The sequence below is a fragment of the Sebastes umbrosus genome, chromosome 15 (assembly GCF_015220745.1).
Source record: "Sebastes umbrosus isolate fSebUmb1 chromosome 15, fSebUmb1.pri, whole genome shotgun sequence".
Classification (NCBI taxonomy): domain Eukaryota; kingdom Metazoa; phylum Chordata; class Actinopteri; order Perciformes; family Sebastidae; genus Sebastes; species Sebastes umbrosus.
In genome coordinates this window covers 9,248,095-9,320,183 of record NC_051283.1, presented here as the reverse complement: position 1 = coordinate 9,320,183, position 72,089 = coordinate 9,248,095, and the positions used below count along the sequence as shown (strand labels likewise).

At 39.7% G+C, this 72,089-nt stretch overlaps 3 protein-coding genes and 1 long non-coding RNA gene across 7 annotated transcripts in view; 2 read left to right on the top strand and 2 right to left on the bottom strand.

Moving 5' to 3' along the window:
* The window catches only part of LOC119503985 (stathmin-like), a 3,140-nt gene extending 2,012 nt beyond the window's left edge, over positions 1 to 1,128 (bottom strand). The window contains exon 1 of one of the 2 annotated variants that reach the window (XM_037796079.1): positions 1,026 to 1,128. The gene's annotated coding sequence lies outside the window, so the exon portion shown is untranslated. Of the gene's footprint in view, positions 1 to 947 lie in introns of both variants that reach the window. The other variant, XM_037796078.1, reaches the window with a different exon arrangement.
* A 26,718-nt stretch (positions 1,129 to 27,846) lies between these two features.
* Positions 27,847 to 54,930, bottom strand: pkib (protein kinase (cAMP-dependent, catalytic) inhibitor beta). Of its 2 annotated transcripts, none has more exons than XM_037796085.1 (3): positions 54,618 to 54,930; positions 32,509 to 32,662; positions 27,847 to 29,753 (listed from the first exon to the last, which is right to left on the bottom strand). In XM_037796085.1, exons 2-3 carry the CDS (start codon positions 32,648 to 32,650, stop codon positions 29,671 to 29,673), a joined length of 225 nt encoding a protein of 74 aa, XP_037652013.1. In that variant the 5' UTR covers positions 32,651 to 32,662; positions 54,618 to 54,930; the 3' UTR covers positions 27,847 to 29,670. The 2 variants fall into 2 exon arrangements, with proteins under 2 accessions (XP_037652013.1, XP_037652012.1); XM_037796084.1 differs by lacking the exon at positions 54,618 to 54,930 and adding an exon at positions 35,555 to 35,604.
* Positions 54,931 to 60,035: 5,105 nt separating this feature from the next.
* Positions 60,036 to 69,372, top strand: serinc2 (serine incorporator 2). 2 transcript variants are annotated; one of them, XM_037796047.1, is made up of 11 exons: positions 60,036 to 60,188; positions 63,188 to 63,349; positions 63,732 to 63,919; positions 64,773 to 64,852; positions 65,276 to 65,413; positions 66,244 to 66,413; positions 66,686 to 66,776; positions 66,925 to 67,084; positions 68,289 to 68,501; positions 68,587 to 68,769; positions 68,823 to 69,372. In XM_037796047.1, exons 1-10 carry the CDS (start codon positions 60,150 to 60,152, stop codon positions 68,723 to 68,725), a joined length of 1,380 nt encoding a protein of 459 aa, XP_037651975.1. In that variant the 5' UTR covers positions 60,036 to 60,149; the 3' UTR covers positions 68,726 to 68,769; positions 68,823 to 69,372. The 2 variants fall into 2 exon arrangements, with proteins under 2 accessions (XP_037651975.1, XP_037651974.1); XM_037796046.1 differs by having other exon boundaries at positions 68,587 to 69,372.
* Positions 67,093 to 68,033, top strand: LOC119504004. Its single transcript, XR_005210469.1, has 2 exons — positions 67,093 to 67,595; positions 67,727 to 68,033. It is a non-coding gene; the product is annotated as an uncharacterized LOC119504004 (long non-coding RNA).
* Positions 69,373 to 72,089: the final 2,717 nt, after the last annotated feature.

The window sequence follows — 72,089 nt, the reverse complement described above, 5'->3', positions numbered from 1 at the left end:
TATATTATGGAGGAGAATTATCCATCAGGGAGCACCTGTTCCTTGCACAACCATGTGTTTGAGGCGCAGAAGGCGGATTGCTGGATCTTTGTGCTCAAATGTAATATAATGTAATACTGACTTGGTAGCAGCTGTCATGTCATTTGATCAAATGAGTCATCATGAAAAATCGAATTAGTGAAAAGACCCCTCCCTTAATTGTTCATAAAGACTACCAACTTGTAGCATTTGTATGAGGTTTGCTTTAATGCCAAAACTACACAACTACCTAAATCTCATTTTGACTTGATTAGAGTAAAGGTTATAGGTGAAAGCCCACACCTTTGCAATGCCAAATTGACATTTTTACATTTTACTGTCGCCATAACAATGATCCTCGCTGAAAATAACCATACATCATGTTCATTTAGATGATCTAAATGAACATGATGTATGGATCTAAATGAGATCTTCTTTGTGGTGTCATTAGCTGCAGCAGCATCAAACAAAGGCGCCTTTTGACAGCAGCTGCAACACAAAAGAGGAGCTCACAGGAGGCAGGAGGGTTATTATACACAGAAAAATGTCGAATAAATCAAGCATTGGTGCTGTTGAGGGGGTGAATAAAAAAATTTACAAAAATGCGATTGTCTGCTACCCACAAATCCACAGACATGAGACAAAGTCCTCACCCACCGTCTGTCTGTCTGTCTGTCTCTCTGTCTGTCTGTCGGTGCCAACTGTGCCAGCAGTGTCTGCCACCATGCAACACCATACAACACCATACTGTTTGCCACCATAAAAACACCATACAACCCCATACTGTCTGCCACCAACCATACAATACAATAGACTAACAACCCGCCAACCAGCCCACATGAAGAGAACAAACAACAGACCTTTCTGTCTTGTTTTTTTTCGCCTGCATCTCTTAACAACGTTATTAACTCAGCAGTATGTGTACTTACAGACGGAGTAAACAATCCCTGCGTGCTGTTATTCGGTGGTAAAGATGATGATGCTGTCTGTCTGTGTGTCACACCCACCTCCTCGAGCTGTGGACGCTGTGCTCCTCTCACTGAGTGTAGCGGTGAACCCTCTGCTCGCGCTACCACAGGCGAGCACATAAATGCAACCAGAGTGGGTGACGTCACGCCGGTTGTGGCCAATCATCGGTTGGCTACTCCACTCCGAGGTGCTTCTGGGAATTGTAGTTTTTTGTGATTTCAAGTCAACTAGCCACTGTATCTATTGAGATGCCAAAGTGTATTGCTCGTTGTGTAGACCCCCTGTTCAGTGATGTTCAAGATGGCATCCATTTCCATGTCTGGCATGTTAATTCACAGCTATACAGCAAGAAGTTATGTGCTTTGAAGACAACCCAATATTTTTACAAAAGCGAAGAATCAGCAGCAGCACGAAAACAGCAAACTAGCAGAATCTGGGTTGCAAAGCCGCACTAAACACCTGCATGTATAACAGCCAACACCTTGATCAAACCTTGTGCTACGTCTTTTTATTTTAATATACAGTTAAGTGCCGAGAACAGGTGTGGTTCACAGGGACATTTTTCACTATGAAATAGGCAGGGGTAAAAGATCTATGCAGAGAAACATGCTTCCTCAAAAAGGATAAGTACACACTGCTAATTTCAAAAAGGGCAGAAGCTGCACTGACAAGCTGACTAGTTTTTAGGGATTTTTTTTTCATTGAGACAATGAGCTTCAACTATTCCATTGGTCAAAAATGGATTAATAGTGTTTTGTTATTGCAATGGAAAGCAAACTGGGTGAGGTAGCAATCCACAGTAATATATTGGAAAGCAGTTTATAGGGAAAAAAATGGCAATTGTTATGGCCATTGTTCCCTCTTACAGTGATTTTTGTCATTGCCCCACCCATTGCCAGAAAATTTCACCATTGTAACAATAGGATTGTTTGTTCCTAGTTGATGTTGTTCCGGGGAACTGTTAGAGTGTGACACAGACCAAAGTAATGCTAGCTAGAGCTGAGTTAACAGAGTTAGACTGTCGTACTGAATAAAGTCACAAGTAAGCAAGTACAATGCTTTAACCGTCCATTCTGTATGGTTTATGAAGAACGGAACAGAATGAAACAACCATCACAAATGGATTTTTTTTTTGGCATTTAGGTTATAATTGGTTTTAAAGTGCCAATCTAGAAGATTTTCATTAGGTAAATGTCTGTTAAAGTGGCAGTAGGCAGTATGTTTTCTGGCATCATTGGTCAAAAATTCCATAATAACCTTTCAACATTTTGTAATTCAAGTGCTCTGAGAGAAAACTAGACTTCTACACCTCCTCATGGCTCTGTTTTCAGACTTTAACCAATCACAGGTCATTTCAGAGAGAGAGCATTCCTATTGGCTCTCTCTATCTCAACATGGCTGCCGGGTCACAAACTTTCTCATTTTACACCTAAATAGCACACTACAAGATGTTTCTGAAAACATTTGAGGCGAGAAATAGGCATTACAGTAACAGAATATAAATTCACATTTGATCAGCGCTGCCTAGTTTGACCGTGTGATCGGAGTTTGCAAGTGATTGACAGCTGCTCAGGGACTCAAGGCTCTAGCTCGGCTCCGATTAGTTGTTTTCCTCCGGTCTGTGAAATCTTGCAGATGCCATTAGGAGCAGCGGAGGCACATGATTTTTTTTTCTCAAATTACCTGTCTCATGCACTACTGTCAGGATATAGTGACCGTTTTATAAAAATAACTTTTTTTAATCATATTTGCTCCAATCTTGCCTACAGCTACAAATGAGGTAACACAATGATGATAGGGCCTATGGCCCACTGTAGCAGCCATTTGTCGGTAAAATCAAAATCAAACTTAAATCAAAAGGCCACTGACGCAACATGAGTATGTGGTATATGCAGGTAAAAGAGTCCATTGTCCATTCAAAATGTATGTGTTATTGATGATTAATTTATCCAAAAAGCGAGCAAATAAACAAAGCACAAAGAAAAGATGGATGTCGCTGCCTCACCCAGGTGCATGCTGGTCCTACCTACCTACCTACCTACATAACCCGCGGGTGCCGACAGTGTTACCCAAATCATAAACAAAAGAAAACAAAAGACTAATTAGCCTATGCAAAACAAGAAAATAATTCAACTAAACAAATAACTAGCAAAAGAGAACACTATCATAAATTGAGTCTAAATACGTCATCTAGAATAATAAATCGAACAATACCACATATTATTAGTAAAACAACAACTAAATAAATACTGACAACAAATAAATGGCTCCTACACCCACTGAGGAAAGTATTGCAATATTTAGCCTATATATTTGTATTATTATTATTACTATTATTATTATGAAATGGGTGTATGTGGTGATATTCCTGGAAAATTACAGTTTTTCTCCATTGTATACAAACAAAAAAATGGAACAATGCACACAACCACCTTAACAAACAATATAAAATAAATAATTAAACTTTTCTTTTGCAGAAAACACAAATTATTTTTTCAAAGCTGAGTATTTTTCTACGTCTTAAAACATGTCTAAAGGAGATCTTAAAAGTAACAAGTCAGTTTATCACTATATAGACACATATTTCAGAATCACAATGAAATCAAATCAAATGGAAAAAAAAAAGGTCACCCAAAGAGATCCCAACTTCCAAACTACCAAGCTTTCAAATAGACTCATAAAATCATTACAAATCTATTTTCCAACTCCTTAAAATCATTCTGGAAACTGTAATCAAAGTCACCATAACTGAAAAAAAACATATTTTGATATATTTGGTATTTTAGGACTTTCTCCTAGTTAATAATCCAGTGGTTTTAGATGTTGGAGCTGATCCCTTCCAGTTCTGACCATGACCTCTGACCCCTACTGGGGGAGAGGAAAAAGGAGGAGGGAGTGGTGTCAATAAAGGAAATTATAATAAGATAAATGTCATAAATGTTATCCTGCAGACATCAGGAGGCCTGAAGCAAACTGTCCTACAGGAATCGATTGGTAGCAGACTGCTGCAGCACACTGTTCCTGTTCTGCTGATACATGCCCGCAGTGACATCAGCACATACAGCCTTTACTGTGTAAATTACCAATGCTGAATTAGCAATAACAACTGGTGCTTAGTTTAAGGGCTGCACTGCTGCATTTGGAGGACCAACATGCTGGGCAGGACAGTGATAGAGAAATTGTACTACCCAGTCTGTCATAGGCAGAGGTGGGACCACGGCATTGTTTTGCATGTCACAAGTAAATCTCAAGTCTTTGCACTCAAGTCCCAAGTCAAGGCAGGAAAGTCCAGAGTCAAGTCCCAAGTCAAGACAGTAAAGTCCTGAGTCAAGTCCCAAGTCAAGACAGTAAAGTCCTGAGTCAAGTCCCAAGTCAAGACAGGAAAGTCCTGAGTCAAGTCCCAATTCAAGACTGACAAGTCCCAAGCCAAGTCCCAAGTCAAGACAGTAAAGTCCTGAGTCAAGTCCCAAGTCAAGACAGGGAAGTCCAGAGTCAAGTCCCAAGTCAAGATAGAAAAGTCCTGAGTCAAGTCCCAAGTCAAGACAGTAAAGTCCTGAGTCAAGTCCCAAGTCAAGACTGAGAAGTCCCAAGCCAAGTCCCAAGTCAAGACTGACAAGTCCCAAGCCAAGTCCCAAGTCAAGACTGACAAGCCGCAAGTCAAGTCCCAAGTCAAGACTGACAAGCTGCGAGTCATGTCCCAAGTCCAGACAGACAAGTCCCAAGTCGAGACAGGCAAGTCCAGAGTCAATGACAAGCCCCAAGTTTCGAATTCTAAACAAGATATATTGCTTCACCCAAGGTAAGAGCGCAAAAATACCAGATGACACAGAAACAGCTGAATAACATTGCCAACTCCTGTGCTTTAGGAAAGGAATCATATTTCTTATTCTTGCTATCATCCCTTTGCTTTATTTGTCAATATTCTTACAAATAATTAAAATAATTTTGTCCCCAGATAAAATATTCTGTCCCTTTTAATCTGATTAATTGTCAAAGCTATTGTTCATAATTTATGTTGCCCAGAAGTTAAAGTACCTTGTGTGCCGCTGCCTACCTCTTTATTTATGGTCAGATCAGTGTTAAATATTAGGTTTTAAGTGATATCTCTGAATCTTTGTGGCTCCTGCTCTATGGTTTCAAATATCTCTCCAATAAAACTGCCAGGCATTATGTAAATGGAAATGCTTGGACTGAATTCAGCTCCAATCGACCTAACCTAGACTGTTTGATTTCAGACTATTTTTAGCTCAACATTATTCTGACGACAAAGCAGGAGCAGATCAGTGTTTGTTCAGTCACGGTGATGCTGGAAATATTTGTAACCACAAGGCCTACAGTTAGATCTATTTTTACTGCTGCTGCCATGTGGATGTCATTTCATCTTGTGATTTAGGCCACTGATTTATATTTTTGTTGAAGCTTTCAGTGGGATGTTTCAGTGCAGTGAGAGAGAAATCAGTTGCTGCACACTGGATGTATAACATCCTCTCCTCCATCAGGAGTGTAGCTCTGACTGGACTGGTCAGATAGTTACGGACAGCCTGATTCAGTCTCACACTTTACAGTAGCAGAGTCACCAACAGGGCTTTCACAGTCTGAGAGGAAACATAATTACTCACATCAGCACTCAGACATGATTCTTCGTTCCCCAAAGGTCACTGGTACAAATCCCCCCAGGGTGTGGCTGGGGAAATTTAAAGAATAACACACACTCACAGATAAGGGGCAAGGTGCCTTTGAGCTGCTGTTAATGCAGTTGTTACTGCAGGACCTGCGCAGTGGTCAACAATGTGAGAGCGCAGTTGTATACTGGGCAGATTCTTGTGTGAATGTAATGCACATATTTCTGAAAACAGTCACACAACAGTCCAAAATTGTTTATCTACTGATTCTACGAACTGAACAGTCATTAAGTCGAAAGCAGAGCCCTTAAGATTTTTCGTAAAAACTCCCATCACATCCCAGTCTTCATCAGCAGAATGTGAACATTTGAACTAAAAGGGACCAAGACCACGACACATAAAGCGAGTCAATCTCATAGACTGTATAAAATATGGACATACTCTCTGTGACGACACCCATAGGTTTCCGAAGCACCCAAATTGACTGTTATCAGGCCATCAAATAAGGGTTATCAGTTGCTATATGCACCATAGATGTGGGTCATTAAGGGCCTACTACGCCTACTACGTTATAAAAGTGAAAGTGAAAGTGAAACTTAAAAGCAACACCTTCTAACGTGTTGTAAACCTGAATGGAACATTGTGGTGCGGTGTTAGGTTAAGACAACAAAAATACAACTTCTCTAGGTTTAGGCAATAAAACGACATCTTCTTTAGGTTTAAGCAATAAAACTATATCTTCTTTATGTTTATGCAAAAAAAACTACAACTTCTTTAGGTTTAGGCAACAAAACTACAACTTTTTTAGGTTTAGACAAAAAAATTACAACTTCACATCTTTAGGTTTAGGCAACACAGTTACAACTTCTCTAGGTTTAGGCAACAGAACTACAACTTAGGTTTAGGCAACAAAACTACAACTTAATTTCTTTAGGTTTAGGCAATAAAACTACAGCTTCTTTAGGTTTAGGCAACAAAACTACAACTTTTTTAGGTTTAGACAAAAAATTACAACTTCACTTCTTTAGGTTTAGGCAACACAGTTACAACTTCTTTGGGTTTAGGCAACACAGTTACAACTTCTTTAGGTTTAGGCAACAGAACTACAACTTAGGTTTAGACAACAAAACTACAACTTAATTTCTTTAGGTTTAGGCAATAAAACTACAACTTCTTTAATTTAGGCAACAGTTACAACTTTTTTAGGTATAGGCAATAAAACTACAACTTTTTTAGGTTTAGGCAAAAAAAGTACAACTTCACTTCTTTAGATTTAGGCAACACAGTTACAACTTCTTCAGGTTTAGGCAACAAAACTACAACTTAGGTTTAGGCAACAAAACTACAACTTCTTTAGGTTTAGGCAACAAAACTAAAACTTAATTTCTTTAGGTTTAGGCAATAAAAGTACAACTTTTTTAGGTTTAGGCAACAGTTACAACTTCTTTAGGGATAGGCAATAAAATTACAACTTCACTTCTATAGGTTTAGGCATAAAACTACAACTTCTTTAGGTTTAGGCAAATAACATAAATAAAACAGTTAGTCGAGGCTTCAAAACCGTGGTCCACAAACTAATGGGTGACGTTTTAGTGAGTATTCCCACTTTTTCTGTGGCCCAGATATGAGACACTATGCAAGAAAGCATATTTCCAAAAATATCACCCCTGTTACAGTCTTACAGTACTGTATACTAACTTGCTCTGCTCCGACATGTCTGACAATACTGTCATGCAGAATTATTCACTAGCAGTGAGTGTGAGTGTCATATAGTATTTTTCACCTATCAATATGCCTGTAGTGTCCTATGAGTTCAGTCCCAGTCAGTTCAGTGTGGCTGAGCTGCTCTGTCCTCGTGAAGAGGAGCAGATGGTGTTCACGGCCTGCCAGCATCAGTCTCCCCCCTCTAACTGGATCTGTGGTGCTTCACAGGACAAAGACGGGCGAATGAGAGCCCGAGAGGGCAGGAGGATGCACGGGGGGGTTGTCAGCACGGTCCAGTGGCAGCACCAGCCAAAATCTGCAGATGTGCGCGTGTGGAAGAGGATTTGGGTCTCGGTAGAGAATCGGCTGTGTCTGGCGGGGCGAGGTTTTGTTTATGTGCGTGTTTGTGTTGCTGATTATCTTTTCATACATTCAGCCTCGCGGCTCAGATTGAAAAAAAGTGAGTTTTGGTATCCAGGTCATTGCTTTGAATTAGAAAACTTGCTTACTCATTAGCATTTTTCGATGGGTTTTCAACAGCAAACATTTTCTATGCCTCACTTTTCCAAAAACAGCTTGACACAATGATTCATGGTCTAATTCAATGTGTTCTCATCCCACCTCGTCATATACTGACACTCTGTCAGACCCCTTGGTAGGGCCAGCTCTAGCCCTTCTGGTGCCCCAGGCAAAATTCGGATTTGGAGTCCCCCCAAATGAAAAAGTGTGAGAAAGAGAGTTACAGGGGTGAAAAGTGTATTTCTCTTATTTTGGCAACATGTCATCCGGAGTAGGCTCTCATGACCACGCCCCTTTTTGGAGGAAAATAATCCAGTGTCCCTCGTAGACGGTAACAGCGTAAAAAGAAGAAGTTGAAACATGTCTCCAAACTTCTACTTTAAACAAACCGGTACTAGTAATAACGCTATGCCGAAGAGTTGCTGTGTTGTTGGTTGAACCAACAATAAATCCCAAAATGCTTATCTCTGATTTCTTCCTCTGCCGTGTCCTAAAAAAGATATAATAGAGGGGCTTTATGTCTCCACGCCAGTTTTATATCCCCCAATAGGTGGCGTAGCCTTGACTTTTTGCGAAGTACCTATATGTGCCGGCTCTGATGTATATGTTTAGAAGACGTTTAGTTTCGATTTATTCCTGCTGTCTCCTCAGAAATGTGTCTCCTGCATTGTGAATGTGTTGGAAAAACATTTTAGTGCTGAAGACGGATGCTGTCCGACAAAACGGCGCGCAGGGTTAACCGCATGGTGATTTCAAAGCTTTGTGATAAAAGACCAGACAAGTGGTTGCATGATGGGAAACACGGGGGTTATTATTAATCTATGCATCTCCTACTGGGATGCCACTGTGTCTCACACCATGGTTCACGCACATCGGCAGCTGATCCACGGGAAGCATTCCTCCCAAGACCGCAGAGGAGTGGGACCGTCCTTTCAGGAGCACTCAGCCATGCTGGTGTGTGCTGTGACTGGAGCTGGAAGTCTGACCCATTTTCAGTCCACATAAACACAGCTACCTCCCTATCCACCCCCCACCCCCACCGTCATCACAGGCAGTGGGATCCAATAGTGAGCAGATCAGGGAATGGGGGGCTGGGACTCCGCCATGTTATCAGTTTGTGCTGTAATTGTCCACATAGGAAGCCTGGCAGGCGCATTGTTTCTCTCTGAGGCTGTTACATGTGCAGGTAGCCGTAACACAGAAATTACACATTAAGTATTAAGCGTAGATGAAGAAAAACAGTGACATTTGCTGCTCGTGATGAGCAATGATAAGCTACTGCTGAGAATTCAACCCTCTGAGTAATCAAACGCTGATTCACAAGGAACACGAAAGCCCTTTTTGTAAATATTGCATGCAAGGCGATACAGTATGTCTTACCGTTACCATGACGCTAAATCTGTAGGGCAGTCATGTTTAAGTGTGGTGATAACTTTTATGTAACTGTGGGTTACATAATCACTAACTCAGCTGCCTTCCTCTCTGTGAGGCTGCAGGCTGTCTAGAAGTGGTTTCAGCATCGCCACCCATGCATGACATGCAGTATGTACTGTAGAAATATGTTGTGTTAACTCAAAACAAGGCCAGCAATTGTGATCCTTGTGTAGATGTAGATAGCATTGAAAAAATCATATTGGGCAACATTTGTGACCTGCCAAATAATATTAAACTATTGATAATTCTTATTCTTGATTTTAATTTTATTCAAATTTTAGTTTTTTATATCAAAACAAGTATAAACATGTCGTGCGACGAAATAAGAAACAAAAAACTCCATAGTGAACACATGACAAAATAATATGAGTGGGATGAAGCATACAGCAGGGTTGTGGTCTTTCCCCCATACTGTTCCTAATAACCACCAATAACCATTGGTTATGAGGAACAGGAGCCTCACCCGATTCGACTGTTGTCAGGTCATTAAATAAGCGTTATCAGTCACTATACCATAGATGTGGGTCATTATGGGCCTATTACACCTACTGCGTTGTAAAAGTGAAAGTGAAACTTAAAAGCAACACGTTCTAAAGTTCTAACACACAAACAAAAAGGTTCTTTAGGTTTAGGCAAAAAAACTACGACTTCATTAGGTTTAGGCAAACAAACTACAACTTCTTTAGGTTTAGGAAACAAAACTACAACTTATTCAGGTTTAGGCAACAAAACTACAACTTCTTCAGGTTTAGGCAACAAAACTACAACTTCTTTAGGTTTAGGCAAAAAAACTATGACCTCTTTAGGTTTAGGCAAACAAACTACAACTTATTTAGGTTTAGGCAACAAAACAAAAAATTCTTCAGGTTTAGGCAACAAAACTACAACTTTAAGTTTAGGCAACAAAACTACAACTTCTTTAGGTTTAGGCAAACAAACTACAACTTATTTAGGTTTAGGCAACAAAACTACAACTTCTTCACGTTTAGGCAACAAAACAAAAAATTCTTCAGGTTTAGGCAACAAAACTACAACTTTAAGTTTAGGCAACAAAACTACAACTTCTTTAGGTTTAGGCAACAAAACTACAACTTCTTCACGTTTAGGCAACAAAACTACAACTTTAAGTTTAGGCAACAAAACTACAACTTCTTTAGGTTTAGGCAACAAAACTACAACTTCTTTAAGTTTAGGCAACAAAACTATAACTTCTTCACGTTTAGGCAACAAAACAAAAATTTCTTCAGGTTTAGGCAACAAAACTACAACTTTAAGTTTAGGCAACAAAACTACAACTTCTTCAGGTTTAGGCAACAAAACTACAACTTCTTTAGGTTTAGGCAACAAAACCCACTTATTTAAGTTTAGGGGAAAACGTCGTCTTTTGGGTTAAAACAACTACAAACACAAAGATAACTACACATTGTTGGTTTCACACGGGATGCAAATTCCGGTCTCCTGGGTGAAAACCCTGTTTTGTGTCTCATCCATTGTCCTCGATCTCCACCCATTATGGAGTTTTGTGCTGTCTGTACCACAGTGCCGAACTTACACTTCTGCACCTGCCATAATTACTACGGTCGCTAGAAGTCGCTGTCGTGTTCTATTATACCATCTTTCGGCGATCTAACATGTGAATAGATGATAAAACGCTACTAGCGAGTGTAGTAGGCCCCTATTGACCCACATCTACGGGGCTTATAGCAACTGATAACGCCTATTTAATAGCCTGACAACAGTCTAATCGGCTGGTATATGAGATAAGACAGTATCCTGTGGAACTCTTCCTCTCAGCTAAGCACGACCATCTCCAAGAAAAACAAGTGTACTGTAGATGTGACATGATGAAGATAAATGCCTTTCATAATGCCATAGCCTGTATCATCTTATGTAACATAAACATTTACATACTGTATACTTAATATAAAGACTGCACTGTAAAAGTGTAGCCCATACACCAGAGCCAAGAAAACAAATAATACCCCATACAAAAAGGAAGTGAAAAAGATGGAGACATAGTGTTGCATAGAGATTAGATTTGACTTATTAAATTTTATTTACATACACGTTTCTATTCTGACTAACGATAACTAAGGATTGATCAAAGAGGAATGGCTCAGTGCAGCTTTCTTTTAGACCATAGTGCAAGGTATAGGTGGAAAGATTAATATACAGTAAGTTGACCTATGAATAAGCAGTTGAGTGTTTGCTGTCTTTTACAGATGTTAAAGATACAGACTCACCTGCTGACCCCTGAGGTCAAAGTGATTGCCCCTGTCAAGATCCAGATCCTCAACCTCAACTACCACCCATCCTTCAGTGCCTTGCAGTAAAGCTACAGCTAATCCTATAGGCCCTGATACGCCAAGCCGATGGTCTGCCGCCGGAACGTTTGGGGCAATCGGTGAGTGTCTGTCGGTTTAGTTTTTTCAACTTTTCACTCTAATTGGCTGTTCAGCTTAAACAAATCAGTGCACGAGAAGAGAAATGGAAGTGAGGAAAGCAAGCCAATGAGTAAAGTCAAGAGGAAAAATATAGAAAGCTCTTCTCATTTGTCATCTTCATCTCATCTGATCGTTCCAATACACGGATATTTTCACAACGACATGGCCATCTGGAATGAAGCTAAGTGGTGAGTGAGAGTGGTGTGAAAATGGTCGGCAAACACCGCTTTCTTTCATGTACGTATCATAACGACGGCTTGTATATCCGCCGTCCTCGGTATTCCGGTTTCCGTTTTTGAATGACAACTTCAGACTACCGCCGCCTACTGGTGTGGAGTGTTATTTCAACTCACGCAGGCGCAGAACGTACGTGCTAACTGGCCGTCGGCTGTAGTCTTTGCAGTGTGTTCAAGTGCAAGACAAGACAAAGGCGGCGTGAGGTGACACAACAGTCGGCCTTCATCGCCGCTAGTTCTTTGATGTCGGTTTGGTGTGTCTGGGCCTTTAGTCTCTGCATTACCCCACCAGCCCCATCCACCCCTCCACCTTGGTGTCCACCTCCCACAGTCCTGTCGCCTCAGTCTTGACACAATAGTCCTGTTTGGGGTTTTCTCGCTAATGACGCCCAACAGATGGGACTCACTGAAACAGCAGACCGATAAACCTTTTTGTTGCACTGACTCACAGAGAGCAGCGGTGCAAGTCACTGTACAGTAGTTTGTACAGCTATCGTGAGGGAGAACATCAAGCAGGAACAAAACATCGAGCAGTGGTTGATATTAGCCTTAAATGACTGGATTAATAATGCATAATGGCTGGCTTTGCCTCATCAGCAATTGTTGACAGTAGACATTCAAGTCTATTTGGCCTTTAGATAGCAATCAATTGTAATCCCTTATGAGTCGTAGAATTTAATTTTTCCAATTTTTTGTATTCATGTGTGATTATGTTGGTCCTTAATAGTAGCTGTTTCACATAGTGAGACCATATTTTTTTTACCTCACTGTATAAAATTACCTGTGGTGACCTCTAGGATGATCACAGCCTCATGAATCTTTACAACCACAAACAAGAGACCTAGAGCATTCAGAGGATGGATGGCTTTCCTAGCTAGATTAACAATAAGGGGGTTTCTGAGCAGTTTCCAGAACAGAAGTGCTCGCCATCTAATCGCAGAAAAATGCAATTCCTGCAGAAATCTCCAAATGTCAAAAGTTTTTGATACCAAATCACAGCATGGCTTTTTCTTTGCTGTTCCTCAAAGTCTTGGTGTCTTAATGTGATATTTAGGAGGCATTATTGATAATTTTTATCAATTCTCGAGTGTTAAAAAATGGTTAAATTTAGCACCAAATCTGTGTAACAAATGGTATCAGCCAATTGCTACTAATTTTTTTTTAAATGTTTTGAATGTGTTTGCACCCCAGTGAAACCACCAGAGTAGCAATGAATTAGCACATTACTACATTTTTATTTTCTTTCTACAATTTAAAATATGTTTAAAGGAGCAGTGTGTAGGATCTGGCGGTATTTTGCGGTGAGGATGAAGATTACAACTTCTCCCTTGTGCCAAGCGTGTAGGATTGCTACAGTGGCCGACGCAAAAACGCGAATGTCCCTCTCTAGAGCCAGTTGTTGTAAGAGTAGAGTGCTTAGAGTGTGCGTGTACGTGTGAAGTGAGTGGTGAAGCAAGAGAGAGAGAGCGGCGTCGACGAGAGCGAGTAACATTATCGACTGCAAGCGTTCTGGGCTACTGTAGAAACATGGCGGTGCAACATGGCGGACTCTGTGGAGACGACCCGCTCCCTATGTAGATATAAATGGCTCAGCTTAAGCCCTTGGCCTATTCCTCGGAAAAAAATCTAACTTAAAATAACTACCCAAAATTAGTCAGGACTTGCTCCTCAACCATAAGGCTTAGATGCATATATTTGGTCTCATTTGAAAGGTGAGAAGCTAAGGAATAAGAATGAATCAAAAGTAAACTAAACTATATTTCCATGGAGATTACAATGGAGAAGCAATTAAAAAAAATAAGATTTTTTATCCTTGCCTAGCATAAAATCTTAATTTCAAAGGCATTATCACCATTATAACAAATATCCCATAATAATGATGCCATAAACGGAAATGCATGCATATGTTCCATAAATAGATCATCTTCCATCCTGACTTTTTTGTAACTACGCAACAGGGTACGACCCGTTTGAACCCGGTACCGGGTCTGTCGAGCTTAAGAGGCTTAAGTTACGAAAACACAATTCTTATTTTCAGGTGATTATACACTAAAGAAAACATAGTTATTCATATTATATTTAATTTCTGCGAGTAGATTCCTCTAAATGTTACACACTGTTCCTTTAAGAATGCATAAGGCGGCATTAGATGATAATGGTCTACAGCTTGAGCTTAAGTGTTGCTCAGACTTTCTTTGTCATCATTTGTTGTTTTTATTGTTTGCATCATGTCCCATTAAATGAATATGTTCATGTTTGTCAGGTTGAAGCCGTTTCTGGCCAGCGTGCAGGATTCTTTTATGCATCAAGCACTCAACTCTTTGGTTGACATTTCTTTGCTGCAAGTCAGACCCGAGTGCTCTGACTTGAAAATGGGAAGCAATCTAGTCTGAAAAGAAGGTGAAATGTAGAAGGTAATACTTTGATGTCCTCCTCCATATTCATGCTTTAGATAAATATTTCATTTTGGTGTTGCCCTGATGTTTTCCAGCAAGCCGTCCCAGGCACAGCCTATGGTGAAATAAGAGCCCACTTGGGAGAGCTTGTTTTCAGCACGGTAAAAGCAGTCTGAGCCCCGGAGCCTGCTTAAGGCCGGAGAGGTGGGGTGATGGGAGGGGTGGGCATGTGGTAGGGAGGATAAAAAGAAAGATGAGGCGAGGGATGCAATATAGATGGGGAGCAACCACGGCCTGAGAAGTGATGCAGGGTGGGGGCATAGATGTGTGCTGAATCAGGGCTTGTTACCATCACAGGGCTCCTCTGAGACTATGATGTCAGCCCTGGGACGGGGAGAGGAGGGGAGGCAAACAAAGGGATGAGAGGGACGAGAGGGAGGCGGAGGTGGAGAGGGGAAACCACACGGGGGGGACTGACAAAGAAGACCTGCAGACGATCCACAGATGGCTGCTGAAAGCTGCAGGCAAACACAATGGAGATGTATTAGAGAGCTGCAAATCACATTTTTGTCCCCCATGATGAAATTAATTTTATGATACTTGTTATTGATTTCTTCTCAATTACACTGATTGGCTTAATTTATTTCAGCCCCGTCGCACAGCAGTTCGAGAAATAGTCACGAAATTTAATGAATTGATTTGCGTACATAGACACGAATTTCACACAAAATCAAATCGCATGTAACCCACATAATTGTGAACCGGGAAGTATAGAGAGCAGCGAACACCATGTAAGGAGAAGGTTGGAGACCAGTGTTCGTGTCCAGTTAGAAACCAGAGGTTGATTTTTTTTGTCACGTAACTTCTGTACTTATAAGTTATGGCATCCAGAGTTATTTGAATCCAAACCATGATCTTTCGTGTCTATGTACGCGAATCAAATAGATTACATTTTGTGACTATTTCCCGAACTGTTGTGACACTGTGTTGCTTATTTTCATATTACTTAATGGCCCAAACTTGGACTGCCTCAGCCATGGAAACTGACATGTTAGACCTGGGCAGTGGTGGAGGAAGTATTCAGATCCTTTACTTACGTTAAAGTACTAATAGCCCACTGTAAAAATGCTCTGTTACAAGTAAAAGTCATGCAGTAAAAAAGTTACTTATGTAAAAGTATGTAAGTATAATCAGGAAAATGTACTTAAAGGGACTATTTGTAACTTTTTAAGCGTATAAATGTAGCGGGTCGCCACATATGCACGCTCGCATATGCGCGTTCGCGTGTGGCCGCTGCCTCTCCTCCTCTGCCTGCCTGCCTTCACTCAGACAGAGCGCGCGTTCTCAGCTCGCTCCACCTCTAGATGTGAACGCGTGCTCACTCCACACTGCAGAAGAGTTAGTTTAGCTCTGAGAATATCTAGTGAATGTACAGTGGACGTTTGTGCAGAAATAAATGCTGCAGCTCCTCCAGACCAACAGAGGTTTCCCGTGTCTTGTGAAGTGACGGAGCTCCTCAGCTAGTAACGTTATCGTCTCGTTACCGACCGGGTGCCGGTGTCTCCCTGCTCTCTCCGGCTGCGGGCGGAGAGAGCAGGGAGACACGCTGCAGAGCCCCGCTGCATCAGCCTGCGCTGAGGCAGTAAAAGCCAACACTAAGATCAGATCTAAATCATGTTCATGGAGAGACCTTCGTCTGGTCAGCTAACATTACTGCCAAGCAGCTGAAATATAGAGTGATATTGTGGTTTTAGCTGACGTGTGTCGCCTCACTGTTTTGAGCGATGCTCGTTCAGGTATATTTAGAGCGAGCAAGCGCGAGCTCAACGCTGACTTTCGTTGATTTCACGGCCACAGGTGTCACTGTTAAGAAGCATTTCTGAAAGTTACAAATAGTCCCTTTAAAGTATTAAAAGTAAAAATACTCATGCAAAAAAAAAAAAAAATGAACCAAACTCAAAATAATTTAAAATAGATTTAATTGATTTATTTTTAAATCAAATGAAAAACAGCAAATACTCACATTTGCAAAGCTGGAAATATACATTTCATTTGTCATTTCTGCATGAAAAAATGACTTTACTACTATTAGAAAAATAGCCAATTCAATAAGTTAATCGACTAATTTATTTAGTGACTAATCTTTCCAACTGTACTTTTATATACTGTAGGGTAGTTTCATTTATAACAAAGCATCATATGTTAGAAGCTCTTTGTGTGTTTTGTATGCAAAAATCTTACTTTGTAAAGTAACTAGAAGTAACTAGTAGCTGTCAAATAATTGGAGTGAAGTAAAAAACACAATATTTGCCTCTGAAATGTAGTGGAGTTGAAGTAGAAAGTGGCATGAAAACAAGGTACTCAAGTAAGGATTCAAGTACATCAAAGTAGTATTTGTAGTAGTTATATTCCCCCACTGGTCCTGAGGTATGGAGGGAACTCTGTTTGCGTCCTGGTGAGTGATAATCATAATCCCAATCTGGGCGATTAGTGTTATCCCGATATTATCATACCAACATCCACTCATACAAGCCAGATGTCTGCATGTGAGGCTCAGTATTATCCCAGACAGTCCGAGCGTTTTAGCTCCCAGACATGACACTGATCTCTTTAGCCATGTTGTGAGATCACATGTAGCCGTCTGTAACCATAAGAAATTAAATAAAGGTGTAGAAGGAGGAACCGATGTGGCCTTCGTTATCTCAGCTTTGACTGCTGCTTCCAAGTTTGAGTATTTGCAATCGTTTTTTGTTCCTATAAGTCGCTGCGACATGCACCAGTTCAGGATATCTGGCTTAAATTTGAGTCATCAATACATCATCATCAATCAATACAGCAAGACGTGACAGGTGAAAAGCTAGCGTTTGTTATTGTAAGCTAATCCTCGACCAACACTAATATACAGTTCATGTAACGTTAAGCATAGCTTTAGCTAACGTTGATACACAGTCTTTTGAGTGTCTAATAATAATATAATAAATATGTGTAATATGAGTATAAAAACGACTCATTGAATTCGGTGATAGTGCTTTTTATCCAGAAAAACGGCAGCTCCCTCGTTTACAGGCCAGTCGTGACCTTCCCAATATGGCGGCGATGCTGATGTATGGCAGCAAAGGGCTGAAGCACTATCTATGTATATACTGTACATCTATACTACAGATACCCAAATGTATGAACACAAGCACTGAAAAAGTGAGTTTTTCATGATATGCCCCCCTTAAGTAGATGTAGGCATGGCAAGTCAAGAGAAAATTTAATTCCAACATACCAAAAAGGTCCTGGAGTACGTTAGACATAACATATTTTTGATGCCCTGAACAGGGTATTCGTCATTCCTTTGAGATTGCACTGCAGCCACATGCCTCTGACTGTTAGTAGACATCAAATTAGGGCTGTCAATCGATTAAACTATATAATCGTGATTAATCACTTGATTGTCGCAAATTAATCACACATTTTTAATCTGTTCAAAATGTACCTTAAAGGGAGATTTGTCAAGTATTTAATACTCTTACCAACACGGGAATGGGCAAATATGCTGGTTTATGCAAATGTATGTATATATTTATTATCGGAAATCAATTAACAACACAAAACAATGACAAATATTGTCCAGAAACCCTCACAGGTACTACATTTAGCATACAAATATGCTCAAATCATAACATGGCAAACTCAAGCCCAAAAGGCAACAACAGCTGTCAGTGTGTCAGTGTGCTGACTTGACTATGACGTGCCCCAAACTGCATGTGATTATCATAAAGTAGGCCTGTCTGTAAAGGGGAGACTCGTGGGTACCCATAGAACCCATTTACATTCACATATCTTGAGGTCAGAGGTCAAGGGACCACTTTGAAAATGGCCATACCAGTTTTAAGTTTGGAGCATTATTTAACCTCCTTCACATGACATGATTGATACCAATGGATTTCTTAGGTTTTCTAGTTTCAAAGGATGCCAGTATCTTTACTCTAGCTTTAAAAGTCCGCTACAACCTAAAAATCGCAAGTTGTGTTAATGCGTTAAAGAAATTAGTGGCGTGAAATTTGCGTTAATGAGTTATTATCTCGTTAACTTTGACAGCCCTGCGTAAAATACAACTTTAAATGTTAGTGGTGCTGTGCCCACTAAAAGTCCATAAAAGGAAATCTGCAGCGTATAGCTAACAGTGAATCCACTGACATATGACTGTGCACAGAGAATATTGATGAGATGGAACAGGGACAGTCAGAGGCTTCTGTTGAAGATAACCAATTAAGGACAGACTCCAGCTGAAAGATAAGGAAGAGGTCAGGGTTTTGGGGGTGGGGACAGTCTGCCCACTTCATCAATTAGCATCAAGAACATGCCGGAAAAGAGGAGGAAGATATCAGAAAGGCCAGACTGCGCCACATAATGTTGGTGCAAGGTCTCCGTGAGAACGGGGTCAGGCTAATGCTTGTTTCATCTCACTGGGAGAGAGTGATGCCAAGCTGAGCTGTCTGACAGAGAGCTTATGCAGGCAGAGGAGTTGTGCTATCCCACTGTGTGTGTGTGTGATGCCAGGCTTACGCTGCCAGTCTCCGCCCCGTCACTGCTTGGGTGATGTCATATGTGTGTGTGTGTGAGCAATGAGTGTGTGTTTACAGCCTTGTGATCCATCGCCGGACAAAGAATGAAGCCACTGCCAAGCTTGGATGCAGCAGAAGGAAAGAAGGAAGGAAGGAAGGAAGGAAGAGGAGGGAGGCACATTCAGAACAAAATGTGATAACAAATTGAACTGATTTTTAGCACATTAGGTTTGATCAGTTTCAACCTTCCTCATTTGGTATCTTCCATACATTGAGGACAGAGGATTGGACTGTTTTGGTTACACTTACTTAACTTGATTGATGCTTGGCTTCTGCTCAGCAGCTGTTCAGGTCAAAAGGTCAAATCACAGGCACCAAATGCTTTGAGTTTATTGTTTTCCTCCTTTATGTTCATGTTCATTATCCTCTTAGAAATGGAGGCATATTTTTGTTTAAAACGCATAAAAAATAACTACCCAAAATTAAACGGGACTAGCTCTTCAACCATAAGGCTTATATGTATATATTTGGTCTCATTTGAAAGGTTAGAAGCTAAGGAATATGAATAGATTGTAACTAGGGCTGTCAAAGTTAACGTCATAATAAGGCATTAACGCAAATTCGTTTTAACGCCACTAATTTCTTCAATGCATTAATACAACTTGGGATTTAAGGTTGTAGCGGGTTCAGTTTTAAAGCTAGAGTGAAGATATACAGTATATGCATACATATGAAACTACAAAAAACATATGAAACTACAAAACCTAAGGAATCCGTTGGTACCAAACATGTCGTACTAGCTTGTCAGGAAGGAGGTTAAATAACTCTCCAAACTTAGGCTACATTTTGTCGAGGAAAAACTGGCTGGATTTTTCAAATCTTAACAGATGTTGAAAATATGAGAGACCCCACACATAATGACATCCATCCATCACAGGGCTACGTAATGACATGTTATGTTAAATTTAACAGTTTTGTTCCTGTAGTGTGTGGAGAGCAACGATTTGGCCGAAAACAACCCGGACTAACAGATTAACCTATACATTCATGAACAACAAGAGTCCCGACTCTCAAAACGTGACTTTGGTGTAAACAAACACGACGGACGTCGGGCAGGATGAATTAGCGATGTTAGTTTTTGCACTACTTTGTACTGAAAATTCACAAAGAAAAAATATATAGATGAAGTCACTGAGACATGTTAAATAAACACTTGTGTTGTTGCCACATATTAACAAGTTGGTCCTCAATTTCTGAGGTCCGTCTTATTACTACTTTATGCTTCGTGTTTGGCATTAGCTCATGACGGCGGTAGTTGTCCTTCAGTCAGCTTGGTTCTCAGTTGGCTATCGTTGTTTCCCACATATCATCGGCTGTTCTCTGGGTTCCCCACACACAACAGGATATCGGATCGTAAATATTAAACATGTTTAATATTTGCAATTTGAAATCGGTGTGGCCAGAATGGACTTGTAAAAAACACTCTTAACATACGTCACACCACAGAAATATCTGGAAAAATAATCTTTAGCTGCTGACCATTAACGGGAGCGGGGAATCGGGGCCCAAAATTGTCTTTCTTGTGTAGTGTGTGCCGGGCATAAGCTAACGAAAACACAACACTTCTTAGTTTTAGGTGATTATACACTAATGAAAACACATTATGAATAACATATTACATTTATGCTCATAGATCCCCTGTAATGCTACACACCGGCCCTTTAAGAAACAGACTAACGCACTGTTGACATGAGCAGGTATTTTGGTGGTGAATGATAAGAAATGCAGCGTGGCTTTTAGGAGTTTTGTTGAACTGATGTTGCTGCAGCTCTTGTATGTTGTGTTTCTATTCTCTCTTACATCTTTTCCTCTTCTCTCCATCTTTCCTCCCGAGGCTGCTGCTGTGTGTCGGAAATGGCACGTTGACTTCCACGTGAAGGCTTTTCTATTTGCTGGGCTGCCTGGCATCCTCTCTGCGTCGCCTCAGTGGCAGTCTTATCATCCGCCCTCCCTCCCTTCCTCATGGCTCTCTATGTACCTCTCCTCCACAACAGCTGGATCACACCCTCACTGGCCTGGTCATGGGAGGGTGAGAGAGGATAGAGATTGAAAAGGAGAGAGTGGTGGAGCAGCTAAATGCTGCTGCTGCTCATTCACTTTGCTTCGATTGGCTATATAACCTGTCTGCGAGAGGAACCACAGTGCATTTATGTGAGGCAATTACACAACAATTTCCTTGAGGAAAGTCAGTAGCTAACCGCTTATACCATGCTATTCAATTATGTAAGAAGACAGAGAGCTTTCCTCTCTGCTGCTTTTCTGCTCTGTGGAATTAGAAACACACTGTCTTGTTATATTAGATTTGTAAAAGTCCAGGATCCTTTACTAACTATCGTCCAATTTCAATCCAGATTTTGGAAAAACTAGTGCATAAAAGAATCCTGGAACACTGAAGTACGGGATAAGGTACAGCGAGCCGGTCATTGTTGTGAAAGAAACCCCAACAGGGCGATGCCGCACCCCAACGGAGGGGTCTCTCATCTACCTGAAGGGGTTTCTTTCACAACAATGATCGGCTCGCTGTACATTATCCCGCTTATTACACGGCTACTTACTGAAGAAATCAATAATTTGACACAAAAACGGCCTGCTAGATTCCAACATCAGAACTGCGCCCATAGCAACAGTCTGTTATACATAGCAACGGTCTGCTATAAAGAAGTAACAGACCAATGATTGACGAAAAACAGAAACGAGTATTCATAAAGCCGTGTAATAAAAAAATACAATATTCTCGATAATCATCAATATGGATTGCGTAAAAATCATTCAACTTATATGGCACTTAGAATATATACAGCGTTGAATAATAACGAGTATACAATAGGTATATTTTTAGACCTTTCGAAAGCTTTTGACACTGTTAACCATGGTATTTTGCTTTCAAAGATGTATAGATATGGCTTTCATGGTGTTTATAAGTGGCTCAGAAACTATGTTCTTAACATGAATCAATATGTTTTCATTAATGGCCGTGAGTCAAAAAGAAATATAATGAAATATGGTGTTCCTCAAGGATCCATATTAGGACCTTAATTATTTTTAATTTATATAAATGGTCATCACATTCCCATTGCTCTTTGCAGATGACACCAACCTTTTTGCCTCAAATAGAGATTTGCCAACTCTCGTTAGCATACTTGCCAACTTTCCCGTTTTTCTCCCGCTTTTCACATTTTTTTTCCTCTTCATTATCTCAACCTGTTTCTGGCATTGAACAGCGTGTATAAGCTCTGTTGTTCCCACCCAGACGGCAATAGAGCTACACCAAGTGTTGTTTCCCGGTGGGAGAGAGCTGTTTGCGGCCATGGATATATATATACATATATATACGCTCGCGACACAACACGGTTTGATCTGTGCTCGCCGCACATCATGGCGTGCAGTGCCCAAGTTGGGCTTTGCTGGATGCAGTCAATGGCACTGGACGCAGCAAAAAGCAGTCGTGGCACAGCGCAAGCCATTGGAAATAACGGGTTTCAGAGCGCAGTGGTCGCGTTGTGTCTGAAAGGACCTTCAGTGAGTGAGAGAAGGAGAGAGAAATGGAGAGAGCTAAGAGAAAGAAATACTCAAGCATAGCAAAAAATTACTGAATTAATAAAAACTGATGAATATTAGCCTTGTTTGAACCAGAAGTTCACACCAGAAGATCGAATTATTCAGTTTTCTTTCCTGAGAATTAAAAGTAAAATTAAAAGTAGGCCTATTTAACATAAAAATGCTGTTACAGTGCTTATTATTTTGATATTTTTATTCTTTAAAAGTCACCAGAATGCAGGAAACAAAGTCTCTGAAACCAGAGCCCCATTTTGGTTTTGTAACCTTTTTTGGAGGTCTCAAGGTCGGCAAGTATGTTCATTAGAGAACTAAATTGTGATCTTCACAACTACTCAATATGGTTTCAAACAAATAAGTTGTCATTAAATGTCCAAAAATCTAATTTCATATTATTTGCAGAAAATGTAAAATATGATAGTGAGCAAATTAAACTCCATATTTATAATGAAGAAATAATTAAAGTTTCATCAACATGTTTCTGAGGTGTTCTGATAGATGACAACCTCTATTGGAGAAATCAGGTTGGTTTTGTCTGTAATAAGGTCACCAAATCTCTGGGGATTCTGAGAAAAATAAGAGCTTTTGTACACAATACATGTCTGTTAACATTAAATTATAGTTTAATTTATCCATATTTAGTATTAGGGTCACGTTGAGGGAAAAAAAATCAGAGATTTCAAGAATAAAGTTATAATATTACGAGAATAAAGTCGTAATTTTAATGAGAATAAAGTCATAACTGTACGAGATTTTTTTTTTTTTAAGAGAATAAAGTCATAACTTTACGAGAAAGAAAGTAATTTCCTCTTCCACAAAAGAGGCAATTTTTTTTCTCGTAAACTTCTGACTTTATTCTCATAATATTACAACTTTTTTTCTTGTAAACCTATGACTTTATTATCGTAATATTATGAATTCATTCTCAAAGTCTCAGATTTATTTTTTTTCCTCAATGTGGCACTAATACTCCGTCGTAGGTTTCTACCACACCCTCACATGTATTTTACATTCCTTTCATGTGAATTGTATTTTTCTTTTTTATATGTGTGAAACAAATAAACATAAACATAAAAGTGTGCACAGTCACAGTACAAGAGAGTCTATATTTGCACTCACTTGAAGCTAACATGGCCTCACACCTTGCCATACCCAGCTGACATCATGCATACGCCTCCTGTCCTCACTGCAGCCAAAGCCTTCAAATCAATTTCCCCCCATGCTCTAAAAAAGCATGACTGCATACAACCCAACGAGGCCCGAGCTTCTCTCAGGGCTAGGTTACCCTAGCAACAAGTTACGTAGACGCAGTCTGGGCGAAGGAGCTACCTCAGAGGAGAGGAGGCTGCCTGAGAACGGAGGTGGAGACTAACAGGGATGTTTTAGCAAAAAACAATAAGTCTCAAGCGGATTACACATTTCTGTTTTGCTTGAATAAACGGCCAACATTAAGATGTAAATGCACCACATGGCATGCAGTAAAGCCACTGCTATGCATTTAATAATTTCTGTTACCTAATCTACAGCATCAGCTAACAAACATAAAGCCTCACACACACAAGCGCTTTGCCGTGGTCGTGTCTGCAGAGAGACAAAGAGCCCTTGGGTGCATGCATGCATGTTCTCATCTCCTGTCAGCAGGGATGCTGGGACGCAGCCAGACAACCAGTTTGCATGATCACAAGGGTTCACACATGGCTTCCAAACACATTCTGTAGACACATTATCAACCTCCACCTCCACAGGTTAGGAGGCTTCAGAGGATTCAACCAATTCAAAAAGCGCCAAATCACTCCCCACTGCTGCATGAGCATCGAGACAACACTGGGTGTGTCCGAGTCCAACTCCTCACTTGGTTTCTCAACTGAAAGATGTGTGCAGGAATGTGAAACCACAACCTCCAAATCATGATTTTAGTCACCATATTTATGTAATTTAAGGCATATCGTCGTAAAAAAAATTGCATTTCAGCCGTTTTCTTTGTACCAGACATAACAAAGAAATTCCCCCGTCGGGTGTGGAAGCGTGATGTGGGGTGAATGATAATTTAGTGAATGTCTCCATCTGCTGCATGCCCAAAGCAACTGCTGCATTATGTAACAGGAGTGTGTTGTTAACATGGCTATTCTGGAGGGAAGAGGAAGAGCGCATGTCTTGCCTTGTGCTCCCCTTCAAGTGCTCCTTATACACGCTGTTACTTTACACTTCAGAAGATGTAAAAAAATGATTGGCGCCATATCAAGTGCCTCTCATCAGAGATGGTGGCTGCAATCAAATGAAATGGACCAAAGTAGCACTTAGCAGAGGAAGAGAAGTAGAAAAGTGTATTGAATATTGTGTACTTTGTTTTGTTATTTAATTTGCTAAAAGCTTAACCCCCTGAGGCCTGCGATCCCGATTGACTACAGATATCAAATGGAACCTAAGGAATCCATTGGTACCAACCATGTCATGTTAGCTTGTCGGTAAGGAGGTTAAATAACGCTCCAAAGTTACGCTACATTTTGGCGAGGAAAAACTGACATGGACATTTTCGAAGGGGTCCCTTGACCTCTGACCTCCAGATATGTGAATGAAAATGGGTTCTATGGGTACCCACGAGTCTCGACTTTACAGAACACGTTATGATAATCATATGCAGTTTGGGGCAAAACAATTTAGTTTTTTGAATGCAGTATAAATGTGTTATTTTCGCCTATTTTAAAATGGTGTATTTGAATATTTCTGCATACTGGGGTCCCTAAACAGTCTTAGAATGACATAAATTGGGTATCACTGGAAAGAGCCTCTTGTAGATCCAATGAGCCCTGTTGTATTCATGTGTATTGATGTTAGTCCCCATAGTAGCCATTTCATATGAGACCATTTCTTGAAATTTGACTTCACTGTATAAAATCACCTGCTGTGACCTCTAGGATAATGACAGCCTCATGAAACTTTACAACCACAAACTAGAGACAATGGCGAGAGACAAATATTTTTTTGAATTGCGCCATGAATCTCACACATATGATGTTTGTCAATTTTTAACATACTTTTCCAAGTCAAGAAAGTCGCAGTTTGTCGTAAAACTGTTGAAATATAAGACCTTAAAGTCGCGTAAGTTACCTTACGTGAGTAAACTGCGACTTTCTTGACATGGACAATTATGTTTTAAATTGAAAAACATCATCTGTGTGATTCAGCCCGCATTTCAAATGGGATCAAAAAAATATTTTTCTCTCGGCGTTGACTACCGTGGGATCCACTGAAAGGGGCGGGACTTCACCTCTCTATGATGTTCACCATGGTCATCTTAGTATAGTGTGTTAGCATGCTAATATTTGCTTCACAGCACTAAACACAAATTACAGCGGAAGATGATGTCAATGACAAAACTTTAAACTACTGGTGGCCTGGATGAAAAGTCAGGGGATCAACAATGTCAGTAGGTTTTATCCTCTGGGGAACATTAATGTCTGTACAAAGTTTCCATTGCAATCCATTCAGTAGCTGTTGAGCTATTTCAGTCTGGACCAAAGTGGTGGACTGACCTTGCCCTCCACAGAGCCCTGCCGCTAGTGTGGCTAAAATACTGAAATGATATCAAAATCATTTAGGTCCCGGTGAAACGGAATATTTGAACGGTGAACGGTTACAAGAGGGATTTAAATCAAGTCCTTCATATTTGATTGGCCCGCTAAAGAGTGTAGAAATGTAGCACCATATGGAGCTACATCACACACACACGACACACTTTTAGCTAAAAGTTGCAGATTAATCGATGGATGGATGCATGTCATGATATTATTGGTTGAAATTGGTTGGTTCTAGCTCACATAAGCGCACGTCATATTTCGTTTTACAGGAAGAAAAGATGATTTGATTTTGATATAAAAATACGAAGATTTTTTGTCAAACCTTTTTGCATATTGTTGAATATGTTCACAGTATGCCCAGGGATGTGATCTTAAAGGGTTAAAAAGGCATTTTTCTAGACTTTAAATATTATCCTTATTACATTATAATAGATAGATAAAAGTAATAGACCTGTTTTTGTCTTTTTTAGGGGGGGGAACAGGGGGTCTTTAGGGGGAGATAGCAGGTCAACAGTAGATGTCACATAGAAGTGGTGTACATCATCTGAAAGCTGGGAACCTGAAGATTAATTTGAGATGTATAGTGTATGGGGGTTGTAGTTGTTCTACTCATAAATCAGAAATAAACATGAATGAATGAATGAATTAAATCAATTGTGAAAGTGTATAAGGGCTTAGAACATAATATAATAGTATATATAACACATATAAAAGTATATGATGGTCATTCCCATGCTCTATTATGTCTCATAAGTAGCTGCAGCAATTTTTTGGGTTGATACCATTTGTTACACAGATTTGGTGCTAAATTGAATAATTTTTTGCCACTCAAGAATTGATAAAAATGATCAATAATCCCTCCAAATGACCACAGCAAGACACCAAGACCTTGAAGAACACTATAGAAAAACTTTTTACATTTGGAGATTTCTGCAAGAATTGCATTTTTTGGCGATTGGATAACGAACACTTCTATTCTGGAAACTGCTCAGAAACCCCCTTATTGTCAATCTACCTAGGAAAGCCATACATCCTCTGAATGCTCTAGGTCTCTAGGTTTTGGTTGTAAAGTTTCATGAGGCCGTGATTATCCTAGAGGTCACCACAGGTCATTTTATACAGTGAGGTCAAATTTCATTAAATGGTTTCACTGCAATGAAATGGCTACTATGGGGGACTAACATCATCACACATGAATATAACAGGGCTCATTGGATCCACAAGAGTCTCAGCTTTACAGTGATACCCAATTTATGTAATTCCAAGACAGTTTAGGGGCCCCAGTATGCAGAAATATTAAAATACATAATTTTTAGAATACGCAAAAACAACACATTTGTACTGCATGTGTTTTTGCCTAAATCTGCATGTGATTAACATAACGTGTTCATGTCTGTAAATGGGAGACTTGTGGGTACCCATAGAACCAATTTTCATTCACATATCTTGAAATCAGAGGTCAAGGGATCCATTTAAAAAAATGGCCATGCCAGTTTTTCCTCGCCAAAATTGAAGTAAAGTAAAGTTTGAAGCGTTATTTAACCTCCTTCGCGACAAGCTAACATGACATAGTACCAATGGATTCCTTAGGTTTTATAGTTTTATATGCTATCAGTAACTTCACTCTGGCTTTAAAACTGAGCCTGCTACAGCCTCTGAAAGATAGTAAAAGTCAGTCTCAGGGGGTTCAAATGTAAAGATCAAGCCCTATAGGACTGAGGGTCGCCTTGCATGGAAATGAAACTACTCAACACACAGTTGTATATGTAAAGCTTGTGGGTTTAATATGGCAATTTTCACCACCAGATAGAATCAACACATGGGATTCAATCCAGCTAAGTAAAATATATGCACCACTTAGAGATCAGGACACTACAAAATACACCTCTGATGCATCGACACCCCCACCCCCCACCCAAAAAAAGGTGTTGATCATACAGCTTGTGTGGACCATGAACACTTTCTGATCAGAATTAGTAGAAGGACAGCATCAAAAACAGAGGCTGGGCAGCAGCACACCAGGCTTTCCTTGTTGCATTAGTGAAACACATCCACATAAAGACACAGTCACCGGCAAAACATCTTCAAATAGAGACAATTACAGAACATCATTTCTTTGTGGGTACAGTATGTGAATAAAGTCTGCATGTATGACACACACACACATGGATATTATACTACAATACAGTATATATATACACAGTAGAAGTGAGTGGATAGCTGAGAAATGTGGACTCTGTTTCTCCGTCGTGCATCCTATTCACAGCTCTGCTTATGTGTTGATGAGTGTGAACAGACTTTTTCTCCGTGCGGAGAGGCAGAAGGCGAGGGTGCTGCCATTATCGGCACTCGAAAAAACACATTGTGGCGGTTGTGGTGTCGCTCGATGCTCGCTCCCGTGCCCAGTCGGCGGGCATATGCCGCCCGCGAGAAGCACGTAGCGAGGCGCCCCGAGAAGCCCTGCAGAAGTTTTCCTGACAAAAATTGTATAGGATCTGCAAGTCTGCAGAATGTTACAAAAGTGTTTGTTTTTTTCTCAGTTCAAGCAGTAAAGATGTGTCACGATACCTCCTGTTAAAGCTGAGGAAATATCAGTAGCCCAGAATAGTCGATAACAGTACTTCACAGAGAAAGAACACAACACACGGTTTGGGTTGTGAACTGCCACTAGGCACATTTTCAGAGGTTTGGAAAGTGAAGAGACTTTTCAAAAGCAGCCTTGAGCAGCAACCAAAAGGACATTTTCTCAGTATTATAATGAAGCAGTGTGTACATTGCTGGCAGTGGGACACTATTCTCCAAAGGAATGTCTCAAGATATTCTTCCACGTTATCACCATAAAAACAAAAAAAAATGGATCAAATCCCTGGTCGTTGTCGCTAGGATCAAAACAGTCTGCGATGAGGGGTAAAAACTGTACATTTACAATGTGTACACACTGTACAACAGCCTCAGATTTGAAAACGTACAGCACATTTAGTGTAAAAGCAGAAGACAACACAAAGAGTTTTCTTAAATCTACTGTTTTCTTATGTCACACATGTGACATTTTGCATCCAGCTGAATTAAAAAGCTTCGAGCCACTATACCCTTAAAGTCCCCCCCCTACTGTTGTCAAAATAACATACGTCACTATAAAACAAAAAAGAAAATCAGCAGGAAATGGTACATATTCCAGTTTGACTTATGAGTTTTTCTTTACTTTTAAATAAGTCATATAAAAATAGTAGTGTACAGTATACAATCTGTCATGGTTCCTTTGATTCTCAGTGTCCGCGGTGAGTGTATAACTCACTTATACACACACACACACACACACACACACACACTCACTGGTTCATAACTAAGTGACGTCTCACTCTTTTCAGATAGTGCCGCTGAGTGCCCCGGCTCCAGTCCCTTGGGGAGTCGGTTCGTCACTCTCTCTCTCTCTCTCTCTCTCTCCGTGGCTCAGCTGCTTCACAAACAGACTGACTCTCCACAGATAATCACTCTTTTACTCCCACAGGTCGCCCTCTAACTCGTCCCGTCGCTCAGGTTATCTTTGCAGGTCTCCGGGGGGGGAGGTAAATAAACGAGTCCCTACGATCCCTCTTTCCCCTCCGAGCTCTCCGCCGGCGCCGGAGCCCCCTCCGCCGTGGGTGACTGGGCCCCTCCCGGACCATCTGCGCATAAAAAAGAACACAATAAGAAACATGTTGCGGTCAATCACAAGGGCAAAAGAGAAAGACTGTTCAAAGCTAGTGTTGATCAGTACCAATGACTTCATGATTATTACATCACTAGGTGCTGACATGTTTTTGCTTTTGAGTTAGAGCTGCACGATTATGGCCAAAATGATAATCCAGATTATTTTGCTCAATATTGAGATCACGATTATTTATCCCGGATTATTCATTGATTTTAGCCACAACATATTTTTATTGCACTTTCACATTAAAATAAACAGAGCACTGTTTTCACCTCCATGCTGTGCTACATTCCTGTTAATGTATTAATTAGAGGCTGCACGATGTTGGAAAAAACTGACATTGCAATATTTTTTTTCTGCTATATATATATATATATATATATATTACAATATGAAAAAAATACAGTAATATTCACCCTACCCGTTTGTTAGCTATATTTTAAAATTAAATGCTTTGTTATAGATATCTTGAATAAGAATTCTGACTAGTCACAATGTAATTACGACTAGTCAAAATGCAATTGTGGATATCTCTAATGTTAATTCCGGATAGTCAAGCTTAGCTATTAAATGTTAAAACTGCTTGCCATAGAGATAGGCTTGTAAGGATAGAAAGAGTCTTCGAGAGGAGTTCTTAATACATTTTTTGGAGCATGCAAGACAAATTGTGTCATTATATGTGATTTAGCAGCATGTTCATTTCCTTTCCATGCAGTCAAATATACTCAGCACAACGGTGGTCTAAATTTGGCACGCCCGGTAGCTACGCTCATGCCAGAGTCGTGATGAATGACTTGGGATGATTCTGGCATGGAACTGGCCAGTTATAGCCAATTCCCAAGTGGCAATCCTGCCCCAAAGATGGCCTGAATGCTTCTTACTTGAGCTGATTCTCAACCCTAAATCTTCAGACACAAATCTTTGCTATATCAGGCAGCCATATATGGACCGAATGTCACAGCAGGGTGCGCTCAACTACATGGGTAGCTAGCAGTGTCGGTCCTGGGTTGAATTTGAATTAGAAGTGATGTGTCATCATGCTCGACGAGGCTATTTCCAGTGTTTCCCATCGTCTTTTCTTGGCCTTAAAGGGCCAGTGTGTAGCATTTCATTTTCATCTATTAGCAGAAAGGGAATATAATATTCATTAAAACTATGTTTTCATTAGTGTAATTCCACCTGAAACTAAGAATCGTTGTCTTTTCGTTAGCTTAGAATGAGCCCTTCATATCTACAGAGAGTACAGAAGCAAAGAGATGAAACTCTGGTGTTATTTGACAACAGCCGCTGCCGCCATTTTGGACTGAAAACGCTTATTATTTATAATATTTTATTGTTCAGCACAGGCCATTTTGGTAGAATATGACAATAGAATAGAAATAATTTTGTTTTACTTTTGTACGGCACTTTTAAGGCAAATGTTTTACTGCCGTCCGCTAGTTTCTTTCAGTCCAAAATGGCGGACGCGTAGCTTTGCTGCTGGATGGTGATGTCGCAATGGAACAAACAGTTGACTTTCACTTCTTGGCAATATATGTTCATTGATGTCTACAAAGGGAGCGGGTCTTCTTCACAGAGTCTGCCATGTTTCTACAGTAGCCCAGAACGGACAAACCACATGTTTTTACGTTATCTGAAGGCCACCGGAGTTCTCCGACGCACTGTGAAACTGCGGTAACGTGAGCCGTAGAGGGCAAAACTGCGGTACCGCCAGCTGCCGTCTGATTTCCGTTGCTCTGAAAGTACAGTGGAAACCGCTTATGGTGATCATGTCTGTCCGGGTCAAATTGATCACTGTAAGCGGATGATCATTATAACCAAATTTTTGTTGTTGTGCATCATTTCTAATACAGATTACCATCTAATTGAAATCTGTATATTTATTACATGTATACAAAGTAATGAAACGGACCGCTTCGCTATTTACTGGCTCGCTGCCAACTCTTCTGCCTTTTCCTGCACCAAGGGCGAGGCATTGCCGTTTTTGTTCAGAATCTGCAAAATTACTTTCCTTTTCCCGTCATGACATCAATGTGCACGCAGCATCAGCCTCAGGTATTCAGCCGGGAAGCAGACGGGCCACGAGGCAAAGTATCACGGGAGTAAAGTAAAAAAAACAAACAAATTCAATTAACGTTAGTCTAATGTAGTATTAAAATGTTTTTCCAGATGTTGTCATGTATGAAGAAACCCAAAATGAACACTGTAAGCGGACTACTTGACTACTAAAAGTGAATTATTTTAACAGCATTTGTTAAGGAATAATTTTGTCTCGAGCTTTTTGATCCATATGAGCGGTTGATCACTGTAACCGTGATCACTAGAAGCGGTTTCCACTGTAGTGTTATTGTGTTAAGGATGGCCTCTGAGCGAGGCGAACAACGTTATTTTGCACTCGGCGGCTCACATTACTGCAGTCTTGGAAAGGGAGGAGTCAGCAGAGGGGTGCTCAGCTGGTTGCAATCTGCAACCACACCGATAGATGCCACCAAATCCTATACACTGTCCCTTTAAAGACTATCCCAACAACCAGATATGGTCTGTTAAAGTTCAACGCAAAATTCACGTCAGGCAATCTTTCACCGACTAAATGACTCAGCGAGATTGACAGATGAATGTGCACGATATCAGGACACGAACCACAAATTCAATTTACAAGTTCATTACAGTTTGAATTTCCCTTGTGCTCAATATTATAAGAAAGAAAAAGAACATCTTGCGTACTTTACCTTTGAGGGACAGCTCAGCCAGCTTAAGAGGCAGGTCTCCAGGGTTTACGCCTGCCGGCGAGCCCAGGATGTCAGGCAGGGCATTTCTCCTCCCCGAGCGCCCCGAAGAGGCAAAGTCCAACACTGGCTCTACTTCCGTCATCTCAGGACCCCTCTATGACAAAAAGAGGGACAGAGTATGTTACATTTTTGAAAACAGTGCTCTACAACAAGAAAGACACTGCACTCATTGGCTGGCGTAGCAGTTCTGTACCAGGAAGGACTCAAAGAACCGCCTGGTTTGTTACCATACGAAAGCTTGTAAATTATAGTAAGAGTGTTGTGTTTAATAAGTAACATATTTCACAATAAATTCAGTAGATATCTTTCTGTGCCAACATGCAATGGGAACATCGTTAATGGACTATATTTCAGTGTTAATTTATGCGTGATATTAGATGAATTATTAGCTGTTGCCTACTGCGAGGTGGTTCCCAACCTTTTTCCTTTAGCAACCCTCTTTCTATCAAACTGACGGCTCCTGACTAAGTGACATATTTAAGGGATATTTCATATTTAATCAATGCATAACAGTAACAGAACAGAACAACTGATAAACTGTACAATTAAGCCAAATAGTGAACACAATAACTGCAGGAAGTTTGTGTAAAACGAGTAATTTTTATGTATTTTGAGCAGATTATTTCCTGTGGATACCATCAGATGAGTTATTTTTAGGAACTTTTAATACAATTCTCTGTCTGTATAATGTGATTTAAAAAAAAAATAAAATTGAATTTCAACAATCATACAGGCTTCTTTTTTTGGACAAGTCCAGTGTTTTCTGCTCCCTGACGCTTGGCCATTGTTCTATCAGCTGGTTGTTTTAACTGCGTACTTTTCTAATGCAGGACGGGGCTGTTTAGCAGAGAGGGAACGCTCTGTGGATAATACTGGTGCCCTTTTCTTGCATATCTTAAATAATAATCCATACTTTAAAAAATAATAACCATTTCGCTTTTTTTCAGTCATTTCCAGGTTTTCATTCCTGTAGCACTCTGTTGTTGTAATGTTGCATGTTACGCCCCACCCTTGGGTGAACAACACTCCACCACTGACCCAAGTCAACCACAGAAGACACCTTTAAAACACTCAAATTCATAGGATTGCTTTTAACGAAGACATAGGAATAAGACAATACAAAATCATAGGAAGCGAGACACCAGAGGTCTCTCTGCTGCTGCTGCTGGCACAGGAGCATTTAAGCACTTCCTAAGGAAGCCAAGTGCACCTTGTTGAGCAATACAGCCCACCTGGGCAGAGCTACTGGAGGGGGAAAGGGACAACAGCACAAGGAACACATACAGGTGTAACATTGCATAATTAAGATGTGCATTTTAACAGATTGACATATATGACATGGGGTTCTGGGTCTTATTTCTTATATTCTAAATGATGTACTTTGCCTACTATTTTCCCCCCAAAGCCTGGTAATTTGAGTGACATTGTACATGACTGATATGTCACATTTTAAGTAGTACAGAGCACAGCGGTGGCCATTTATCTTGACATATCTCAGAAAACAAAATGTACCTAATCTGTTTAGCGATTTGAGCGTCAAGAGAAAAGATTTATCACTGAAGCGGAGGATGTGTCTGTCTGGTCTCATGGCAACCAGCAGCTGGGGAGTCAGCTCTAGGCTACACTGGTGACAGGCAGAATTACATCCCTCGTCACACACACACACACACACAGTGCACACACACACAAATACAGCGAGCCGCTGTTGCTATGGCAACACTAGAGAAAAAGCAGCACTGGCAGGTAAACATATGACTCAAATCCATTCTCTCACTATCTCACTTTCTCTTCCCAGTCTCCCTCTTTTGTTGTGTTGCCTCGCTTTAAATAACCATACCATTCTGTGGAGCAAAATCCCATTTCCCCCCATCCCTCTCCTTCAACAAAGGAATGACATGTGAGTTAATGCGCACTTGCAGCTATAAACTCAGACACGTACACACACTTGCACACACACACACAATCTAGATCCCTAGAAAAAGGGCCACAGGTTGGCCATCTGTTAGCCTCAAGCGCTATTGTAGCGTAGCCATTGAGCTCATGTAAGCCACAGTAGCGAGTTGTGACCTATTTTTTAAACACAATCACGAGTACTCAAACATATTTCCTCCAACACTTTCACATAATCACATGACGACCACTAAGCTTGTGACTCTGCACATACATCAGACCGCCAATACGTCAATTGTGTAGCGGTTTAACTGAGGCTTTCACACTGAGATTTGAGGCTCATACGATACGTGAATATTCACTGTCAGTGTGGTAAATCACTAAATGATACTGGTGACAGTGACTAGCATGGCTAGCTAACGTAAACTTGAGTGTGAGGCTGCTGCAGTGATACAGTCATACATTAACGTTATAGCAGCATCAGACTGTCGTCTCCAACTAAATCTCAGCCTATAGATTAAACAGTTGGCTATTAACAGGTTGGTTATGTACAGACAACACTCAGCCTGACGGGATTCAATCAAACATGTATGGAAGTCTGGATAAGCACTATCCGGCCACAGTGTGTGACGGAGGAAGACTGAAGGGGCAGATGGCTATCAACCTTAATTTATTAAGGTATCGCAATCGCTCAGGTTCAGACAAGATTGCAAAATAATTATTAGACATATGTATAAAACAAACGTTTGTGTAATGAATGCATACAAACTTGTCAAAATTACAATCCAAACATACGTCAAATTGTATTGAAGTCTTTGGGATCTTTGGTTTTCTATCCCCCAAAAGGGGGCGTGGCCTTGACTTTTTGCGAAGTACCCGTATACATTTGTGAACGTCAACATATAATTAAGGTTGTCGCAATATTGCAATACCGCGATATCGATATTGAGCGTCTATTCTGCGCTGAGCGCTGCACGTTTAGTGTTTTTTTTCTGGTCGCCGAGAGTTGAAAAAAATTTAAACTTTGGGTAAATTCCTACATGTAGCTCCATGTGCTGGACAACAACAACAATGGAGGAAAAATCAACACACATACTGAAGACCAGCGGGTCCGTCCTCTCTCCCTACGTGCTTCAGCCTTCCATTCATCCAGAGCAAGTGCTCTTCCTTGTGCCGACATTTTGATATTCCGCATCATAGCAACCAGACGCAACCAATGGTGCCTTCAAATGAAACTCGTGAGCTCGTGTTTACAACATGGGAAGTAGTGTACACAATATGTTTGGCTTTCAAGCGATTAAGATGTGAGAACACCGCTGCTAAGCAACGGCAATATTAACGTTACTGTCAGCGTCTAGAAGCCACAGAGGCTAACGATTTAGCAAGCTAGTAAGTAGATAACATATTGCAGGAAATGCAAAGGCATGAATGAGGAAAAAGATGAGGTTGTTGGGAATATCAACATTTTCCTCAGACATCTTATAAAATTACGAAGAAATATACAATATACGACCAAAATTTCACTTATCAAGCGCCAAAAAAATGAACTTCCATGGCTTCTGCCATTTCTGATAACGTCAACAAACACGTCACAAATCGTAAACTCTGAGCTTTCAGAAACTTTCCACTTACGAGGTTGTGAATACCGCAAGAGGGGGGCATTCATATGGACTCTTCTCGCGAACACGGTAAACACGACACCATTTGAAAGCACCACAAAGCGCCTCAGCTGAAAGAAACGCTGCGACTCTTCTTTGTTCCGCATGTAACAATAAACAAGTATGTAATGTAATTAGTTTTAAAACTGTCATCTTTGTCATTTAATATAATAATGTTAGTGTTTTTTTAAATCTATAACCACATCACCCAGAAAGCCACTATATCCACCCCGCAGCATCACTGGCTTTACTGTACGAGATAAACATACAGTGAGATACTAATAATTAATGCAGTAATAATTTATTGATGTCAAATGCTGTTGCACATTTAATGTTGTGTCTTGTTGAACACCATCACGGCCATGATTTAAATATTTAAATACTGACGTCATGAGTCCTCCAAACACACCCTTCAGAATAATTTGACCAGATACCAAAAAGAAGTTTATATATACCGTAAATATATATATATTTGGAATTATTTGTATTTTATTTACCCCTCTTAGTCGACTAATCGGTCATTATGGTCTTAGTCGATTAAGATTTCCTTTGTTGATTAGTCGTTTTTTCATGCTTTTTCATGTTAAAGGACTTATTTCTAAGGAATTTATGAGCACATCTCTGGTAAACAAAAGATAGAAAGTGGTGCTTTTGTGTGATTCTTTGTGGAGAAACTCAATCAAAACGAAATCAACTAAACGATCAGTCGACAAAATCGTAGTCGTGATATTAGGCCCCCTCTTCACAAATACAGATATTTTTAAAGACAGATATTTTCCTCTATGTCTGGCCTGGAACGAAACGTTAGAAGAAAAAAAAACATAAAAAAAAACCCATTGACTTCCAGACGAGGGAAACCCGGAAATGCTAACTCATTTCGGGGTTTTAGGGCTCATTCCTGCAGCTCTTTATAGCCTCCACCATTAGTCCAGTCCTAATTACAACATCTGTTTGGTAACTTTCATTAAGCCGTCGGATTAAACATTGAACAGGCAGTGACCCATCATCTGAACAGGTTTATTTTAGCTGATAATCCAACAACAGTTTAGATAGGATTACCTTGTCAAGGAAATTGACCTAGATACTATGACGTCCGCGCCGGCTCAGTCAGACACATTACCAAGCTGCAGGTATGTTACGCAACAAGGTAGAGTTATAAAAGCCTTTTGAGAGGAACAACTGTCAAAGGTCAAGGGTTGTTTACACAGATAGCGTGCTAAGATGCCGAGTAGAAAGAGAGGACAAAAGGGCTATTGTTTCTTCTTTAAAACTGCGAACACGTGACAGCTCTTCGATTAAATAAGAGCTCATTAACGCTGCAAATTGCTACCTGGGCTATTTCTAAACACAGTGGGGCCTGTAATTTAGCAACACAGTATGTACTTGAAACATCCTCTACATTGCAGGATGTGTAAATAATCATGCAGCTAATATTCTCCCTCTCATATCTTGTCAGTTGGACATGTGAAAATGAAAAAAGGCCTGTTCACTCCTGTCTTCTTCTATGTGTTTAACAGAGCAGGTCCGTTGTATCGCTGAACTTGAACTGCCCATCACATTCAATGTTGAAGGGTAATTTTGACCGCAACAGCAAAGGGTATTGTCTCCGTTCAAACCTCACAGTGCTCTCGACGCCATTGAGAGTGGCTCTATTCAGAAGACGCCTTGCTGGCTTTTTCAGAGAGCGCCTGCTTTTTTTTTTTTTTTAAATGGAAATACAAGTCCAAGGACCCCCGAGAAAGAAAGCTCGTCTCAACAGACATTTTCTCAGACGGCGAATAGAGGCTTTCAGCACCACGGACAGAGCAAGAAACAGAAAGAGATGCTGAGAGCTCGATAAATTGCCTCTTCTGTTGCGTGTAGAAAATGTCAAAACCAATCTCTATTCAAGAACCTGGCAAACAAATATTTCCTCGGTACCCAAGAAGCTCTTAGTACACTAATGTTTCAACTTTTTAAAGTATTTTGGAAGGCATTCCACCGAACTTCTGCCACCAAAACACACGATGTAGAGCAGCAGCAATGCGCTTAAATTCACCAGTGGTTTCCTGACATTTAGTCCGTTTTAATTAAACTCTGGTGCGGTTCGTTTGGGCATAGTGAACGCAGTAATCGTACTCTGGTGTGGAGCAAAACAACCGGCCCGAGACCATCTCTTGCAAGCTAGGGGTGGGGGGAAAAAAATCGATTCACCCACGTATCGCGTTTTTTATTTACGATTTTGAAAATGATTTTTTAATGCCAGAATCTATATGTTTGCTTCATTTGAGTCTATGCAGAGGTAAAAGGAAGTTACCGCTTTTATTGCTGTAGTTTGAGTAACGTGACGTCATATCCGTTCCGTATCCGTCAACCAAAACAAACCGCAGCAGACCGCAACAAGGAAGTACAAAACAGCGGAGGGTACGCTAGGATACGACTTGAACTCTCACATTTTAAATCCCAAGTGGTAAACACTACACATACAGTAAAGTATGGAAACACTTTGGGTTTCACACATTGCAGGAAAAGCAGAGCTAGACATCACGGCTAAAGCTGCATGCTAACTCTGTCATGGACAGGAACCGTTATCGTAACGTGCGGTCAAGCCAGCCGTCACTCGGATCTCCGTGGTCAAATCGGCCAACGCTACAACTGTAGAGCATCCATATACAGACATTTATGTTAAATACAGTCAAACGGCCCTGATGGAGCTGACCATGGATGTATAAAGATAACGGAGCTGACGGGGAAAGCTAGCGACGGACATGGCGAAGTTAGCAGACCTATACACGTGAGACTATGTCCGGTTTTCAAAATAAGGTGTTAACAAAGGGAACTGTATATACAAAATACATATATGGAAATAAGATTTAGGGGGTTATATTCACCAGAAGTATAAAACATTACATGTCCCTTATAAACTACAAATAAAATACCACTAATTTGTGAGGGAAATGTCTTTGTTCTTTGATTTTTGGGTTGCTGAAAAAAACAAAAGTCTGACAATGATTGATTTATTTGACTTCAGGACATCTCTGACTACATATATGCTTAAAATAAAACATTTTTACTGTATCAATTTAGATATGTTCCAGAGTAAAAGTCCCTAGAAGTGTATGATTCTACTTTTTCCCGTGGTGTAGTGTTACAAAAGTTAACAAGAATCGCAATAATCATGATATCGAATCGCAATATTTGTAGAATCACAACACTTGAAAATTGCAAAACATATCGAATCGGCACCCAAGTGTCGTGATAGTATCGAATCGGGAGATAGGTGTTTCAGGCGTGAAAAATACATCATCAGCAATCAGGTACAATATCAAAACTATAATTCAATAAATGGGTCATTTTTGACACATGGATGATTCTTGCATAAAAAGAAGCTTTTAAGGATCCACCTGCTGTGTTCATGAACGAAGGTGTTTTAAAATGTCACGTCCATTACAGTCGGTGGTTATGTCAAAATAAATGTGACATGTTTTCTGCATCTCCTTGAGTGATTGCAGATACTTGGAAACGGTGTTGTTTAGCAATAAACCAGGAGGAAGCGCTGGGAAAACCACTCTCTAAATGGGTCAGGAATGTCTGATTCTCATGTCTGTTTTACACTTCTGTGTGTGTAAAGGCTGAATATAGGCTGATAATCAAGGAGAGTTTGGAGTGTACATCACTAACTAGAGCTACAGTACGTGAAAGCAACGAAAACTACCTTCCTTTGCACATTTTATTATTATTATTTATTTAAATTTTCAATTGTGTTTCTTATAAAGTAATTTAAAAGCTGAACGCACTCTTAAGTTTGTCTTAAGGATCTGTTTCAAAAAGGAAAATATAATAATTCGTAACCTTTGGTACACATATCTGCTTAAAATATTCTACACTCAATGCTCACTCGCTATTTTTTCTTCTTTCAACTGTATCTCATGGCCTTCTTCATCAACTTGTTTGAACTTCCATATAAGAACACCTGCAGGCTGGATTTCCAGAAATGTTTCAGATAGAAATTAAAAAGCTAGTAAGTAAACCTTGAGTGCAGAATATAATTTAACATTTTTGCACTTTCAGCTGATCTGCTGTGCACTATAACCCGACAGATAGTGGATTTTTGAGGCGGATACAAACATCGATATATGGGTGTTTAAAAAAAAAAATGTATAAGGATACATCGGCTGATAGAGAGAGAGGGCGCAGAGAGTATTAAGTCTACGGTCCTGGGAAGCGGCGAGGTCAGGGCGAGGGGTGCTGTAAAGCTCACAGTTAATTGACTTCCAATAATAAATATATACGTACATTTGCATAAAGCAAGCATATTTGCCAACTCCCATGTTTATAAGAGTATTAAATACTTGACAAATCTCTCTTTAAGGTACATTTTGAACAGATAAAAAATGATTAATTTGCGATTAATCATGATGGACAATCACACAATTAATCGTGATTAAATATTTGAATCTTTTGACAGCCCTAATTTAAATGAAACAGTACTTCCACTTTTGTGAATTTATTTTAGGCATTAAAATAGTCATAAACTGTTTATATAAAAAAAAATACTAGCACAAAATATAAGATACTGGCAGCTTCAATACAACAATGTCAGCGCTGGTGCTGTCCTTTAAAAAGCCACATCATTCAAAGCTCTCTTGTCTACAAACAAGAGACAATGATAGATATCAGCCTGGTCCTGCCTGCTGCCGGAGGCTGACCTCTATTCTGCTTCTCATCAGTCTAACACACTCACTGTACGACAGACACGGAAGCTTCTCTACAGTCTCTACATTACATATCAGTGCATGTACAACACATGAACTGGCAATGATTACATTGACCATTTTCATTTAGAGAGATGGTGCTCATTTTCACTCTCTACATACACAATCTGGTTCTAATGCTTCATATAATAATAATAAAGAAATAGGAATAGTAAAAGACTGCTTGCAATAATCCACAACCGGTTTCCCTCTCCAGACAGCAAATCCAACCCCTACATGTCCATCCAGAGTGTGATGTCTTTGTGTTGTACACTGTATCTCCCTATAGTCATCATGGCATTAGTCAGTGAGTAAGACTGTGGGGGTTTAGGTCAGAAAACGCCATGCCCGCCCGCCCGCCAGCCCGCCAGCCCGCCAGCCCGCCAGCCCGCCAGCCCGCCGACGAGGAACTGCAGAAGAAATGATGTTTACACAGCCGGCGAAGACACGAGACGTTTTAGATGAATAAATAATGCCTGGGATTAAGTCCCTCGCTATTTTTAGTCCCTCATACCCTGTGATTATTCCCTGTCCTTCTCCCCACTTTTTTTCACTGTTATCCTAAAGCTTAACGTGCTCTAGCTGCCATGGAAACTGCACCATTCTAAAGTGGAGCCATATAGTGGAGGAGGGGAGCCAAGGAAGAAGCATCTTTATACGGCATTGTTTTATTTTTCTGCTCACGGAGATGTCTTTTGATATGATAACGTCAGATTTGACTTCAAGTTTGGGGAATTGTAATGCAGCAATGAAAATAATGCAGCAACACAATGAGAGCTGTATGTAGAAATGCATAATCGCTATTAAAACTGATTAAATAGAAGAAGACTGATGCAGAATTAAGCATTTATGTTGCAAAAACATATTGAAACGAGATTATATGCAGTGCAAAAACATCAAGTTGTCTGCAAAATGCAGCAAAGAAATGTGAGGAAAGGCTTCGCGCGACACATTCACATTAACAGGTGCACAGAAGGTCATGCATATGCACAAAAGCTGGAAGGTGAACTCTGATATAAGCAGTTGATTTTCAAAAAAGCTGCGTTGTTTTTTTTACCCCTGAGCAGCAGCAGCAGAGAGAGAGAGAGAGAAAGAAGCAGAGAGCTGAGACTGATCTAATGAGACAGCGTGATCACAGCCTCCCTTCAGATCTCGCAAACATCCTGGGCAGATCCTCCCGTCTTTTCCGCTGATCCGCGCAGCCCTTTCTCTCACTATGGCTGCCTGCTTTCATGTTTCAGAAGCCAGGAATCACAGACAAAAACGCATCAGCGCAGGCTTTTACTTTGTAGAGAAATTGCTTCGGGGGGGAATCTTTTGAGAGAGAAATCGCCCAGGTCTTGCGCTACAAGTTCAGTATAACCCAGATGAAATGAAATCTTTTCTTAAAGGTCTTTTATTAGAAATCCACCAGTCAGTATCACCCGTTTCTAAAAGAATCTAATGGATGTTGATATTTTCTCATCATTATTATTACCAGGTATGCACCGATTGTTAAATTCTGGGCCGATACCGATGCTTAAAATAACAATTTGATATGTATTGATTCATGTACAAAAACACGAATTTCAATTTGTTTTTGTGATGGTCAGCACAAAATCAATTCGTATGTAATTCACGTAATTGTGAACCGGGAAGTATAAAGAGCGGCGAACGTCTCGTAGGCAGGAGGTCGGGGTGGATGGGTGGGTCAAAAAACACCAGAGGTCAACGATGATTTATTTGTCACATAACTTCGGTACTTAAGTTACGGCACTTCTGGAGTTATTTAAACCCAAACCGTGATATTTTCCTAAACCTAACAGTAGTTTTGTTGCCTAATCCTAACCAAGTTCCTAAACCTAATTCAGTAGTTTTATCCTGAAAAGACTGGAGCGGAAATTGACACATACGTCACATGTTGCTGGACATTCGTAGGAAAAAGCACAAAAATACGTTGTTGAAAGTCGTGCTGAGCATATCAAATAGATACAATTTTGTGATGATTTCACGGACTGCTGTGAGACTGTGTTGCATAGAAACAGACAAAAGTCGCGCGCTGCACAGTGCCATGTCGCTCATGGCCAGTTAGTACATGATGTCATGGACATAATGCGCAAAACAGATATTTGAATAGTTTGAACCGATGTGTTTTTTTTTTAGAACGAACATTCGAACGTAATTTTTGGCCAATTTGGACAGCTCTACAACTCCTGGAGTTAGCCTTAAGCTAGCTAGCTACAGCTAATAAGCAACAGTTGTCATGTCAGTCGACAAAATCAGTGCTCAAGGGCGAGAAATGAGAAGGTTGCTTTTTTGTTTTCTTCTGTGTGACATTAAAGAGTTATTGTGTCAAAAATGACTGATGAATTTCAAGTAGTAAATCTGTTATCATTGTAAACTGCATATGTGTCGTGCTAGATTGGAAAGGCGTGACCGGTGTCGGTGAAGTGTCAGTTCTTGTCTTTTCTATTCTAAAAACAGTGAAAAAATACAATTTATATCTATAGAGTGCTACAAGAATGAGCCTAAAAGCTAGAAATGGAGTTAGCATTTTAGCACTTCCGGTTCCCTCAGCTGGAAGTCAATGGGTTTTTTGAATGGGTTTTTAGTTAGATGCCTGAAATAAGGTCTGTGGTTAACGCAAGGTTAAGAGATTTTAACGTTTTGTTCTACGACATAAAATACATCAATAAATACCCCAAATGTGAATTTTTAAGCCTTTATGTGTCTTAAAAAAGGGGGTTGCTAACAAGTGGTTAAATGAAACGTCATCACGTCGACTCGTCCGCCTTTACAGCCTCGTCGTTTATACTCGCGCTCATGAGACCGTCAAGTAGTTCGTTTTTTAGCCTAACATTAGCTTTTTTCTGGTGATTCACGCTTCAAAAATCATAAAAGTGGTGTTTATTTGTGGAGATTATCTTGCTGAACAAAACGTGTAAGTATCATAAACTTTTGTTTTGCCACTGAGTTTATTTTCTGCAATAATCCAATGGAAAAATCCCATTGGATTTTTGTCGAGGGAACCAGGGCGATGCTAACTTCCCTGGTTGGCCTACAAAAATACGTCATAGTCATACATCCCTGGAGCATTCTATATTTTGAAGTTCAATTACTAATGCCAGTTTTCAGCAGTGTAGAAAACAACCAACAAACACTAAAAAGGAAGTTACAAGCACCCACTGATGCCATTCAACTGTATTGTTTACTGCTATACACGGGTCCAAAGAGGACCTCCCGTCACAGTCCTTCAAACAGAACCTAAAAGCAATCCGCCCTCTTTGTAATTAACTGCGTTTAATGTGCAATAACAACAAGCCATTATATGAAATGAGGCCAACAAAGTGCCCTCCACGTTGCCAAATATGAGACAGATTGAGCAGGTTTCATGAGGGTCAATCACAACAACAGAGCACCCAGCTATTTACAGCAATTAGCACACTTGACAGAGAGCTGTAAAGAATGGCTGGCAGGCAGCGCTGGCAAAGGCCTCGGGGACGATCTGAAGAACACAACATGTCGAGCAAGAACAGACTGTTTCGGGGGATGTACGACTTTTGCACTGCTTGTTCTGATTATCACATAATCCTGCGCATACACAAATGGCCCTCCAATTTGCTCCATTGGAAAGGTCAAACGTGAAAAAAAAAATCACATTATGAATGTCCTATTTTTTGCCTGGTGGTTGCTGCACACGTGACACCAGTGTTGCCATTGATGTATCTCTACTCTCAATCTAATTAGAGTGAAAGTGAGCACAGATTGGTGGCCTCTTACTCCCAATATCTACCTGTTTGGTTCAATCACAGTAGTGTACAGGAGAACTCCACCGATTTTACGCATCACAGACAGTTTACTTGTCATTAGGAGCACTGCTCTGGCCTCTGCAAGAGTCTGAGAAAATAACCCACCGATGATGTCAGCATGTTTACTGAGCAGGCACGATCTAATGCTGCAGTCCATTGTACTCGCCGACATAAATACACCATCAACATGGCAGCGCAGTGAATTACTTTTCATAATTTTTTACTGTGTTTTATGCAGTGTTTATATTGTGAAACATGCTGTAACAACGTTGTAGCTGCAGCTCCATTTCCATTCAGTTCATTCGTTGTTGATAGAAATCTTTGCGATAGACTGTACATAAGTAGTGGACGTAGTCACTGTGACGTCACCCACTAGTTTGTGGACTGCCGTTTTGAAGCCTTGAGTTCGGTATTTTGTCCGTCGCCATCTTGGTCTTTTGAAACCAGAAGTGACACGAGAGGGTGGAGCTAAGTACAACTTGAACGCTGAATAAGACATTTTCAGGCGACCAAAATGTTCCAATTAACTTTGATGAACTGAAAACACACTGTGAAAGGGTTAAAGTTGTAGGACGAAAACATGGACAACTCCCGGACCGGACAGCCCGTGGTAGCGACAATCACAAGGTAGCCACGCCCTAAAGCATACCCTGCTTTATGGTCTATTTGACTCTAAATGGGACCATAATTTACTAAATGAACATCAAGCTGTATTGAAGAAGACTTAAAACTAGCGATTGAGACCATAAACTCATATTTACAATGTTTACTGAGGTAATAAATCAAGTGAGAAGTAGGCTCATTTTCTCATAGACTTCTATACAATCAGACTTCTTTTTGCAACCAGAGGAGTCGCCCCCTGCTGGCTGTTAGAAAGAATGCAAGTTTTAAGGCAGTTCCACGCTGGCTTCACTTCTCAGACCCGGAGTCGCCCACTGACCCGTACCAGGAACTAAAAGTCAGGATATCTCTGACTTTCCTACGTCAAGTTTGACCATTATTTTTTAATCTGTCTCTTGCGAGTTCCCCGACTTTGTGTAAGTGCAATACTAAATCACTAGAGCACTCTTTTAATACCAGAGTAATGCCAACGATCAATCATTTAGACTGCAACTTTAATTTTTGCAAAGGATGATTTATTGTAATGAGATGAGACACGGCTGTAAAACTCTTATAAAACGGGAAGTTCGAACTACAAGAATTACACAATATTTTAGTGTATTTATTATTTAATTAATGCACCTATGTGGACGCACTTAACCTACTTTGATTGCACTTTTTCACCACAGTTCACACAAGCATGCATGAATATCACTACTATTATTAGGAGTCGAAGTGCTAGAAGCAGGACAGTTTTTGTATCCTATGATTCCTGGGGGAAACACTCGTACCTTTTTGACACCGGTGCCGATATGATACCTAAGTTTAGATGCTGATACGTAATTGATACTTTAGATTAGATATTACTTTAAAAACTGTAAGAGCGCAGTCCGAGCAGGTGCTCCTTGATTTAAGAAAGGAGCCAAAAGCTCAGCTTAACTGTTGTCAAAACTAGAGATGCAACGATACAGATACCGGATCGGATATCGGGCCGATATTGACTCAAATAGCTGGATCGGGTAACAGTGACAATGGATCCGATCTATTCAGTTCTATTCTATGTTTATATACTGGAATTTTAATTGGCATTAAAAAGGTTTACACTTGATTTGTAATTCTTTTTTTACCAAATTACTGGTGTACGATTTATTATTTTAATAATAAATAAAACAAAGTCTGTTACTTTTGAAGATTTTTTAACCAAGTTGTTGGTGTACAATTTATTCTTTTAATAACAAATAAAAAATTTAATTTGTATAATTCAAATAAAAATTCAAATTTATGTGTTACATTTTGTTTTATAAGGTTGAGAAAACAATGTTTAAGTCAAGCCTGATGCTGCCTTACACATAAAAGAGCAGTCACTTCCACACAGTGAGACATACAGCTTATTACTCAAACACTGGTATCGGATCGGTACTCGGTATTTGCCAATACCCAAAGTCCAGGTATCGCTATCGTATCGGGACTTAAAAAGCGGGATTGGTGCATTTCTAGTCAAAACACAATCAGCCGTACACGTCAATGTTTTACTGTCTGTGCTTTTAATTGTGCTTATGTGCTCTTGTATGTTTTCTTTAATGCCATCAACCTGCCAGGGACTGCAGATGAAAAAGCTGGCACATTTACATGAAGGCTCATGTTAATTAATGTGCATTGTCCATTCTTAAATAAAATAAATACAAACTGCCTAAAAATATGCATAAAATTGGAAACATTTAACTGATTTTAATCAGGAATGATGCAATCAAGTATTGAGGTTCAATAACCGTCCATCAGACTGGAAAATGCCCATCAAAATTTGCCAAATCCCAAAGAGACATGTTCAAAGTGCTAACTGTCCAAAACACAAAAATAATTGAATTCACCTTGATATAAAACAGTGAAAAGCAGAAATATTCACATTCAAGAAGCTGCAAGCAGAGAATGTTTGACATTTTTTCTCGACGAATGTCGACGAATTTTATCAAAGTTTTGACAAAGAGTGTTCTGCCGATTGACTACTTGTTTCAGCACATCCTAATCAGTATCAGCTTTCCTGATCCATCTATGAGTTGCACCCTAGTAGCTGCAGTAAGGCCAGGAGAATAAATTTACACATGTCCGATACGTGTGACACCGGGAGGACAGTGTGCACTGCCGTCACATCAATATTTCAGCACAAAGCCTGTTGTTTGGAGGAGAGCAAACGAGGCCGTCCTCCTCCTCGGGCGCTCTCCGAACTAGACCTTCGTGGCAACAGCGATGCGGCCTGGGTGGCTGTGGCTGCGGCTGCACGTGGTGCTCCTGCACGCTGGCTACAACCCATTGGCCTCTAGCACTCTCTGACAACAACCCTGGCAAGCGAGGCATCGGCTGAGACACACACACACACACACACAGACACAATAAAATGCTATAAAGGAAGCACACACACTGCCACCCTGCATCAGCGCAAGTGTCAAGCTCTTGCGTTGTGTTAGTGTTTGTGATTAAAGCTGCACTTGGCAATCGGGATAAGAGAAGAGGATTTCATCTCCAGGAATAGAAACCCCGGGATTCCCACTCATCCATCCTATCCTGCCATTTCATTTCCATTGGTGATCCCAGGTCTGATACAGTAGTGCCACGTGCATGCTCTTAGACTAAACCCACCAACTTCAGATATTCTTGCCTGTATCTAAATTCATCATTGAACTGCAACTAACAATTGCTTTCATTGTGGATTAATATGACGATTATTTTCTTGAGTAATCAATTGAATTGCGACAATTTCCTCTTAATACCCAAGATGCTTCTTGTTTCGTCCAGAAACCTAAAATATTAAGTTTATTATCACATATGACAAAGAAAAGTAGCCATTCCTCAAAACTGCTTGGATCCAGTGGGCAACTCCGGGTCTGAAAAGTGAAGCCAATGCTGAAGTGCCTTACACTTGCATTCTTTCTAACATCCAGCAGGGGGCGACTCCTCTGGTTGCAAAAAAAAAGTCTGATTGTATAGAAGTCTATGAGAAAATGAGCCTACTTCTCACTTGATTTATTACCTCAGTAAACATTGTAAACACGAGTTTATGGTCTCGACCGCTAGTTTCAAGTCTTCTTCAATACAGCATGATGTTCATTTAGTAAATGATGGTCCCATTTAGAGTCAAATAGACCATAAAGCAGGGGATTCTCTGATTTCAGATTCTTAAATGTGAATATTTTCTGGTTTCTTTACTCCTCTATGACAGTAAACTGAATGTCTTTGAGTTGTGGACAAAACAAGACATTTGAGGATGTCACCTTGGTCATCTGATCAATATCTTTCACCACATTTTATGGACCAAACAACTAATCGATTAATGAAAATAATTGTTAGTTTCAGCCCTAGTACAGCTGTCCCCATACACACACCATAATCATTTGTCAATAATCAATATGTTTTTCAATGAAAATGACAATAATGATATAAAATGTATAATTTTATTTTATCATTTTTTCTAAATGGTTCAGCCCTTAGTCATTTGAGCCATTGTTGATATATAATATTGATTAGTTCTGCATCTGACATGGATGAAGATCGGAGGATATTTCGGTTTCTAGCTAATGATACTCAAAATGTTCAAACATTTCCCTCTTGCTGCCATTTGAAGATGCAAATGTGTTCGAAGTGGAAGTGTCCGGGTGCCGCTGTAGAGAGGCGTCTTCAGTGAAAACCACGTCTGATGGCTCCCATTGAAACGCTATTCAAAACAGCACCTCTCACCCTCTTACAGCCTCTCCATTTGCCAATCAACAGAATGCGCTCTTCAGATGGTTGATGTCTGGCTGAGATGCCGTGCCTGTTTCTAGGGCAGACGGGATTCCACGCGGTAATTACGGGGGAACAAAACAGCTGATTCTATTGTGTGGTCCGATAAAGGTCACTGATCTGTGGAGTGAATGGATGCCGCGGGAATTACAATAAACCCTTTGTCTCCACAGAGGAGCCATTCCATATCACCTACTGTTCCTTTCCCATCTAATCAGTATGGAGAGGCTGGCAGCAGGAGAGACGACATTGACGAACCACAGTCCTTTCCCATAGAGGCGTGCTGGGGGGGAATTCTATTGAGTTATACCGCCACCGCCACCCCTCTGCCTCTCGCCAGGCTGGGATGCTGGGAAAATGGGCACGGACCGGAGAGGTCAGAATAAAGCTTCATAGGAAACTCCCCTCTGTTCCTATTATCATCCTCCGTCCTCTACATCTCTGCAAAACATACCCGCTGTCTTACACGTCCTCCAGACGCAGGTGGGGGAAAGAACTGACTGACGTGTTTTAATGGCGGAAAGATAAAAGTAGCCAAATGGCAGCCAGCACATAGGTCACAGTAAAGGGCAATGGGCTTTACAGAAGCACCGGCTCGGACTAAACTCTTATAGGTCACTGGTCAATACATAGGAATAATGAATGGCAAAAATTTAGCACAGCAAATTACTGTTTCCATCTTCAGAGTGGCGAGGCACGCAATCAATGGAAATTAAATTTGGAGCCGGGTGGTAAAATTGTAAGTGACAGGCTACACTTGGCTGTCGTTCATCTTCTACAAAGAGACACGTAACAAAAAAGGGAAGAACACTTTTCCTTCCTTCAAAACCTGAGTATATGGCTGGACCGAGTACGGTCAGTCTGTGAATTTGTGGCTACATTGTTACACAAATAGTCAGTGGTCATGTGTATAATGTTAAATCCAGCGCTACATGTCCACCAGGTCCGGCGAGGACACTAGGGGACGCGCTGGCCGTTCAAGTGGTGACGAACCCTCTCGTTGAATGCACCTGATCGGTCCATGGTTTTCTGCTTGCCGTTTCAAATAGGAAACAACATGAAGGCCTGCTTGTAAACTTTCTTCGTTATTCCGTCTAAACAACCCACCAGAATCTACTTCTGAAAACATTTAAAGCGAGAAATAGGCTACGTTACTGCGGAATCTGGTTTCATTTCAGAACTAGATCGCTTAGTTTGACAGCTTTGGTCCACGTTTCTTGAGCGGGACGCATCGCGCTGGACGGGCTCATTTACATAAAAGGACTGTTCCCGCCCTTTTCATTTTGAAAGAGCAACAGCCAATAAGGAAATAGACTTCTATACAATCAGACTTCTTTTTGCAACCAGAGGAGTCGCCCCCTGCTGGCTTTTAGAAAGAATGCACGTTTAATACACTTGGCTTCACTTTTCAGACCCCAGAGTTGCCCTCTGCTGGAGACAAATAACCAAAAGAACCAAAGTTTCTGGTGTGCTTGGATATCCGTCAGAGGCTGAGCTATCACACAAACAGTTCTGCGGCCAATCTACATGCTAATTACACAAAGCCAAATTTTGCTCAGTCTGAATACACCTTTACAGTCCAAAAGCTGTGATAAAAAAACAAGCAGCGGATCAGTATCAACACAAAATATCAGCCGTTGACAGCTTCAGTCCAAAAACATCTGTATCACACATACATACACAGCAGATGTGTCCGTCTTGGCTCTTTAATGAGGGAAAGTGTTGGACGGGGTGAAGATAAGCTTCTCAGTCGTGCAGAGGCCACTGGAGATTAAGGAGATTTTATAGGTAAAGCAGCTACCTGTTTACTGATAGCAGTGGCGGCCTTTGTTCCTTGTAAAAGATAAAGATAAGGCTGACTGTTCAAGAGGTTAGTGAACGGCTGGCACCTCTGGGACAGGGTGGGTGGAGCGCACCCCGGTGCGATGTCATCATCTGTCTGCCATCGTCTGTGTTAACGCGCAGTGACACAAAGCCTGATTTTCCAAGAAAGAGCAGGATGCGGAAGGAGAACAGATGATAGGAAGTCAGATGATTCACCCAGCGGTGACAGAACAGAGCCGGCTGCCAGCGATGACGGTGTGAGCAAAGTATAGCTTCACTTGCCATGACAAAATATTAACTAAAGGAGTTTAAATATGACTGCATTCCCATGACTACAATATACTGCTGCTTCCCCCGCAGCACCAACACAGTCACACATTGGAAAGATCTTTCAACAACTTTCACTGCTTTCATTAGCCTCTTTTAGCTTATTGTTTTGGTTTACTCTCACTGCTTTCATTAGCCTCTTTTAGCTTATTGTTTTGGTTTACTCACTGTTTTCATTAGCCCCTTTCAGCTTATTGTTTTGGTTTACTTTCACTACTTTCATTAGCCTCTTTTGGCTTGTTTTGGTTTACTCGTTGCTTTCATTAGCCTTGTTTAGCTTATAGTTTTGGTTTACTCTCGCTACTTTCATTAGCCCCTTTCAGCTTGTTGTTTTGGTTTACTCACTGCTTTCATTATCCTTTTTTAGATATTGTTTTGGTTTCCTCTCACTGCTTTCATTAGCCTCTTTTAGCTTATTGTTTTGGTTTACTCTCACTGCTTTCATTAGCCCCTTTTAGCTTATTGTTTTGGTTTACTCACTGCTTTCATTAGCCTTTTTAGCTTATGGTTTTGGTTTACTCTCACTGCTTTCATTAGCCTCTTTTAGCTTATTGTTTTGGTTTACTCTCACTGCTTTCATTAGCCTCTTTTAGCTTATTGTTTTGGTTACTCACTGCTTTCATTATCCTTTTTTAGCTTATTGTTTTGGTTTACTCTCACTGCTTTCATTATCCTTTTTTAGCTTATTGTTTTGGTTTACTCTCACTGCTTTCATTAGCCCCTTTTAGCTTATTGTTTTGGTTTACTCACTTCTTTCATTAGCCTCTTTTAGCTTATTGTTTTGGTTTATTGTCGTCACTACCGCATTGAATTGTGGGATATTTATGCCACCGTAGTGTCCAGGGTTTGCATACTGTAATATTTCACTGGAAATAGTATGCAATTTGCGTACTATTGGTTTCATACTAAGGCTTCGGACATGCTAAAAAGTCTCACATACTATTTTAGCGTACTAAATAACATTTTAGTATGGAATTTTGGACGCAACCAATACGTTACTGTTGTGTTGACAGCTTGTGCGCTGCCCACAAGTGACAACAGAAAAATAATTCAATGCAGCTTTAACCTGTTGCCAGTTTGTAAAAGCTAATAATACAATAGCCTATTTCCAAAATCACAGGAAGTGATGTGGCTTATGACCTTTTTTTTTTTTAATAAACAAAAGAAGAACTCGTTGAAAGTCAGAAACGCAAAATGAGGTTATAGTAACACAAAAAATCTAAGGAGAATGAAGTACAGTATTGTTTGATTGATGTGTGATCACTGCATCACAAAGCAAAAACACCACAGCCAGACAGCCAAGACCAAGATATGAGACTGGTTTTCAATAATGACCTCATGGATGTATAATTAACACAGGGGTGAAATCATCAAATTAAAGGAAGCACCATGGAGCTTAAGTGAATATTAAAGATAGGGAAGAGCTGCTGGTATAGAACAGCAGCAGACCCAGACTTCACTGCCCTTACTTGACATTGATGATTCACTAAAGAGCACATTGAAGAAGACCAGGATGATAACAGCTATACATAAAGACAGACGCCCTAACAGGGGTTTAAATTCTGTGCTTTCCTGCTGCTCCACATTCACCAAAGCTTAAAGACTGAGGCTTGTTCACGGGCCTTTGCAAACGTGGAACTGCCTGAATGGGAATAGATATTCTCCCAAGGATAAAGACATGATATGCCAATAATATATATCATACATATAAGCTGTTATGGTTGTATAAATAAATAAACATTCGAAAAATCTATCTGAAAATATTATTTTCACATTGTAGATTTTAGTTTTTCAGCACCTCATGATGGTCTATTTTTTTTTAACTTTTTTCACCGATCTGACTTTTTCAGTCCCGATAGCGATATCTGGGCTTTGGGTATCGGCCGATACTGAGTACCGATCCGATACCAGTGTTTAATTAATAAGCTGTATGCCTCACTGTGTGGAGGATCAGTCTTTTATGTGTAAGGCAACAACAGGCTCGACTTAAAAATCGCTATCCTAACTTTGTAAATCAAAATGCAACAAATAAATACATAAAATTTACTGAATTGTTATTTATTATTAAATAATAACATAAATAAATAAAATTATTTTAAAAATAAATCATACAACAGCAACTTGGTAAAGAAATCTTAAAAATTAACAGGAATTACAATTCAAGTGTAAAATGCAGCAACAAGATAGTCCAAACTTAAAGAGGAATTCAAATCCCAGTATATAATGTATATAATATATAAACATAGAAGTGAATTGAATAGATCGGCCCCTTTGTCACCGATACCCGATCCACCTGTTTGAGCCAGTATCAGCCGATATCTGATCCGGTATTGGTATCGGTGCATCCAGATAACAAAATACTATCCACTGGACCTTGTATAGATGTGGCCTTCAAAAATGGTAATGACTCACTGAACCCACTTTTTTTTATCTCCTGAAGTCATAAGAGTCTGAAATAATAACCAAAAGTATGCTTGTTATTGGTATCATTGCTGGAGCAGGATGATTGTGAATAGGGAGATAGAATAGGATGATGACTGAATTGTACACTGATTTTTTTAATTGATTATATGTATATGTGTTTTTGTATGTATATGTACTGCGTGTGCGTATATGTGTACGTATGTATGTATATATGTATACAGTATATATATGTATATATAAATAGATTTTATTTTATTTTATTTTTTTTAATTTAATATAATTAAAAAAAAAATGTTTACTTGTGTATATTCTTTTTACTTATATATCTATTTTTGTATAGAATATGTTTTTCCTGTATCTATACTGGCTTATTTTATATTAACATTAGGATTGTTAAGTTGCTTTGTACCGAGAATGTTATTATTGGGGGTGTTTGTGAATGTTTGTTCTGTAGTTTCAAAATGAACAAAAAAACAATAAATATAATATTGAAAATAATAAAAATAAATAATCAAAAGTATGATTTTATGATGGTTTTTTACAGATTCTTATGGGTAGTTTTTTAACATTTAAAATGTGAAATCCTGACCACTGTTTCACAGTTCACATAACCATCATCTGAAGGTCACTGTTTACGCACTTTATAATAAACCAAAGTAGATAATCCAGCTGCCATACAGCTCTCTGTTGTGATACACACAATGAGCCCATATGGAAGTGACAGGTAAGATTGCAGGAGTCACTATGGGCCTCTTTTTTTAGAGCAACATTTTAACAGATATGACAAGATAAATTGGTCACATGAGGCTTTGTTTCAGCTCCTGTTGTGTTTTTTTTTTTTTTTATTTGTCAGTTTCAGAGCAGACATATGGCTCAAGCTTATAATAATATATAATATAATAATCAAGTGTAACCAGCAGCTTGTTCTCCAGCAGCCTGTTTAGCAGCAGCCACTCTTGATGTCCTACCTGTGGAGCAGAACAGGTGACTGTAGTGGAGCACTATAATGTGCGCATCGACGGTTCACTCACCAGCTGATCTCAGTGCGCTTCACCGAGGAGAGAAAACCAACGGAGTCCGAAGTTGGAGCTAGCCGCCGGCCACCATCTTCTGCAGGGACGAAGAAGAGGAGAAGAGTGTCAGGGGGTCCGTCCGGTGCGACACGTTTCACACGGCTTCATTACAGCTGACACCGCTGGACCAGAGCCATACTGGACTACAACACACCGAGCCGACACCACACGGACAGCAGAGAGACTCACTGTGCGCTCATTGCCAGCAGCAGCAACAGGGAGGAGCGTCAAGTTACCGCACAGTCAGCCAGGAGGAGACAGGAAGAGACGGGAGCCTGCTGTCAGAGTAAAAAGATGAAGAGCTGTCGAGATAGAGAAGAGAGATGAGGAGAAAAAACTGCTTTAGTTGTGTCCACGAGGAAAAAGTGGAACATTGTAGGATATAAACACAGAGATACAAATAAAATAAATTAAAATTTAAAGGAAGTATTATACCACAAATATTACATTCAGAGTAAAGCAAAAATAAATAAATAAAATTAAAATGTAAAGGAAGTATTATACCACAAATTTAACATTCAGGGGAAAAGCTAAATAAATAAATAAAATTTAAATTTAAAGGAAGTATTATATCACAAATATAACATTCAGGGTACAGCAAAAATAAATAAATACAATTTAAATTTAAAGGAAGTATTATACCACAAATATAACATTCAGGGTACAGCAAAAATAAATAAATGAAATTGAAATTTAAAGGAAGTATTATATCACAAATATAACATTCAGGGTACAGCAAAAATAAATAAATACAATTTAAATTTAAAGGAAGTATTATACCACAAATATAACATTCAGGGTACAGCAAAAATAAATAAATACAATTTAAATTTAAAGGAAGTATTATACCACAAATATAACATTCAGGGTACAGCAAAAATAAATAAATGAAATTGAAATGTAAAGGAAGTATTATACCACAAATGTAACATTCAGGGTACAGCAAAATAAATAAATGAATAAATAAATAAACAAAATTAGCTTGGTATAATATAGCCTGTCGTATCCTGGTAGGGTGGCTTTTCTGTCTGACCCGAAGTTCTCACTGTGTTGTGTTAATACCAATACAATCACAGCTAAACAGAATATCACGTTTTCTGTATTTTTTTTATTTTTATTTTTTTTATTGTGTGATAAAGTGATTACAAAACAGGTAAAGACAAGTACAGGGACCTATAAAAAAACAAAGGATATTATAAAAAAGAAAGACAAATAACAAAAAAACAAAACCATAAACAAAACTGCTTTTCTTTTTCAGCTGAAAATACGATTCGCCATCATAATACAGTGTAATCTTTGAAGAATACCATTTTACCTATGTGTTGGTTTCACTAATTCAGTTACTTAAATGGATGATAGATTTATTTTTGTAGCCTATGGAATGGTACACTTATTATAATTATTACATGTATAATAATAAAAAGAATTATTATTATTATTATTATTATTACTACTACTACCAGTAGTAATAGAAGTTGTTACTGCTGACATTTTTTTTTTTATTTATATACATTTTCAAATATTTAGTTTTATTTTGAAGTCACAGTAGTACAGTTTCCTGTGTAACTCCAGCTGTTTTGTCTTGCCGCTGCTGCTCAAAGGTTTGTACCATTATCTTTTTAGTAAGGGGTGCACAAACATTCAAATACTAAGGAATGGAGTCACCTTTTCACCTGCCATTTAACAGAATCCAATCACTCACTAATTTGTCCTCAGTTCTGAGTAATAGGTCTATGGATAGTTTATTGTATTATCCTTATCTCATTATTATGACAGTGGTCCAGTAATAGCAAATAAGTCAAATATGCATTCACCAATGGCTGTAATGGTTTCAGTCAACAGGCTTTTTTTACATTCTTAATATATTTTGTTTATCTCATTTAATAAATGAGGAGGACTATTACAGTGTACCATTAATACACCTGTAAAACACGTCACAATGAACTCCCTGCCACCAACAGGACCGTAATAAAGAACACATTGTACTGATAATCTGCTTTGTAAGCAGACTCTGGGATTATTATGAAAATGTCAAAGATACAGAAAATATCAGTCCCTCGAGGAATGTTGGCATAACATTGTAAATGAAGCTGTCATCAGATTAACATAAAATTCATTAGACTGCTCATTAACATTAATGCGAACCATGATTCTGGTTTTCTTTTGAGGATATGACAAGCCTGCTGCTCTTTAGACTGGAGGGGAAAAAAAGAAGCAGTGGAGAAGCGTTATCTTTGCACTGATTATTCACAGGTGAACACCTTCACTCTCTGAAGGTCAGACACAAACAGATGGAGGTTTGCCCCCCTGTTGCTTTAAACTCACCGTCTGACTTTTATTGTCACTCCTGTTTACTCACTGTTTGCTACTTCTGGTTATTCCTATTTGCTCCTATATAGCCATATAATTAGGCTGTATAGTGACTTTGCAATGACCTTATTGTGCAAGAGGGCTAGTGCTTTTCTCTATATGATTTCCCTTTAGTAGGAAGAATTTGAATCTGTTCTAATTAGGGCTATCAGTCGATTAAAATATTTAGCTGCGATTAATCGCATGATTTTCCATGATTTATCATGATTAATCGCAAATTAATTGCATATTTTTTATCTGTTCAAAATACCCTAAAGGAAGATTTATTAAGTATTTAATACTGTTATCAACATGGGAGAGAGCAAATATGCTGCTTTATGCAAATGTGTGCATATATTTATTATTGATTTGATTTGCATACATACAATTAACAACACAAAATAATTACAAATATTGTCCAGAAACCCTCACAGGTACTGCATTTAGCATAAAAAATATGCTCAAATCATAACATGGCAAACTCAAGCCCAACAGGCAACAACAGCTGTCAGTGTGTCAGTGTGCTGACTTGACTATGATTTGCCCACAAACTGCATGTGATTATCATAAAGTGGGCATGTCTATTAAGGAGAGACTCGTGGGTAGCCATAGAACCAGTTTTCATTAACATATCTTGAAGTCAGAGGTCAAGGGACCCCTCCGAAAATGGCCATGCCAGATTTTCCTTGCCAAAATTTTGTGTAAGTTTGGAGCCTTATTTAACTTCCTTTGCGACAAGCAGTATGATTGATACCAGTGGATTCCTTAGGTTTTTTCATTTTCATATAATACCAGTATGTTCACTCTAGCTTTAAAACTGAGTGTGGACTCAGTTTTAAAGCTAGAGTGAATATACTCAAATAAGTTAACTTCACTCACTTCACATTGTGTACATTTAATGTGTCATGTTGCACTACATAGTATCTACACACATAGATTCAAAGGACACAGCTAAGAGAGGAACTCATATAGCGTGTTCATACTCAACTCTGGGTTTATTGTGTGATACTGTATACAATACGCTAATGACATTATAGATGAAATAATGTAATGATATGAGGTGATTATTTGCATTCTTCTTAAAGGTACAGTGTGCGGGAATTAGCATCATCTAGTGGTGTGGTTGCAGATTACAACCAACTGAGCACCCCTCTGCTGACTCCTCCCCTTCCAAGACTGAGGTAATGTGAGTGCAAAACCGAGGTGATGCTGTTCGCCTTGTTCAGAGGCCATTCTTACCATAATAACACTACTTTAGGAGCAACGGAAGTCAGATGGTGGCTGCTGGTACCCCGGTTTTTGTGGAGGCAATTTCTGTGAAGAAGGACTCGAAAATCAAGAGAGAGAGTCTTTTAAAGGTTTAATAAACACTTGCAAGTGGGCAAACAACCATCAACATAAATGTTCAGGGCTGAGAGCCCTGAGTCTCTTCGTTTGGCGACATTTATAACCTTGCATGCATGCTCACAGTCGTATATCTCACATTATCTGTCTGACTGACACTTCTGTCCATTTAGGGTTTCTTGTCTGCAAATAGGCACTACAAGTTTGTTGACTGGGTATGCAACACCGAAACTGAAATAGGCTTCAAGGGCCATGAGTGTCACCTGTCAGGACCTCAGGAATTTGCTGCATGTATCTATTTTTCCAACACAGTTTTGCACTCAGCGGCTCACGCTACCGCAGTTTCACAAGCGTGTCAGAGAACTACGGTGGCCTTCAGGTAACGTAAAAATGCTACAGACTCTCCCTAGAGCCAGTGTTTGGTTTTTCTGTTCTGTGCTACTGTAGAAACATGGCGGAGCAACATGGCAGACTCCGTGAAGAGGACACGCTCCCTATGTAGATATGAAGGGCTCATTCTAAGCTAACGAAAACACAACTATTATTAGTCTCAGGTGATTATACACTAATAAAATCATAGTTATTAATATTATATTCCATTTCTGCTAATAGATCCCCCGAAATGTCATATATATATGTATGCATATATGTGAAACATGGCACATTAAATGTACTAAATGTGAAGTGAATGAAGTTAACTTATTTGAGGAATAACGTACACATATCACAGCTGAATAACAAGACCCTAAAATAATATGTATGATGCATTAGAACCAGGGCTGTCAAAGTTAACGCAAATTAGTTTTAACGCCACAGCGATTTTTCAGTTGTGGTGGGCTCAGTTTTAAAGCTCGAGTGAAGCATCATATGAAACTAGAAAACCTAAGGAATCCATTGGTGTCAATCATACTAGCTTGTAGCGAAGGAGGATAAACAACACAAAATTTTGGCAAATAAAAACTGGCATGGCCATTTTCAAAGGGGTCCCTTGACCTCTGACCTCAAGATATGTGAATGAAAATGGGTTCTGTACAGAACAAGTATGTTTTTCTCTCTATTTAAATTAGGGCTGTCAAAGTTAATGTGATAATGACGCGTTAACGTGAATTTTAACGCCACTAATTTCTTTAACGCATTAACGCAATCGATCTTTCGGAAGTTGTAGCGGGCTCAGTTTTAAAGCTAGAGTGGAGATACTGGTATCATATGAAACTAAAAAACCTTGGAATCCATTGGTATCAACCATGTCATGTTAGCTTGTCGCAAGGGAGGTTAAATAATGCTTCAAACTTGCCCTAAATTTTGGCGAGGAAAAACTTGCAATGTGAATGAAAATGGGTTCTATGGGTACCCAGGAGCCTCCCCTTTACAGACACGCCCACTTTATGATAATCACATGCAGTTTGGGACAAGTCATAGTCAAGTCAGCACACTGACACACTGACAGCTGTTGTTGCCTGTTGGGCTGCAGTTTGCCATGTTATGATTTGAGCATATTGTTTTATGCTAAATGCAGTACCTGTGAGGGTTTCTGGACAATATTTTATAATACTCCACGGATTCATTGTGTGCCATATGGATATTTACCCTTAAAATTCATTAATAAACAAATTGAAATAGTATAATTTATAACATAAAAAAGTGTATACATGACAAAAAGCTTTTATTTTGAAGGGAACAACCGGATTTCCTTCTGTTCTTGTTAAATTACTTGACGTCGCCATTTTGTGTCTCAGTTTCTTCCTGAACTTTTCTGAAGATTTCACGACTTTCGTCTGAACTGTGATTTAAACCAACATGGGAGCTTGTTTGGCTTTGGGTTCCCTTGCCAGCTGTGTAAGTAAACATATATTGTTTGTAGTGTTGCTGTATGAAACATGTTTATTTAGTATTTCATACTATTTGACTAATTTAAGCTACGCATTGTTCAGTCGAGAAAACACGTTATGATCGAAACAACAACATCAAGTGAAACTACCTAATAACACCTTTATATCTCACTGCTGCCAGCATAATAAGAGACCCACACATTTAAAGTTGACAAACCTTGTAAAGTTGAACGTTAAACCCAGCTTAAACTAACTCTTAGACCGACTTTTAAGATGTTTTGTTTATTTATTAAAGGACGTGAAGGTGTCGGTGAACTATCAGGTGGTTTGTTGTGAGAACAGGAGCGTCTTTGTTGTCCTTTGACTTTATTTACAGTTAATTTAGAGGGTAATTCGTCTGTTAATGTTTAGGAATTAATGCAGTCAAGGAGTAATTCTTACAAAATGTAACTCTGTTTGTTAGATATGCTGTGTGTTTTCTAAAAATGCGCAATTTCCGGGTTTAACTTGGGCTCATTACGTCATCCCCTTTGAGTTTGGAGAAGGGCGTCTCTGTTGCGTCGCTCTCTCCTGGTTGTGCCGCCCACAGATATAAAACAGTTTTATATTTATTATAAATGATAAAATAATGGTTATCTATTTAACATAACAGTTTTATATTTATTATAACTAATAAAATAATAATAATACATTTAACATAACAGTTTTATATTTATTATAACTAATAAAATAATAATAATACATTTAACATAACAGTTTTATATTTATTATAACTAATAAAATACAAATTATTTATTTAACATAACAGTTTTATATTTATTATAACTAATAAAATACAAATTATTTATTTAACATAACAGTTTTATATTATTATAACTAATAAAATAATAATAATTTATTTAACATAACAGTCTTATATTTATTATTACTAATAAAATAATAATTATTTATTTAACATAACAGTTTTATATTTATTATAACTAATAAAATAATAATTTATTTAACATAACAGTTTTATATTTATTATAAGTAATAAAATAATAATAATTTATTTAACATAAGTTTTATATTTATTATAACTAATAAAATAATAATTTATTTAACATAACAGTTTTATATTTATTATAAGTAATAAAATAATAATAATTTATTTAACATAAGTTTTATATTTATTATAACTAATAAAATAATAATTATTTATTTAACATAACAGTTTTATATTTATTATATCAAAAAACTGTTTTATATTCATGTGCGTGCCCACCATAATATTGTTTATTTATTTTGCACAATTTAAGACTACACAACATAACAAAAAAATAAATGAATACTATACAGTGCAGGAAGAGGCAAAAAACCCACTGGGCTTATCTGAAGCCTCCACCTTGAGACAAGATTAATATAAAGAAATAATATGACTACATAATAGTGATAACAAACAATTAGAACAAGATATATATATATAATAACAACAATAACAATATAGTAAATATATCAAAAAAGACAAGTGTGTGTTGCGTGGAAGTGTATGGTTAGTGTTTGTGAGGAGGATATTTATTTAAATATCTATAATGATTTCTGGGCAATCATAACCAAACAACATTGTGAGTGGGAAAAAATAAAAAAACATAAAAACAGATACATGGACAACATGGGGAAAAGCAATTACAAAACAGCAATTTAAATGACCCTTTAAGCGACTTTTGAAACATTTGACAGATGAACAGTTTATTGATAGATGTGAAAAGCTACTCCATAATTTGGTTCCCCTAAATCTCATTGAAAATTGACCTCTACTAGTGAGACATTTAGGAGGATGAAGATCTAGAGATTGACGGGTTGAGTAAGAATGGACCTGAGAATTTGTTTTAAAATAGGTCTTGAACTGCTCAGGAATATTCCCACCAGAAAGTATCTTATAAATAAAAACACATATTTGAGAAATAATGATATAAATAGTAAGAATCTGGAGTTTCTGAAATAGAGGAGCAGAGATGTGTGACTCTGATCGAGTTGCAATCCTCACAAAATGTTTTTGGAGAACTAAAATTTGATGAAGGTTTGTATGAAAAGTACTCACCCAAACTATATCGGAACATTTTCATTCACATATCTTGAGGTCAGAGGTCAAGGGACCCCTTTGAAAATGGCCATGGCAGTTTTTATTTGCTAAATGCGTATGTTTGGAGCGTTATTTAACCTCCTTCACGACAAGCTAATATGACATGGTTGATACCAATGGATTCATTTGGTTTTCTAGCCTCATATGATACCAACTCTCACTCTCTATCTAAACCAAAGCCCACTACAAACTAAAAATTGCAAGTTGCGTTAATGCGTTAAAGAAATTAGTGGCGTTAAAACGAATTTGCTTTATTGTGTTAACTTTGACAGCCCAATCCTGTGTTATCACCATGAGTTATTTGTAATGTTTTTAAGTAAACTCTGGGTTTTGTTTCGGTAATTGTGTTGTTTCCTCTTGACTGCTTTGTAAGAGTTGTTTGTTGCCAAGGCAGTAGGACATAGGCCAGTCTGAACCATATAAACTGGATTCTTCTCGTCACGGCTGCAATGTTTACACCGAAGGCCTGTGTACTCTTGTGCACACTCCTATTTAGTGAAGGATGGCTGATCTCAGCTACAGTCTCCGCCTCAGTGCTTCACACACCTCTCAGTAGTCTGCGTCTGAATCATGCAGGAATCCTCTGTGATCCTGTTCACAGCGCTGGATGAGGAACAGAGAGATTTGTTATGATGGCATTGGCAGCTCTAATGCCTCTGTAAATCATTATTTGTCTTTTGCTTTTGGGGAAGCGTGCACAAGAAGGAGAAAGATGGTTGCCCTGACAGCAGACACAGTGTTATTTGTTTTTTATTTCTTCCATTACAGCAAGCCATGCATGCATTATTCTGATTATCCCACACCCCAGAGCCTTGTCCCTGAGTTTCATAAAATATGAATCTGTATGAATGCCCAGCTAATTCTCTGCCGCGTCTCTTCTCCAGGCGTCCTGTTTGTGCGGCTCGGCCTCTTGCCTCCTGTCATCATGCTGCCCGTCAACGTTCAACTCCACCGTGAGCCGGCTGGCCTTCTCCTTCCTGCTGCTGCTTGGGACTCTGGTGTCTGTCATTATGATTCTCCCAGGCATGGAGGAACATCTTAAAAAGGTACATTAGATGAGACTAGATTAGATCCAATTTAATGGTCCACACTGGGCTGTTACATAAGGCGAGTTTAATCATTTTATAATCAGGCCCAAGTATCTTTGAATTCTCTCAACCCACATGTCATTTCCAATTCAAGAAAAAATTGGAAAATAATTCAGATTTGTTTCATAAGTCTGTAACCCAGCAACAGTGATACTGTGGAGCAGCTGGGCAGTTTGGATTATGTGTTTCTTATTTCTCAACCAGTAGTCTCAGAAGACAAAGAATAGATCTTTTTTTTTTTTTTTTAGATCATCCAATACCAAAAAGCATTCCAGTTGACCCAGTTTAATCCTCGCCTGTTATCCACTTTTTATTTCCTTTGTGTGCTTCACACTGTCAGATTCCAGGTTTCTGTCTCGGTGGGACATCCATACCTGGCACAGACAACAAGGTGAACTGCGACATCATTGTCGGCTACAAGTCGGTGTACCGCATGTGCTTCGCCATGGCCTGCTTCTTCTTCCTCTTCTCCGTCATCATGATCCGAGTGCGCAGCAGCAAGGACCCCCGAGCCACCATCCAAAATGGGTTGGTACTGTGCACTGCAGCCTCAGTAACACAGTCCTGTGTGATGAAGGCACGCTGCACTCTGCTGGCGAAACATGGGGACTGCACCTCTAAGACTGTATTCAAACAAGGGCTGTCAATCGATTTAAAATATTCAATCACGATTAATCGCAAATGAATCACCCATTTTTTATGTGTTCAAAATGTACTTTAAAAAGAGATTTGTCAAGTATTTAATACTCTAATCATGGGAGTGGGGAAATATGCTTATTTTGTGCAAATGTATGTATATATTTATTATTGAAAATCAATTACTAACACAAAAAAATGACAAATATTGTCCAGAAACCCTAAAAAATATGCTCAAATCATAACATGGCAAACTGCAGCCCAACAGGCAACAACAGCTGTCAGTGTGTCAGTGTGCTGACTTGACTGTGACTTGCCCCAAACTGCATGTGATTATCATAAAGTGGGCATGTCTGTAAAGGGGAGACTCGTAGGTACCCATAGAACCCATTTTCATTCACATATCCTGACGTCAGAGGTTTTTATTTGCTAAAATTTAGCGTATGTTTGGAGCGTTATTTAACCTCCTTCATGACAAGCTAACATGACATGGTTGATACCAATGGATTCCTTAGGTTTTCATAGTTTCACATGATACCAGTATCTTCACTCCAGCTTTAAAACTGAGCCTGCTACAACTTCCAAAAGATCGATTGCATTAATGCATTAAAGAAATTAGTGGCGTTAAAATTTGCGTTAACGCGTTATTATCACGTTAACTTTGACAGCCCTACTTTAAACAGAGAGAAAAACATACTTGTTCTGTATACATACTTAGATTAATTTTCCTTTTTTGTCTTCTCAGATTCTGGTTCTTCAAGTTCCTGCTGTTGGTTGGCATAGCTGTGGGAGCTTTCTTCATTCCAGATGGCATCTTTAATACAGGTATGTATTAATGCACCTATTATTAGTGTCTTATTAGATGTTGTAGTTTCTTTATTGCTTTATTATTTCTTATCTAAACCTTCCAGCAACTCACACACCTTCAGACAAATAGGGTGCTACACTGCTTGTTTCAAGTGCAAAGCTGCAGAATCTTGAGTCAAAAATAGGGCTCGGTATTGAGCCTCAATAGTTCTCCAAAATATGTTTCTACCATAGAGTAAAATGTAAATATTGAAGAACCTTCAATAATCTATTCTGATGTTCATTGTTAACCAGAACTGATAAATGTTGACCTACAATGGCACATACTGTGGTGAGCGTCTCCTACTTTATGGTTTAGTACTGTAAATGAATGTCTCTGCCATTGCACAGCCTAATAACCTTCTAAACAAATGTCCTGCATCCTTTTCTGTCTGGTCTCAGTGTGGTATTACTTTGGCATGGTGGGCTCTTTCTTCTTCATCATCATCCAGCTCATCCTGCTGGTGGACTTCGCCCATTCCTGGAACCAGTCCTGGCTGCAGAGGGCAGAAAATGGAAACTCCAAGTGCTGGTTTGCAGGTAGAAGGGCAACACACTCTCCATTTATCCCAATGTAAACCTGCAAGTGCAAGTTTAAAATTAATGGTTTGGTCAATGAGGTTTTGCAGGGCAATACCAGTATATTGTACCGATACACGGACGACAAGTATCAATCTTTTATTATATAAACTATTAACCTCTTAACAATTCGATGTCGGGTCTGGACGCTTGTCTGTCTTTCAGAGGTTGTAGCAGGCTCAGTCTTATAGCTAGAGTCAAGATACTGGTATCATATGAAAGGAATCGATTGGCACCGTGTCATGTTGGCTTGTTGGCAAGATCGCTAAATAACGCTCCAAATTTACGCTAAATTTTGGCGAGGAAAAACTGGCATGGCCGTTTTCAAAGGGGTCCCTTGACCTCTGACCTCAAGATATGTGAATGAAACCTCTGTGATGAACAGAGTGAAAACTATGTTATTAGACAAAACAGATGTTGACAAACTGCATTATTTGCAGTTGAAAAAAGGTAATAAATCATAATAAATTGCAATATATTGCAATGTGTCTTATCGCAGTACTCACAAACTCACTACACAAAATTGCAATAAGATTGTATCGTGACTCAAATATCGTGATGATATCGTAAAATATGAAATTGATATTAAATATAAAATCACTAAAACCAGAATAAAATAAATTTGTACTATTAGTATACTAGCATATTCATACGTTTGCATTGACGCAGGTTTAGTAGTAGTATAGTAGTGATGAATTTACAAAATTCTATCAAACTACACTGACCGATTTGAGTCAGGTTTCATGGGATGCGTCTAACGATGTCACTCTTCGCTCATGTTTTCCTCGCAGCTCTGCTGACCTTCACCATCCTCTTCTACGCCTTGGCTTTCACCGCTGTCGTGCTTTTCTACGTGTTTTATACCCAACCTGACGACTGCACCGAGCACAAGGTCTTCATCAGCCTCAACTTCTTATTCTGCATCGCTGTGTCCATCGTGGCCATTGTGCCCAAAGTTCAGGTAATAGAAGACAGATGTTAATATGGTCATAACTGTAGCTGCTAAATGTTGATATTTGTGCCCTAATCCTTCATGTATAATACTCTACCGATGATGTTATGTATATTAGCAAGACATGAGGATAACTGCTATATGATGCTCAATCCAGAAGACAAGCTAATATGAAATTAACATTTTTATCTCTGTGTGGGAAAATGACTTTAGTGAAATGAGTTTTGTTATACCGGCACAGGGATTTATTTTCTGACTCATTTCATCTCATGTCGCCACAGGAGGCTCAGCCCAGCTCAGGCCTGCTCCAGGCCTCATTCATCTCCCTTTACACCATGTATATCACCTGGTCAGCCATGAGCAACAACCCCAGTAAGTCACGACACAACGGCCTTTTATTCACAACTCAAACCGGGAAAACTGACGTTGGGAAGGAGTATAAAGAAAAAAACACGCCCCTGTAGCTGTAATAATTATGAGTTGTCATATTTAATATTGTTTTCTGTGTTTCCGACCTCAGACCGGCAGTGTAACCCCAGTCTGTTGAGTTTGGTCCAGACCGTCACCCCAACTCCAGCACCGGGACCGGCTCCCACCCGGGCTCCTGGAACCACCCAGTGGTGGGACGCACAGGGCATCGTGGGATTGATCATTTTCTTGTTCTGTACTCTTTACGCCAGGTATTTTACTCTAACTGCTGCTGTTTTTAAGTTTCATTTCAATGATTTGCCTTTACAAGACGACATTTTTAGAAATAACTGAAAAACACTTTTAAGTTAAACACATACATTACTGACTGCAGGTTGATGCAACCTTTCTCCTCGCAACAAACCGGCATCCTCAAAGTTGCTGCATTAGGGATGTTAATAATGAACCTTTTAACCATTTACCAACATTAATAACTTTAACCGATTAATGCTATCGGTTAAAAGAAATATTCAAAATAGCTAAAAAGCTGAGCAAACCTAAGAGGAGCAGCTTGTCACTTCAAGGAGAATAGCTGGTCCACCTTAACAGCCCACCTTAAGTGAGTCTGAGCCGGCGTTACAGATACAGGAGCTTGGCTTGGGTTTTGAGAAGTTGTGTACAACTGTACACACACTGCACAGCTACAACGCCACCGACAACCCCACACTCACCGCCGCCGCCACACACACACACACACACACGGCCTGTCGGATACTCGCTAAAGTTACGCCACGCTGACCGACTGTATGTGTGTGACAATGGCGAGCACGAAGCCACCAGCAACGCTTCATCTCCGTACGTAGCACAAACCAAACGGCAAGAAACTGTAGGATACTTACTAACGGAGACAGTAGCCAGGCAGACACACTGCTGACCACCTCGCAGCCTAACTAAATGGTGCGGTGCAGACTTACTGGGACAATACACGCAGCGTCATGGCTGCTGCAGTAACTCTCCCGGACGGGTGAACTGGGGACTCAGTTGTCTGTTTTACGCATACACTGCAGCTGCCGATAAATGATGGATTTAACCTGTTTGTGCATCGGCTTATCGTTGCAGCAGGGCGGCGTGTAAGGCACTAAAAATAACACCGCTGCATGGGTTATGGTAATCTTGTTGGATAATGGTTAATAATCGGTTAACGAGGGTCGGTTATCGGTTCTAAATTTTTTTTAAAAAATTAGCATCTCTAGTCCGCATAGTTTTTGGTTTAAAATTTGGATTTCGGCAAAAACCTGTCAAACAGAACCACCGCGAAGGGCCGTGTCTGATGGTGTGACGTCATTTTGGCCAAAGCGGACACTAGCGACCCTCGCGGATGCGTCAGTCATAAATAAGAACGACATGGTTGTTTACTTTAGATGATGCCCTGTTACTGTATGCCAACATGACATCTTGTGCTCTCGTCCGTCACAGCATCCGCTCCTCCAACAACACCCAGGTGAACAAGCTGATGCAGACTGAGGAGGGCCAGGGTCTGACCAACAATGAGTCCCAGGCAGGGGAGGACGGACTCCATCGGGCCGTGGACAACGAGGAGGAGGGAGTCACCTACAGCTACTCCTTCTTTCACTTCAGCCTCTCTCTGGCCTCCCTCTACATCATGATGACTCTCACCAACTGGTACATGTAAGTATCTGTTTTTTTTCCTTGGTTAACTCCGTCAGAGAGGCTGACTTTTCGCAACACTGACTTTTTGTTCTCGGCTCATCAGGCCCGACACCAAATACCAGGTCATGCAGAGCACCATGCCGGCCGTATGGGTGAAGATCTGCTCCAGCTGGCTCGGCTTGGGGATCTTCCTCTGGACCCTGGTGGCCCCGCTGGTGCTCACCGGCAGAGACTTCAGCTAAGAACGGTGAAGTCTGTCAACATGTGGCCTGTAGCCTGTTGCTAATTTGCACCTTTTAAGACAGATAACTTTAGCTTTGAATATTGTGATTTACTTGCAACTCCACGTTTAAAATTGGAGAATGAAATGGTAATATGCTTTGTTTTGGACCCGAAGCCATTGCACGCGTTACCTAAATGTTAATTTTTGTGCCTCGAGTTGAAATTTGACGTTAAAAGATTGTTTGAGATTAGCTTTAATCACGCATTCAGGTAATTTTTTCTTCACTGTCACAAATCTTATAATTGAGAGCACAACATGCCTTTTAAAGGACAAGACGATGCCTTTGGAGAATTGATGTTTTGGCTTTGGTTCACTACATTTTCATTAGTTGTTTGTACTTTTTCTTGTGCCATTTAAATCAGTTTGATATAATGGAAAGGTGTTGTCCAAATTGTTCCTAGTTATTCCTTTTTTTTTATTGCACAGCTTTGTTCTATTTTATAACAAAAGTGCCTTATTATATTTTACACACAAGTTATTCAGAGGGACCATTTTGATATCTTTAAAAACATTTTAGGACATTCAGCCTTCACTGCTTCTACTGTATGTGTACACTCTTCATTATAATCAATAAAGTTGACATTCTGTTTAATGTCTTTAATCAGAGTGTAGCCAACGTTTCTGTCCTATAGGTGGGGCTGTTGTTCAGCAAATTAGACTTTCTATGTAAGGTCGATTTTATTATGTACAATCCATTTGGACATATGTGTTGTAAGGTTTCTTAGGTTAGTTTTTTTTTTTAATACTTTCTACTTTGTGTTTCGGCCCGTGTTCTCTTTAGAAACGTAACACAATGTCCTCAAGTCTGCAGCAGGGTTTTCCAAATGCTTCACTGCCCTCCCTCCATTAATCACATGATCCTGCTAAAATGTGATTTATTGTGTTCCTTCGATGCAGGATTCCCCAGTGTGCGCACGCCCACACACACACACACACACACACACACACACACACACACACACTTGGCAAGTAATGTAGAGGGAATGTGTTTTTCCCCTATCACAAGATCAGCATGAGCAGGGGGCTGAACACTTCATTATACTTCACTATATTCATTCAGGGCTTGTGTTGGGATGGAACGACAAATGACCGGCCTCTGAAGTCCACCCACACAGTCCTCGTATGATATTTTCTTAAACATGGGACACCCTCTATGACTTCCCCCCTCTTGTTTTTCATTTTCTTATGTGTATCTTACAATTATTACAAATTAAACCAGTTTACGTGCATTACTAGCTGTTACAGTACAACCAGATTATAGTCCCTTCAGAAGCATAGATAAACTGACTGAGTATATGCAGTAGGTTTGTTTTTGCAGTTATTTATGTCATAATCTGATGAATGAAAGCATTCGCGTCACATAAACTGTCTAGTGATGGTTTAAAGTGAGGAGACTCACACGAGAGAAAGATTTTAAATAGAAAAAAATCAAAGCAGCAGAAACTGAAACATCCAGATTTTTAGTCCTTAATATAGACCGTTTCAACAGAATTGCATTGCTAGGCAACAGCTTGGGTCCATGTTTACTTCCTGTCAGCTGACGTCATTCACATACACTGCATCAAGGCCAATGGAAAGGAGGCTGGGTCACGGGCGGACATGGGTCTTGTGGTATGGGGTATAACACATGCGCAGTGTAACTGAAGCTGCGGTCGTGCGTTGCGATTGGCTCAATTTCGGCGAGTGCAGGCCAGATTTTACTGACTAAACTAAACTGTCCGACGGCCGACCGTCAGCTTGGTGTGTCAGGGTAGAGTAGTTCTCTCCAACACCTGTGCACAGACTTTGATGTGTAAAATTGGTGGAGTTTCCCTTTAATCCCGCCTACAACGCTCTGGTTGACTCAGCTGTTTTCCCATCAGTGAGCACAACACCAGACTTGTTTGAGTTGCTGAAGAAATGAAGAGATGCGGGAAGTGATTCAGATGGCCGGAACCAGGCTACTGTAGGAAAATTACCTCACTAATAAAGATCAGCTTTTAAAGTCCCTGAGAACGTATTTCCTCAATCAGCTTCTTACTACGAGTAACACAATTTTGTGCCAAAGTTAGAACGACTTTGGTTATGACAGATTTCAGTATTTCATCTTTTCTTTGTGCTTATCTAACTGGTTTGAAGTGAGCGGGGCTCAGCAGGTAAAAGCTAATGTACTGTACTTCTTCTGTGCACTTCAGCACCATTGGAATCACAATCGGATGACTGAGAGATGAACCAAAATAGTGACATCAGGAACCAATCAGAGCTAGTGTTCCCTCTAAGCTCATTGTTGGCATACAGAACATCAAGCAGGCTAATTTAGCACAGTGACCGCTTATGTCAGTAATCTCTCGGTCCAATTCGTCTCCGGAAATCCAGCCTGCTCATTCATGTTGCATTTAATATTTAGTGCTGAACGACATTAGATGCATGGACATTGGCACCCCTGTTACACCTTGACACTCTCTTCACACACTCAGACCATCTATAAACAGTAGATGCATGCCTCGTTGTGATCTGACCCGCATTGTTATGACTGACAGTGACAGTGGTAGTCCCCGGCCCAGCTGTGAGCAGCAGCCTGACGTAATGCTGTTACATAATGTTGAATGAGTTGCTGATCAGTTGCATAAGCCATTTATTGGGTGCATGCTCTCATCGGGGGCTCACCATGCTCCTCTGCCTGATGTGGTTTGGTATTCTGTGCTCTGGCCTGGGGGACCTTCACCATCATCAACAGCAACCGCACCCCGCCTCCTTGGAGGGTTTGAAGCACCTGGCAACCAGGTAGAAAAACAAGCTAAATGGAGCCCTAACACATGAAGCCCCAGTAGTCTTCATTAGTCGCCTGTATGATCACACTTCTTATCAGAGTGTGAGTACAAAATAATGTCAGAGTACATTGCACATTCCTGGAATATGATGCGGGTGTGATTAGATATTAGAAGAAAATATTTTACATTTTTAAATAGTAATAACCCAATATTCAACCCAATATTCAAATCAATAAAATAAATGATAGCATCAAATATTGTTAAATAATTAATGAGTACACCTCTTGATGATTCTATTGTGACCACATTAAGAATGAGATCATGTTCAGCTGATTAGACTGTTGTCAGGCTATTAAATAGGCGTTATCAGTTGCTATAAGCCCCATAAATGTGGGTCAATAGGGGCCTACTATACCCACTAGTAGGTTTTATCATCTATTCACATAGTAGATCACCGAAAGAAGGTATAAAAGAACACAACAGCAACCTCTAGCAACTGTAGTAATTATGACAGGAGCAGAAGTGGATATAGTAGTTTTGTTACCTAAACCTAAAGAAGTTGTAGTTTTATTG

Excerpts from the sequence above, each read along its gene's own strand:
- pkib (XM_037796085.1), bottom strand. The coding sequence starts at position 32,650 with ATGACGGAAGTAGAGCCAGTGTTGGACTTTGCCTCTTCGGGGCGCTCG. Across the intron at positions 29,754-32,508 it reads GGCTGAGCTGTCCCTCAAAG|ATGGTCCGGGAGGGGCCCAG; the intron begins GTAAAGTACGCA and ends TTTTATGCGCAG.
- serinc2 (XM_037796047.1), top strand. The coding sequence starts at position 60,150 with ATGGGAGCTTGTTTGGCTTTGGGTTCCCTTGCCAGCTGT. Across the intron at positions 60,189-63,187 it reads TGGGTTCCCTTGCCAGCTGT|GCGTCCTGTTTGTGCGGCTC; the intron begins GTAAGTAAACAT and ends TCTCTTCTCCAG. Across the intron at positions 65,414-66,243 it reads CTCCAAGTGCTGGTTTGCAG|CTCTGCTGACCTTCACCATC; the intron begins GTAGAAGGGCAA and ends TTTTCCTCGCAG.